Here is a 72,089-nt window from a genome sequence, read left to right on the forward strand (position 1 = left end):
GAACACATGTGTGCTGCATGCGAAATGGGAAAGAAAAGTCGGCAGAGTCATCCCTCTCGAATCAACACAAAAGTTATTGAACCACTTGAACTATTCCACATTGATTTATGTGGTACTTCTTCAATCGAAAGCATTGGCAGTAACAAGTACATACTTGTTATTGTAGATGACTTCTCTTGCTTTAAAAGCTCAAACAGATAGAAGTTCAACTACAAAAGGTAGTTCGCAACATTAGAAGCGACAACGGGTTGGAGTTCAAGAACAAAGACTTTGAAGATTTTCTTACAGAGAAGGGCACAACTCAGAGCTTCGCTTCTCTACCTCTATACTTCTGGGCTGACACCATTGCTGCTGCTTGTTTTAAATAGAACAAATCATATCTCAACAAACATTTCTGAATCACTCCCTATGAGATCTTGAACAACCGAAAGCCCAATGTAAGTTTTTCCAAGTGTTTGGTTCACGATGCTTTATCTTCAATTCAAAGGAGCACCGAAACAAGTTTGATGTAAAAGTAGACGAAGGAATCTTTCTGGGTTATTCCTTGACCTCCAAAGCATATAGAGCTCTCAACAAGCGTTCAAAAAAATAGTGGAGACCTATTACGCTACCTTCAATGACAACTACGTCAAGAAACTGAAGACGGCCGAAGGCTCTATGGAGGAAAGATTTCCCATTTTTGGTCAAGTTACTGTACCCATTTCAAATTTCTTTGAGGAGTACATGCCGTTAGTTGATGAACCAGAAATGGCCATTCACTCCGAATATGAAGCTGCAGATAACAAGGTAGATCACCTGAAGAAGATAATCGATGATGCTGCACAGAAAATGGCAGATGAACAACCACAAGCAACCGAACCTCCCAAAGATAGTTCTTATGTTCAATGGGAGGGTTCGTCTCCTCCAAATAAGCAATATTTATCATTCCAGGGGAGAGTCCGTCATCATCAATCTCACACCCCAAAACCAAGAATGGAAGAAACATTCTAGGGCGAAGGACGTCATGTAAAGTATCACAACAATGCAAAGTAGTAAACAAGCAACAACATCATCCATTGCATTAATAGTATAATTTTAATTACAAGTGTGTTCTTTCATATTATAAAAAAACATAATGAATACTTAAAATAAAAGACGAGTCTTGACTGCTCCGTCTTCACAAAACCTGGTCGTCGTACCTATCTATTTGTGACATGAGAATACAAGTTATTTTTAAAGCGAGTATCAACAATAAAGCTTGTGAATTCATAAGTATTTATGTTTCATTGATTTGTAAAACTGTAAAGTAAAGACTTGTAAATATTTGGAGAAAATTTTGTATAAGTATGAAAATGTTTGTAAGTAATTGTAAAAATTTGTAAACCCTAGAAAATCCCATATTTCCTACTAGTAAAAAAAGTAGTCTTCTACCAAGACCCGACTGTTTTGAAAGTAGCCTTCTACCAAGAACCGACTGTTTTGAAAGTAGCCTTCTACCAAGACGCGACTGTTTTGAAAGTAGTCTTCTACCAAGACCCGACTGTTTTGAAAGTTTGAGCCTCTACTTAAGTGAAGGTTTTTCCTTGTACAACTATTATTATTCAAATTTAATCTACCTCATCGATTATGTGAAGGTGACACAAAAGTAAAGGTAATAATAATATAATAACTGGATTTGTATCCTTTTGTATTTGTCGTATGTAAAGTGTAAGTATTGTAGTACTTGTAATAAGTGACTACTATTGTACTAATTGCCTTAGTTGAGTATTAAGATATAATGTGATGGCTAGATCCCATACTAAACGCTCCCCTGTCAAGAGATTCTGGGAACCAAGCGTGACCCCTGCAATGATTGCAAGTCGTGAACATCCACATTATTATGATCATGTATACCCAATATAATTATCACCTTTTGTTTAAAACAATGCGTTAGTGATTCATTGGTATAGTTATATCATGTAATTGTTCCATGCTATAGCACCTTGTCATGTATTGTATCTTCCTCCTTGTATTCCTTTATTGTGTGTTCTCTTAGGTTATCGTGTATTGTATCTCTATAACGTATGTATTGTATTAGTATGTCTGTAATTGTACTTTTGTAATTGTATCTCTTTATATAGTATGTATTGTATTTAGTATAGACACATGAATGAACTGACTCTTGTGTGATTCCTTGTACTTAGAATAGTAAGTAGTATCTCCTAACTATACCTATTATAGCTACTAGTAATGTACGTGTACAATCGAAGTATGCCTTTGCTACCCAAAGGTACTGAACTGACTAATGGAACTTTTATGTCTATATATGTATACATGATATATAACTAATATTTAGACGACATTCGGACGAATAACCGATACCCTAAGGCCACATCCAAATGAGGAAAAGGAAATAAAGTGAGCTAGCCATCCTAAGTCCTTTAAACATTACTTATATAATTATACATACATGGGCATGCATTTGAAAATATAAAAATATAAAAGAAGTTTCGTAAAACCTTTGAAAAGTTTAATAACTAAGAAATGATGACATGATGTCAGTTTATAAAATGATTTGGAAGCAGTTTGTTTGATAAGAATAGTTTTAAGCATAAGAAAACCTTTGTTTGAAACACAATTGTAACAGAGTTTGAAAGGGAACATACAATATGTAAGACAGTTTGATAAAGAGTTTAACATGTAAAAACGTTTGAGAAAGTCATTTAAAGTAATCTGTTTGGGAAAACAGCTAAAAGTGTAGTAAATCCATTTGAATGCTAGTTATTAATCACATGTGATTGATGTACTAACTAGCATGATTCAACTTGTATCCCCCCATAAAAGCATTTATAAACATTTAGAAACATTTAAAGGTTAGTTAAGGGGTATGAACTCACCTGCAGTGAGTGGATCGTATGGAAGTGTCGGATAAGTGCTTAGTGTCAAGTGAAGACTTAAACACACACAATGATCCTAATAACATAAAAGACATATGTATATATACAATTAGTGATTATAACACTAATTATACAATTTAATACATCCTAAGACATGGTAAACACTTGATTTAAGTGCTATAAGTCCTAAGGATTGCATCTAAGCGTTGTAGGACTTGGGTTTTGAGTTTAGGGTCCAAGGGTAAACTCCTTATGAGTTTACGGATTTTGGACCAACTCCCTTGGATTTTATGGTTTTTAAACTCATGAGTTTACAGCCGTAAACTCATGGTACTTCTACCATTTTGTGTCTTGAAGCCTATAAGTGATAAAGAAGCATTCCTACTTCATGTCTAAGCCTTTGGAAGTGATTGTGGGCATTATTTCACTCCTTTGTGGAGTTTACGGCCCATGGACCATTTCTCCATGTGATTACGGCCGTAAAATCTAATGATTCATGGTCTTTTGATGTTTGAAGGTCCTAGGTACATCAAGGATATGATCTAGACTAGTATCCAAGGCTTAGTAAGGGACTAGGGTGCATTTTGCCCCACTTATAGAGGTTTACAGACCAAGAACATGTCTTGGCCGTAAAATCCTTTGATCACATGATTATTTGTGATTTCTAAGCTCTAAATATGTTAAACCTAGTGTACAACGAGTTAGATCAAGAGTACTTACAATCTAGGAGCTTGAATGGTCGGTTTTGGCCAAGAACACTAGTGTGTGTTCTTGGTGTTCTTGGTGAAACTTGAAGATCTACAAAATGGAATGATTTCACGGCTGAAATCATGTAAGATCACTAGTTCATGTAAGATATCAACTAGTTAGGGAAAGAAACTTACGAGTTTTGAAGATCGAGGACGAAGATCCCGATGATACTTTAGAGAAAACTGAAGTTCTTGGGTTTGAGAAGTGAGAAAATGGCTAGAAATGATCAAAACTCATATATATATATATATATATATATATATATATATATATATATATATATATATATAATATATATATATATGTGGGAGTTCATAGCCCTCTTGAGTTTACGGCCGTAAACTCCATGTTTACGGCCGTAAATTCCATCTTATGGAGTTTAGGGCATGAATTTTAGTGCTGACGCTTTAGCAGTTACTTTCCAACACTTATTCCTTAAGTGTACAAGCCTCGGAATGCTCAAACAGACTCCTAATTGTGCTAAAAGATGGCAGAAATGAGTTTGACTTTCAATGAAGTGTTTGACTGAACATGATAGAAAATTTCGGGTTGTCACAATTAACACCAACCGAAAGCCAAGTCCAGGGAAAGTCTTATGAGCCTGAACCGGAGGAAGTATCATCGTTCGAGGGGGAGAATGAAAATTCAAACGATGATGGTATTTAATCAGAACTCGAGGAAGAAGTGGATGCTAAACTAGATCCCTCTTATGATCCTAATTACCCACCACTCACCAAATGGACCAAAGATCATCCTCAAACACAAATTATTGGTAAAACATCAGAAAAAGTTCTCACACGCTCTCAACTGAAAGCGAAACAAACTGCACTATTCTCTAAAGTGTAATTTTGCATGTTTAATTCGTTCGTTTCCAAGGTTGAACCGAAGACAATCAACACTGCACTCAATCATTCTGATTGGGTACAGGCCATGCAGGACGAACTCAATGAGTTCGAGCGAAACAAAGTGTGGAGGCTGATTCCAACTCCAAAGGATGCTTATGTGGTTGGTCTTAAGTAGGTTTTCAGGAGCAAAATGGACAAGGAAGGAAACGTAATTCGCAACAAGGCAAGATTGGTTGTGAAAGGCTATTTTCAAGAAAATGGCATTGATTACGAAAAAACCTTCGCTCTCGTAGCTAGGCTGGAGTCAGTTTGTATTTTTCTTGCCTATGCTGCACACAAGAACTTTGAAGTATACAAAATGGACGTGAAGTGTGCCTTCTTAAATGGAGAACTAGAAGAGACGGTGTATGTAGAACAACCACTGGGTTTTGTGAACGAGAAGTATCCAGGTCACTGCTACATTCTGGACAAGGCAGTCTATGGTCTCAAGCAAGCACCAAGGGAATGGTATGAAATATGACTAGATTTCTTAAAATGTCAAAGTTTAAGAAAGGTTCGGTTGACCCAACCTTTTTTCGAAAAAAAGAGGGTGACCACCTTATGATTGTTCAAATTTACGTCGATGACATCATCTTTGGCTCCATAAATCCTAGCTTAACAGCAGAATTTAGGAAATTGATGGAGACTAAATTTGAAATGAGCTCAATGGGCCCGATTAACTTTTTCCTTGGCTTTAATATTAGGCAGGATCCTGAAGGTATTTTTATTAATCAAGAGGCTTACACGAAGACACTGTTGACCAAGTTTAGAATGCTGGGAGATTCAAAAGTGAAGGTTCCTATGGCGTTTGGCACAAAGTTAACACCTTCTCTAGACAAACTGGTTGCTGACATGACCCTCTATCGTCAAATGATAGGGTCGCTAATGTATCTAACAGCAAGTCAAACAGACATAATGTTTTCTGTTTGCTATAATGCTAGGTTTCAAGCTAATCCACACGAACCTCACCTGCTAGCTGTGAAGAATATCTTTCGATACCTGAAGTCAACTTCTTCGTTTGGTCTATGGTACCCAGCCAATTCGGGATTCTTTTTCCAAGCATTCTCTGTTGCTGATCTTGGAGGATGTGGACTAGACCGAACGAGTACCATAGGAGGATGCCAATTTTTGGATGGCAAACTGGTTAGCTGGCAATCAAAGAAACAAACTTGTGTCTCACTCTCAATTGCCGAAGCAAAATACATAGCTGCAACATCGTGCACATCTCAAGTCATATGGATACAAAGTCAACTTCTAGATTATGACCTGAACATGAAGAAAAATCCCACTATATTGTGACTTTGAGAGTGCAATTAGGATTTGTCATAACCCAATTCAACATTCAAAGACGAAGCACATTGCACTAAGGTATCACTTCATTAAAGATCATGTAGAAGACGGAAATGTAGAAATTCATTTTGTTAGGACCACTGATCAATTGGCAGACATCTTTACCGAAGCCTTGCCTGAAACTAACTTTAATAAGATCTAGAAGGCTTAGGAATGATGGAAGCTGAATTTGTACCGAAGTCACTTTTGCCTCAATAAAATTTGGAAGTGAAATAGAGCGAACGCTCGGTCCATTTTGGGTTTGGTTCTTTTGGGAACCGAAATGAACCGAACGCTCAGTCTATTTCGGGTTCGGTTGTATAGATTGTCCATACTCTTTTCTTTTAATTTATTCTATGTTTTTCCTTTGTTTTAATAAAATCCAAAAAAAATCTTTATTTTATTTCTGTTTTTTATTTTATTTCTTTTACAGAAACTCTTATAAATTCCAAAATTATTTTTCATTTATGTTTGTATTTCTTTTAAGAAAATTCAAACCATATCTCAAAAATATTTTACTTTATTATTCAGTCTTTGTCTTATCAATGTATAAGGATCATTCTTGATGATGGAGCTGGGACAGGTATAATTCTTTATCTTTATATTAGTTAAGTGTTCCTAGAAGCATGTTGTTGTGTGTTGACTCAAGCCTCTAAAGATTTTGAGTGAAGCCTTAATGACTTGTTAAATACCAATCATGTATTTCGAATTAGGCTGACAAATTCACTCTCATCATGAGCTACCTAACTCTACTCTAATATGAGTCAAGAGTTTTTCTGCTTGGTCCTATTTCATAGAAGAGGTACATTCGTTCTTCAACCCCCTTAATCTTATTCTCCATTAATCATTCATTTCATAATTGTAACCCTTGAGACTCTCAACACTACCACTGAGGTTTATGGTTGCACAACTTCTGTGTTTATGATCTTAGTTTCGTGTCGCTACGTATTAAGTGAAACCCAAAATTCAATACATATAATGCATTGACGGTGAACAAATAATTGTTCTAACTTTCACCTTGAATTAACGAAACCACTTTTGTGGATGTCTTCAGAAATCTACTTTTTTTTAGAGATCTTTATGAAAATGTCTTTCACCAAGATCTTTCTACCCAAAGGATCCAATTTTTTTTGATTTCCAATTAATAAATATCAACAAGTCACTGAATATGTTACTAACCTACTTGTTTAACAGGCCACATTGGTCTCACAAGTACTTCATTCTATTTTGATCCTTTGTCAAGTATCATAATCTAGAATTGAAGTGAAAGCCACCCTTAATAGCCTTATATAAAAGATGCCTTTCAATACTTCGCAACAAGTATTTGATCGTAATTCAACGGGAATCTACACAAGCACTTTGATGTCTCTCTTGACTTTGAAGGAAGAGATTCGTGCCCGAGATCTACTGCTTTATGGCTTAAATGACATCACAAAATCCCACAAATAGTTTGATTTATTTCTTTATCTTTGACACTATCTTGCACGAAAATCTTGGATTTTTCAAAAGTCTAGTTCGATTTTTCACAAGCTATTCATCAATATATAGCTTCGATTCTTAACAATATAATGTTGTTATTTTCAATCGAAGGGATGCACAAATATAACACCTTTGGTACTTATGGCGATAAAGATCCCTTTAAAGGTTCAAAGGGTGAGTCAACAGGAAGCTTAAACGATTGAAATTTGAAAGGAGGATAAAGGCGCGTGAATTTGAATAGTTACATAAGCAAGCATCATCACTTACTTTATCGGGGTTGCCAGTTGTCTAATCACGCCTTTTTAGGCGTTGTTTCCCAAATTAAAGGAATCAGTACCCTTGTTGTTTTGTCGATCTCCACAAAATCGTATATAAGGGGTTTTGGTAGCATCATCTTGATCTTTACCACACTTATTCTCTCTCAAGCAACACGGCGATTTCCGGCAATTCAATTCTCATTATTCATCTTCATCTTCTTCAAGCTCCACCAATGACAGAATCTTCCTCTATTCAAGAAACCACTGGACGCTCCACTCTTCTTGCAATCAAGGACACCCAGAACCTGTTGATCGATCTTTCACCAATCCTCTATGATACTTACTTGTATCAAGTGGTGGAATGTCTAAAATATTCCCCACTCATCAAAGCTCTCTCAATGGTGGAAGTCATTCCCATGGCTTGCCTCTCAAATTTATTCCACTACTATGTACGACAAAGGTGCAGAGAAGATCTACTTCGACATTATCGACTAAAGAGCTTCAATCTCCAAGAATCGCTTTTGCTCGTTGCTAGGACTTTCTTATGATGAATCCATGGTGAACACTGATTCCATCTCCACTGGTCAGCTTTTCTCTATGTTCTACAACATGGGGTACATTGAAACCCTAACTACTGTCACCGGGTTCAAGAAATCATGCCTTCCTCCTCAATGGAATGGCCTCTTCACACTTATTTTCAAAGGGCTTTCTAAACGTAGTGTTGGATCTGATGGTGCTAGTAAGTCTTTCAGGACTCTGCTTTATGGATTGTTCACTGACATCAATCTTGATTATGGTATGGTTCTATGGATTCAACTTGTCCAAAGTTTGTCATCTGCTTCTCGCCACACAGAAGTTTCTTGTGCCCGCTTTTGGACCATTATCACTCAATGGATTATGGAGCGTTATCATGTTCTTATCATGGCAGACTCACTTCTCTCCTCCACTGCTACCTTTCACACCACTAACATCATTGTCACACATCCGTCGAAGTTTCACTTCGTTGGCTCAATTCTTGAGGCAATGTATGCTTGTGTTTCCCCTGCGATCAAGATTATTCAAGAGTATGAGAAGCTCCCCTCTTCTGGTCCAAGGGAACTTTCTCCTGAAATGCTTAAATCTCTTGAGGAAGCAGATAAACCTACTAAGCGGGGCAAGAAGCAAGAAGCGAACAAAGGGGGATAAAGGGGTTCCTGTTTCAAAGGTTCAGACTCCAAGGAAGCGAAAGTCTGAGAAGGCAGCACCTTCCTAACCCAAGTAGAAGAAGACAAAGAAACCTGCTCGAAAGCTTATCCTTCAATCATCAAGTGACTCAGACTCCGAATACATTCCTACTGGTCATAAACAACCTATTCCTAGCGACTCTAAGAGTGAAAGCTCTGATGATGATGGTTCGGCTCGTGGTGATACCCCACCTTGTTCGCCTACACCAGAGGTACCTGTGCGCTCCAAAGCACTTTCTCCTCCACTCGTTTCCAGTCCTATTTCCTTACCTCCCACTTTCCCTATCATCATATCACAACCTTCTTCTACCATTAGTGATGCTAGATCTTGAAGGTGAACACCACTGCCCCCAACTCCATATCGTGGGTGGGATACCTCATCTCATGAGGCTTCAGCTGCCTCGAAGCGTATGCTATCACGTGCCCTCTTTGCATCAGCACCACACCCAACCCCGATATCGATGCGTCACAATACACCACAAAATCCTCCATCCCCTCCGGAAGGGCTAACATCGGGGCTTCGCATAATCTCTGGAGAAGTGTCTCGAATGAGGCCTGCTGCTCAGGACCCTAACTAAAAGCCACGCCCTTCCGGGTCAACCTAGTGAGAGGAACGACAATCTTGGAGAAATCCTTGATAAATCTCTGATGATATCCGGCCAAAATTAGAAAACTCCTGATCTCGGTGGGGGATCTCGGCACCTCCTAACTCATCACAGCCTCAATCTAGCCAAATCGACCAATATCCCATTCTGGTTGACGAGATGCCCCAAGAACTGGACCTCTCGTAACCAGAAATCGCACTTGGAGAATTTGGCGTAAAGCCTCTCCGATCTCAGAACTCCAAGGATCTCCCTCAAATGCTCCTCATGTTGCTATCTGGATCTCAAATACACCAATATGTCATCGATGAACACAATCACCGAATGATCAAACATCGGCCTGAGTAGCCTATTCAGGAGATCCATGAACGTCGCCGGTGCATTGGTGAGCTCAAAAGGCATCACCACGAACTCGTAATGCCCGTAACGAGTCCTGAATGTCGTCTTCTAGATATCCTCATCCCGTACTCTCATCTAATGATATCTAGACCTCAAATAAATCTTGAAGAACCAAGATGATCCCTGTAACTGATCGAATAGATCATCGATCCTTGGTAAGGGGTAACGGTTCTTGACCGTCAACTAGTTCAACACCCGGTAATCAATGCACATCCGGTGTGACCCATCCTTTTTCTTGACAAAAAGGATCGACGCTCCCCACGGTGAGCTACTCGGTTGAGTAAACCCTTTCCCTAGCAGCTCCTGAGGTTTTGAGGATAACTCCTACATCTCTGGCAACGCAAGGCAATAAGGCGCATTGGCAATTAGTGTCACTCCCGGGACTAAATCGATACGAAACTCCACATGCCTCTCAGGAGGCACACACGGAAACTCCTCGGGGAAAACATCCGGGAACTCTCGCACTATTGGTACATCACCAACCAGACTCGGCCTCTCCGCGGCCACTCGTGTGTCCAGCACATGGGCCACAAACCCACTACAGCCATGCTGTAGACTCTGCCTCGCCCTAGCAGCCGAACAGAATGCTGACCCAGAACGGTTACCCTCGCTGTACACTGTAAGAACTCCCCCACTAGGGTCTCATATGGTCACCAACTGTCGCTCGCAGTCGATAACCGTTCCAAATCTGCTTAACCAGTCCATGTCCACGATGACACGGACATCCCCCATCGCAATCGGGACCAGATCAATTGGGAACTCAACACCGGAGATCTCGAGTACACATCCTCGAATCACATCAGTAGCATACACCTCTCGCTCGTCAGCTATGGAAACTCGTAGAGGTCGACTCAACGCCTCTCGACGGATATTGATGTACTGAGTAAATGCTAAAGACACGAAAGATCGACTCGCACCTGAGTCAAATAGCACCAAAGCAGGTACATAACTCACAAGAAAAGTAACTACGCATATCATGATATAAGCACAATATCTCAAACTCAAAATAAATAGATGAAAAAAGAATACATACCAGCCACAACATCGGGCGCTGCGCGGACCTCCTTCGCCGTCAAATGGAAGGCTCTCCCGCGAGCCTTTGGTGTGTCGGCCTTCACTGGCCAGGTCTCCGTAGCTCTGGCAGTAGGTGTAGATCCTTGCACTGATCCATGTAGCAGCTGTGGGCACTCGACCTTCCGATGGCCGATCTGCTTGTAATGAAAGCAAACCGTAAATCCATTGGGGCAATCCCTCGCATAAATCCCTCCTTCCCACACTTATAACATACCCCAACTCTGCACACCCCCTCATGGCTCTTGTCGCACTTCCCACAAGTGCGGACCTTCGGACCCCCAGATCTCGAATCAGCAGGCTTTGCCCGCTTGGCTGTCGGCTGAGCCTGTGCTGGTCGCCTGTCCCTCCTCTGAGACTCGGCCTCCTCCCTGGCCTAAGTCTCCAACTCAATCTCCCTCTTCCGGGCATTTTCCTAGAGCTCAGCAAATGTCCGGCATGACAAGTTCGCCACAAACTCACGAATATCCCTCCTCAGTATGCTCAAGTACCGGCTCATACGTGCCTGCTCAGAAGACACGTGCTCAAGCAAAAACAACACCCTCTCATGACACATCCTTGTAATCACTGTCACAGACTCAGTTCCCTGCTTGATGGATAAGAACTCTTGGGCTAAATGTTTCCTCTCCATAGGGGGAACATACTCATCTCGAAACATTGCGGTGAACCTCTCCCAGGTCACCGCGGTAAGCTCTGCAGTAGTGAAGTCCGCCGTCACAAACTTCCACCAGTCCTTCGCCCCCAAGAGAAGCTGGTTCAGTGCAAACCGAACCCTCAGATGCTCCGAACACGAGCAGGTGCAGAAGCATCCCTCGATATCAGAAATCCATCTCATCGTAGCAATAAGATCCTGCGTCCCATCAAACTCCGGTGGCTTCGTTTTGCTGAAATCCCGGTACTGCAATGAGTCACCCCTTGAGGTCTAGCAGCAGCCACAGCCGTAATAGCTGTAACAGCCGCAGCCTCAGTAATCGTTGCGTATCTCTCGTCAAACGTCTCAATCAGGGTGGTCTTGATAGACCCAAACATCTCCGGTATCTCTGCGTGAATAGCCGCAGCCACCTCATCGTGCATCATCTGACGAAGCTCATTGTCACTCACGCCGCTCATCTCTGGTCTGTGGCGTGTCCCAACCATGATGTCTCTGAAATACAACATAAAAATATCAGAGACTCGCTCGAGTGTACTCGCACTCGATAACTCAACCCTACTTGCTCCCTAGTACCCTAAGGATTCTTACTTGGACTACGCACTGATCCGGTGTCTATAGTAGTACGGGCCCTATACTACCGTCCACACCGCATTAGTATTCACCCCAAGTCCTCCTCCTAGGATCCTAGATCACAAGTACTCTAATCTCGTTATGCATAGGCTACTCTCCAGTAGACATCTCGTAAGCTCTTCGCTGCTACCTACCCACTCTCAAGCATCTCCTACTAGCAGTAATCTCCTAGGCTAAGGCATCACAAATCAGGCCACTCTAGTCCTAATATGAATACCTAGCCTACTCTAGCATGCATAACATATCATACCATATCTCATAACACATAATGTAAGGGTATTTTGGGAAATCACCGTTCGGGCGCTGGCTGATCGTACACATTGCTCTGTTCTGCTCGTTTCAAACCCGTTTACTCTTTTAGAAAGATTGTTTTATTGTGAAAATTTTCTCAAATCCTTAATTTGAGTTCAGATACCCCCGAAGGTGCATCCGAATCCCTCAAACCAAGGCTCTGATACCAACTTGTAACAACGTAAATTTTCAAAACAATTTTTCCATTCCAAAATATCATAAAATTCATATGTAATATCAAAATCCATATATCAACATCATCTTGATAAACAAATACCAAGATCCCAATGTAAATAAAACTCCATCTTTGTGTGTACGGTCATGCCGATGCCTTCCCGCGATCCTCACTAGTACCTGAAACACATAACACATAACACAGTAAGCATAAATGCTTAGTGAGTTCCCCAAAATACCACTGATATGTGTATTTTTATATATATTTTTATGCACTTTATCTTAATATTTTGGCCTTATTTATTCTATTTTAGAACTAAAAAGTACTCATAATGCTTTGAATTATGTTTTGCAGCTATTCGTTGTCAATAAAGCACAAAAGAAAAGACCGAAGCGGAAACGGACTTAGGAGCTAAAAGAAATTAAATATGCTGAAGAAGCGGATTACGCCGCGCGTAAAGTGGCGGTACGCACCACGTAGTGACCAGAAGCGACGTACGCCCTGCGTAATTAAAGAGTACGCGCCGCGTACTTGGTTGCCTAGGATATGTTCAATCGCGTGATTATCCTTAGTACGCACCGCGTAATCCTAAGTACGCCCAGCGTACTTAGGTCGGCCACAAATATTATAAAAGTCGATTTTCAGCTAACCAGGAGGGGGATTCGACTTCTAACCTAATTTAGTCGACAATTAACTTCTGTTAAGCCGTTTTCAGGATCTAGAAGGCGGCCGGAAGGCCGTTAAGCTAACGGGAGCAGAGATCGGAAGGTTTGGAGAGCGGATACATGTCGGTAATCATATGGGTTGTTAACGTGACCATGTTTAGCATTCCATTGTGGTACTTTTCTGTATTTAGTTTCTGATTTGGGTGTAAAAACCTTTTACTTTGTGTTTATGATTGAATGAAGCTTTGATTATTAGACTAATTGCTATATTAAATAGTTTATTTGTGTTTAATTTATCTTGCCAAGCTTGTTAAAAGATCCTCATGTGTTAATGATGATTATTTTCTGTTAATTGTTAAGTGAATTAAGTTGTATGAACATCTGCTTGATTTGCTTGTCTCTTATGATTTTTGATGACCATCGAGATTATAAGACTAGAAATAACGAATGTGAAACTAGAATTAATTTGAGAATAAGTAAGTTAATGTGTGAGCCTTGTTTGATGACCATCAACAAGAGGTTAATTAAATGTTGAATTTGATTAACTATATTTACAAGTCTTGCTTGATACGAACTGAACACTAGGAAGCATGTTAGTTTGATCAACTGGTCACTGTTTAAATTGACTTGTTTGCTAAAGGATTAGTTATAGTGAACGCGAATCTAATCATTTTAGGAATCGGTGAACATAAATAAATGAATTTGTGTATGCAATTGTCTATGTTTTTAAGGTGTAATTTATCTAAACCAAAGTACCTGAAGAGATTTGTTTTCCGATTAGTTTATCGAGAGTTGTTAATTGCTAGTTTGAGATTTATTAAACCATTTTCTTTATTATTTTCGTGTGACCTGTAACCTATAATCAAATATATTAAATTAATCCACCGTTCCCTGTGATCGACACCCGACTTACCTTAGCTATACTGTAATCTGACTAGGTACACTGCCTATAAGTGCATAGATAGTCTAAATTTGTTAGGTTATAAATATTAAAATTAGTGGGTACTTTTGTGCACATCAAGTTTTTGGCGCCGTTGCCGGGGAACGGTTTGTCATTAATTTAGTTTATTTGATTATTCGTTATTTGTTTTTAGTTAGTTTTTATTTTTAGTCTGGTTTTCGATGATATCATTTCACTTGTCGGGAAGGTTCTTGTTTTTATTTTGCAGGAATTTGGGATTGTACACATTGCTTGACGTTACTTTTTGCATGGGTTTCGGGAATGAAAGCGATTAGGGAATTCTTGACCTACTTAGCCTACTACTTTGTTGATTTGTCCAACTCAATCCATGAGGCGTAGTATAGCAAGGCGTATTGTGGTGGTTAAGTGGAAGACCGAGCTCTTGTTGTTCTTGACTAGTTAGGTCACTTCTTGTTCCGCTTTTAGTTAAAGGTGCAAGGAAAACAAAGGAAATATTCTAACGGGTCCCGAAAGTGGGTGTTTTCGCAAACCAATTCTTGCATGCAAAGGTTTTTGATCAACCATTGTTGTTTGATCTTGACAAAGATAAGTGATTATGACATCTCCGTTTTTTTTTTATTATCACTCATCGTCAAGTCATCATTAGCTTAAGAAATTAAAAAGGAAAAAATAAATAAGTTTTAAGTCCCTAGATTAAATAATTAAAAAGATAAGGAAGTTAAATTAAAGGAAAAGGAAATGTTCAATTAAACTTACGCCCCACGTAAGTTATATTACGCCCAGCGTAATTCAACATCTGATCGCGGATGAACATTTCAGGGGGTTGAGGTACGCCCCGCGTAACCTTGAGTTACTCCACGCGTAACACGGCGACCAGGTATATCTCTTGACCCGTTGACTTCTTCTTTATTCTTTTCACAACTCCTCTCTGGCACACGAACTGTGACGGCAACTCCCTTCCAATAATCTCGATTTTGCTTCTTTTCTTGTCAAATTCAACACACAAGTAAGTTTTTCGGTTACTCAATGTTATGTATTTGTGTTTCAATCGATGGAATAAGTTGCATTTAGCCTTTGTTCGAAATCTAGGGTTTATGGGGTTCTTGAATTAGGGCCGATTTCGCAAATGTATGTGTTGATTAGGGCTTGAATGGACCGATTTCGGTTAATAAACTAAACCCTAGGACCTAATTTCGTCTTAATCCCGTCCCACACCATTGATTTGACCTCGGGGGCGTACGCCAAGCGTACCCCTGTTGACTTCAAGTTCTTTGCCTACTTTATGCAATTTCCCTGATTAAGTGGTTGTTAATTTTAAATAGTTACGAGATTATGGGAATGGATTTCTAAAGATGGTCCCGATTCTATCTTACAGTCTTTGGACCACGACATTTTAACATTCTGTTGCCCCTGCTGTGTTTATTTGGATATGGATTATGACCTTACCACAAAAAAAGGGACTGGAACACAGATTCGTGCACTTGGACGTACGCCCAGTGTACGCTAGATGTACGCCCAGCGTACAGACCCTACCCAACTCCAATTTTTTTGGTTTAAAAAGTTGTTAATTCTGTGAAATGGTGTTTGGTTTTGTGTTAATATGTGCAGATTATGGCCTGAAGGACGCAAAGAACCAACCCACCCGAGGATGTGACTGATCATCGTTTTTTACAATTTCCGCAAACGCTGAACGATGCTACCCCGGCGCGTTATGTCACCAACTTAAGCTTGCTTCTCACCAAGGAGATTGATAATGCACCCTCATTCGATTGGGAATTGGCTACCAGGACTGGACTTGCTGCATTGATCCAGGAATTTTTGCAATACACACACTCGGACGCGAGTGGTGTGGATTTGTTTGTGTCTCAGGGATGGGCGCGTTTGTTCAGGATCCAGGAGCCTGTATATCGGGAGTTTTTGTTGGAGTTCTACGCTACAGTTTCCTATGACCCTAGGAAGGCACTCGATGACAGGACAGGCTTTGCTTTCAGACTGGGAGGAGTGAGCCGGGAATGCAGCGTGATAGAGCTAGCTACTCAGGTGGGTATTTACACAGCCGATGAGACGAGGAGTGTCCACTTCCCGACGTTCCTTGCTGACTGTCTCACGGACCGGCCAGAAGACTATAACGAGAACACTTTTTGGGCCGACATTACGGGAGGAGTTTATACACCATCTACCGCTCGAGGGGGGATGATTCGGTCTACTACATACCGAATGTTGCACCGGTTGATTTCTATGTCTCTCACGCATCACAAGAATAGTGAGAGGGTGCCTTCGACGGACCTGTATTTCCTATGGGCACTAGTTACTCCAGGGAGGCACCTGAACCTTCCCGTTGCGTTAGCTGCATATTTGGGACGGAGGTCTAGGGGACTTCGGGGGGATAGCCCGATATGCGGAGGGCATTTTATCACGTGGTTAGCTCGGTCATATCAGTTGCTGACACGTGAGATCACGAGATCGATGGTGTTTCACGACATGAGGCCGATGAGTCTTCAGCTATTGGAGTCGATGCGTGTATTAGAGCGGGGTGGAGATGGTGTTTTGAGGGTTCGAGCAGATGATGTAGCAGATGAGGAGGGTGCCGCCGAGCCACAGCCGAGACGGGTCCAACGGCATCGACCTGCTCCTCGGGGAGCGCAGCAGGGACCTGAGCGGGAGATTGATATGCGCTACCTGGCTCAGGGTATTGACTGTCTTGACATGAGGGTCCAGAACCTTAGCGAGTATGTTGCACATGTGGACAGGCAACAACAGTGGTATGGGAATGCGTTGAACGCATTCTTTGCCCACCAGGGGTTTCAGTATTCGGTTCCCTTTCCACCACCATTCCAGTCACGATTTGATGGGGCCGGTACTTCTAGGACACAGCCACACGATGATGGAGATGACGAGTGATCCTTTTTATTTTGTTTATTTTTTGTTTTGTGTTATTTTTAGTTTAGTTTAGTTTTTTTTAGTATTTGGTATGTAATTAAACTTTGATTTAGTTTGTTTTAATTTTGTTTTCCATGTTGATGCTCTTTGGGTGTTTAGATTTCTGCAGAATTTTCGCCCTTAGGAAGCTGGCAGTAAGTTCAGCAGCTAGGTCCGACTGTTGCTAGAGAGCAGTATGAGAGTTGAAGATTATAGTCGAGACCCACAATTTGTCATAAATGTGGGGTGCATATTTATTTCGTGAGCGATCGTGTTGAAGATTGGCATTTTCACAATGTTTTGACTCTTATGATATGGATGAGCAGTTCCCACACCATAGAGTTTTATTTCGACGCGAGGAAGAAGTATCGTCCCGGCTGCCACGACATGGTTGACACTTTCCTATGTTATGGGGGATTTTTCATCGCGAGAAGAGGATATCATTCATGACGAGACGACGTGGTCGACACTTTCCCACGTCATGGTTACTATACATTGCATTTAATTGCAATATTTTGCACCACATTTTCGAAGATGGCGGTCTTGATTTTATTTTTCGGCAAATTCAGAAGCAGCAGTTCCAGTTTTCAGTCTTTTGGCGATATTTGAAGCAACTTGTAGCAGCCCCATTCGATCTCGCCACAACTACCCAGGGGAGTCTGTTCCTTTTTCTCCATTTTATGTTCTTAATTCGTTTTAGCATACAATGAGGGAATTGTATGAAATAAGTGTGGGGTAGGGGGTCGGTAAAAGTAAATTAAAATTAAAAGAATAAATGAATTTGCTAGATTTGGAAAATTTAATAATTTAAAATTTAAAAAAAAAACTTGAAATAATAGTTTAATTTAGAAAAATCTAGTGATAATTTAAATTTTTGCTAATATTGTATGAAATGATCCGATGAGAACTCAAATATTTAGTTGAGCCAATATACGTTATAGTGCATTTGTGGCCTCCCTTATTTTAGTGAAATCATGGAACAAAAACATAACCCCGCTTGGTTTGAGGGATGCAATATGTTTAGCAGCCTAAACCTGAAATGTATCTAGGAAAATTATTATCATTAACCAATAAAGGTTGAGGTTGAGCGCCTCTGCTTAAGCATGTAGGGATTTGAGTGAAAAAAAAAGTGAGGTACATGTAAAAAAAGAGAGAGAATTACGAGTAAAGTGTGAAGAATTTTGGAGCAATTAAAATGAAGATCAAAAGATCAAAATTCCAAGAAATTCAAAAGTTGAAGATACCCGAAATCAAATCAAATAAGGTGGTGAATTCAAAGAGATCAAAGATCAAATGTCAAAGAAATGAAGAATTCAAATAGAGCTCCATAGTGGTATCGATAATTGTAATTCTAGATTATGTATGCTTAGGTTGCTCAACTAAAAAATACCTTGAGGTTAGGAGGTTTTCTGCGGATGGATTCGGAGGGTTGCATAAAATGAGCATTGTTCGGAAAGAGTGGGCGAGTGTTTATGAAGATTGTGAGTATTTAAAATATGGGGGGTACTTTAGGAAAATTTTAGACACAAATGTATGCGTTGAGGTCTTGGCATAATGGCTGAGTTTTAAATGGATTGTTTAGTGCAATATTGGTAAAATTAAAGTAAATTTGCTTGGGGGCAAGCAAAGGCTAAGTGTGGGGTATTTTGATATGTGTATTTTAATATATATTTTTATGCACTTTATCTTAATATTTTGGCCTTATTTATTCTATTTTAGAACTAAAAAGTACTCATAATGCTTTGAATTATGTTTTGCAGCTATTCGTTGTCAATAAAGCACAAAAGAAAAGACCGAAGCGGAAACGGACTTAGGAGCTAAAAGAAAGTAAATATGCTGAAGAAGCGGATTACGCCCCGCGTAAAGTGGCAGTACGCACCGCGTAGTGACCAGAAGCGACGTACACCCTGCGTAATTAAAGAGTACGCGCCGCGTACTTGGTTGCCTAAGATATGTTCAATCGCGTGATTATCGTTAGTACGCACCGCGTAATCCTAAGTACGCCCAGCGTACTTAGGTCGGCCACAAAGATTATAAAAGTCGATTTTCAGCTAACCAGGAGGGGGATTCGACTTCTAACCTAATTTAGTCGACAATTAACTTTTGTTAAGCCGTTTTGAGGATCTAGAAGGCGGCCGGAAGGCCGTTAAGCTAACAGGAGCAGAGATCGGAAGGTTTGGAGACCGGATACATGTCGGTAATCATATGGGTTGTTAACGTGACCATGTTTAGCATTCCATTGTGGTACTTTTCTGTATTTAGTTTCTGATTTGGGTGTAAAAACTTTTTACTTTGTGTTTATGATTGAATGAAGCTTTGATTATTAGACTAATTGCTATATTAAATAGTTTATTTGTGTTTAATTTATCTTGCCAAGCTTGTTAAAAGATCCTCATGTGTTAATGATGATTATTTTCTGTTAATTGTTAAGTGAATTAAGTTGTATGAACATCTGCTTGATTTACTTGTCTCTTATGATTTTTGATGACCATCGAGATTATAAGACTAGAAATAACGAATGTGAAACTAGAATTAATTTGAGAATAAGTAAGTTAATGTGTGAGCCTTGTTTGATGACCATCAACAAGAGGTTAATTACATGTCGAATTTGATTAACTATATTTACAAGTCTTGCTTGATACGAACTGAACACTAGGAAGCATGTTAGTTTAATCAACTGATCATTGTTTAAATTGACTTGTTTGCTAAAGGATTAGTTATAGTGAACGCGAATCTAATCATTTTAGGAATCGGTGAACATAAATAAATGAATTTGTGTATGCAATTGTCTATGTTTTTAAGGTGTAATTTATCTAAACCAAAGTACCTGAAGAGATTTGTTTTCCTGTTAGTTTATCGAGAGTTGTTAATTGCTAGTTTGAGATTTAATAAACCATTTTCTTTATTATTTTCGTGTGACCTGTAACCTATAATCAAATATATTAAATTAATCCACCGTTCCCTGTGATCGACACCCGACTTACCTTAGCTATACTGTAATCTGACTAGGTACACTGCCTATAAGTGCATAGATAGTCTAAGTTTGTTAGGTTATAAATATTAAAATTAGTGGGTACTTTTGTGCACATCAACCACATACAACACATATGCCACTCGAAGCTACAGTACGACCCTCCGGTTGATGTGTCTCAGCGGGACCCTCCAGTCCCGCAGCTCGTTGGACCCTCTGGTCCGGTCATAGCTCGTTGGACCCTTCGATCCGGTCTGTATCGTTGGACCCTTCGGTCTGGTCTATATCATTAGACCCTCCGGTCCGGTCTATACAACACATAGCATACATATATCAGAATGAACATAATCTCATGCATAAACATATCACACAAGACCCTTCGGTCTACACATAGATACCACTCTAGGTAATGTATAGTGAGAAGACTCACCTTGGGTAACTCGGATAATCTCGCACACGAATATAATGATCTAGACCCCGCCTAATCACATTCACAATATCCTTAAATAAATAATGGCTCTTAAAGGCTATATTAAATCCTTTTCTACAATCCCATAGAAGGGTAAAAAACCATTTTACCCCTCCTTGACCCAAAAGTCCAAATGTTGACTAAAACCCTAAAAGCCAACAGGAGGCAGTACGCGGTGCATACCAGCTCTTGAACGCGGGGCGTACTCCGGCGATCCAGAATCGGGGTCTCAGACCCTTACGCTGCGCGTACTTAGATTTACGCCCAGTGTAAGTCTCAGTTTCATGCATTTATGGATTTTTGGTCTTAAACGGTTAAAACATATACTCAAACTCCTGATTTGACTTTTCTAAGGTCACTTAATCCATAAAGTTGAAACTTTTAAGCCTTTGCATGGCTGTAAAGGTCACCAATCACTCTAAACACCTTTCATCTTTCCTCATTAAGCCAATATCTCATGCATGACTTAATATTCACGTCCAAGATTGGATTTTTATAAACCTACAAATCATATTACTCTAAATATGGCAGATCTAAGCTTACGGAGACTATTTGCTCATAAAGTCTCCACCTTGGGACCAAAAACCCTAAAAATTGCTCCATGAAGCACAAATCTAGAATGACAAGGAAAGCTTTGAGCTCTTTGCCTCTAAAAGAATCTCCAACCTCTATAGAACTCGGATCTACTATTGTCCACCAACTTCTAGCTCCTATAATGTCACACCCCAAAATCGGAACGGCGGAAGCGTTCTGGGGTGGATGACGTCATGTCAAGTATCACAACATATGCAGTATAGTAATCAAAGTACAACAACCATTGCAATAATAGTAATAGTTTTACATAAGTTACATTTTATAGAGACATCAAAGTAATACAGAAACTAGTATAGATGCATCTCGGTTCTAGGCTGGCTTCACAAAAGCTCCAGGGTGTACCTGTCTATCGTTGACCTGAGAATACAAGTTATTTTGAAAGCGAGTATCAACATTTTTATAAATGCTGGTGAGTTCATAAGTATTTAGTGTCATTTGTGTAAGTAAGCATTTTATTCAAAATAACTTTATAAAAAGTAGTAGTTTAGAATCTACGGTGTATTAGTGTCCTTTCCAGAAAATCCTATATTTTCTAATTAAAAGCAGTCTTCTACCAAGACTCGACAGTGTTATGTTTTAAAGAGAAATTTTCCCTAAAATACTATCATTACCCAAAATACGGTATTTGACTTTAAAGAAAGTAGGAGAATATCACTAGTAAAATACTAGGGGAAAATAACATATGCCTCAGCAGAAATCACTGTTGACTAAGGCAAAAGAAAACCATAGACTCTAGGAGAGTATTGAATGAATGATACGCCTAACTCAGTCTAACAAGAGGAAACACGGACCCCAGACGGTATCAAATGTACGATACGGCTAGCAAGGTCTAAAACAAAGAAACACAGACCCCAGACAGTATCAAATGAACGATACAACTAGCAAGGTCTAACACAAAGAGACACAGACCCCAGACAGTATCAAATAAACGATACAGCTAGCAAGGTCTAAAACCAAGAGTAATCCTAAGAGTGTTGTTTCATAAATACAGTGTTAATTCTCGTTACCTTAAGGCCATGAATTATAAGGTAAACATGGAGATACTCATAACCATACTGATTGACACTAGAGTACTTGACGCCCTGCAAGCGTCGGAATAAATGTGACATTTGTCACCCCTTGGCTTGGTAGGCCGAGGACTGTAGCTAGCAGTTAGGGTGCGGGAGTGTCGGTCCCGTATAGATCTATACACACAATGTCTGCTCTCCCTACAGGAGACTCTGGTTACCAACTTGACGACGGGGAGATCCGCATCTTGAAGATGCATCTCGTGTTTTGAATTCTAATGTAAGTACCGGAAGTAACGATATAGACTCACGAATGAACTGACTCCTTTGGAATTCTCATACTAGAAAGATTAAATAGAATCTCCTAAATATTCCTATAATAGTTACTAGTGTCTCTGATCTATGAATGGTGAATGGAAAGATGCCCTTGCTACCCAAGGGAAATGAACTGGTCGATGGATCCCTTTATGTCCGTATATGTACACATGATATATAACTAATGTTTAAACGACCTTCGGGCGGATAACCGATACCCACCAGACCACATCCAAACGAGGAAAAGGAAATAGGGCGAACTAGCCTTCCTAAGTCTTTTAAACATTATTTACATAACTATACAAGTACAGGCATGCATTTAACGAACTAGAAGCATAGAAGCATAGAAGAAAATTTTGGTAAAACCTTTGGAAAACCTTTAAAAATAAGAATTTACGACTTGATATCGTTATGTAAAACAAGCTTTGAAAACCGTTCATAAACACGTTTTGAATATAAGTTGATAAAACAATATAAGTAAAGAAAACCTTTGTTTAAAACCCTGCTGTAACTGGTTTTGAAGAAAAACATACGGCGCGAGAGACAATTTGAGGAAAGATTTAAACAAGTAAAGTCGTTTTGGAAAACCATCTATAGTATTATACTTGGTAAAACAGTTGAAAGTGTAATAAATCCTTGTGCATGCGGGTTATTAATCAAATATGATTGATATGATAACTAGCATGTTTTAACTTGTATTCCCCCCCCCCATAAAAGCATGTAAAAACATTTAAAAGGTTAATTTAGGGGTATGAACTCACCTGATGTTGGCGTTTCGGATGAATGGACGGTATAGGATGCTAACTGTCAAGTGAGGACTTGACCACACACGCGAATCCTATTTAACATGTAATGATTCATTTAAGTATCTAATTAGTCATTTAATAACTAATTAAGCAAGTAAGGATGTCTTACTACTTAAAAACACTTTGCTACAAGTGCTAGAAGTATGAAGGGTTGCATAGAAGGTGTGTATGGACTCACATTGGAGTTTACTCTTCAAATGATGGCCCTTATGGGTGTTTACGGTTTAAAGACCACTTCCCCCATGAGTTTATGGCCGTAAACTCATGGTAGTGGTGTCATGGGATGTTTAAAGGTCTTATCTCACTCATAGAATCACGCTAGAGTCGAATCAAGGGCTAAGGAAGTGATTGGGACTCAGAATGGGCACAATAGGGAGTTTACGGTCCATGGGACACTCCTTGAGGAGTTTATGGCCGTAAACACATGAGTTTATGGTAGTAAACTCATGTTAGTCCATTTCTCTTGTTGTTTGGTGGTTCTAGGCTATGTAGGCAAGGTTTTTGTCACTTATATGAGCATAGGAAGGTGTTAAAGGCACTTAAACACCTTGGAAAGGTGTTTACGGTCTATGAAGGTGTTCTTGGTGAGTTTACTACCTTAAACACATGAGTTTACGGTAGTAAACTCATGTTAGTCCATGAATCATGTGTTTTGGTGCATCAAATGAAAGATTACAAGGCTCTAGGCACTCATGGAAGCTTTTGGGGGTGTTTGAGGGGTAATTTAACACCCAAAAAGGTGTTTATGGTCCTTGAAGATGGTTTTATGGTCCAAGAATGTTCTTAGACCGTAAAATCATGTTTACTCCCCATTTGTTAATATTTTGGTGTTCTCAGTCCTTTCATGTAAGCCCCTAAGTCATAACTAAGCTCCATAAGTGGTTTGGAAGGGTTTTTGGGCATTAAAACCCCATTTATGAGTGTTTATGGTCCAAGAGTGTTCTTGGGCCGTAGGCTCATGATATTGCCACTTTTGGGTGTCTTACACACGAATTTGATATTAAATGAGCTAAACAACAAGTTAGGGTAGATCACTTACTAGTTTGGGGCTTAAAAGAGGCGATTTTGGACCAAACCCGATTTGTAGAGAGAGAAAGTAGAGAGAGACTCCTAAGGTTTGAAAAGGGTTGGAATGAAACCCACTCAACCCTTATATAGGGTGGAGTTTATGGCCTGGTTGGGGGTCCACCCGACACCAACCGCGAACGGGGTTTCTCACGACTACCGTTAAACACGACAATTTTTAAAATTAGACTGCCTTATTTTTGGTTTGCTTGACGAATATTATTTAAAATATTCCAACGGGTTTAATTCCGGTCAAAAATATTTTGGGGATAAATTTGGCTAATTTTTGACGTACTTAACTTCGACGTTAAAACTAACAGAAATTTTTGGGTTGTCACATCATCCCCCCGTTAGAGCGAATTTCGTCTCGAAATTAGAGTTTAGGAAAAGAAGTAGGCATGAATGATCGATTAATGAGATGAGGGCACTTCCTATTCGAATGTTCCTCGCACTCCCAAGTGAACTCCGGTCTTCGCATGGCGTTCCAGTGAACCTTCACTAGTGGGATGCGGATCTGCTACGCTCGCTTGATTCCTCGGTTCGCAGTTTACTACGAGTTTTTCTACGAAGTTAGGGTTCCCAATTATTGCTATTACGACGAGTGGGTTTATACTAGTCACGTCGGACAAATGCTTTGTCCATGCTAGAGATGCGAATAGACTACGGTGGAATTTTTATGGAATTCCAAAAGCAGTCGTGGTCTGACAAGGGTTGGACCAATTCTTATAAAGAATCGCGAATGGTTCTAAGTTCTCGGAAAGATAGAGCTTTTCAGTTCTCAGAACATAATGCACTTCTATGGTGGGATCATCACTAGCGTGATCGCCATTTTGAAGTTCCAAACGTTCTCTCATATTGGGGGTGTAGTTCTTCGGGTTGGTTCTTAGAAGGCTCGGGTTATCCTCGGATTCGTGTTTCCTACTGATTGGCTTTTAGAGGTTTTCTGGACCATCGGATGTATTGGCTACACGCTGGCATGTAATTGGTTTCGTTGAATCTATCTCAACTTAGTGCAAAATGGACCTGCACTTCTGATTCTTAAGGTGTTTCTAACGGGGACTCTCAAAGTTAATAAGATAGGGCCTTAGCAGACGATGGTTAGAGGGTTTTAGATTTCTTCGTCGTCTAACATATGCTTTCACAGTATGATTCTTAACTTGGAAGGAATTACGCTCTTACTTGCTTCGCTCTTTCATGGATAGTAGCCTCTGTTCAGGCTAACTTAGTCCTTAGAGATTTTCTGAAGTGTTGGACTATCTCGGGAGGTGGTTCTACTATATCTGTGTGAGATAGTATCCATGGAACACCTAGTAGTCCAATAAATCTCTAAAACATGTCCTATTCTCTAAGGCGTCGGTTTATTTCCGTTACAGAAAGCGTGTGTTCTTGTATAACCCATCGACTAACACCTAGACTGGTGTCAAGTCTATAATCTCTTCGGGATCTGGGTTATAAGGCTTAACGCGACCTACTTTCGCACTTAATTCAAGTATTCTTGGCTGCGGAGGTTATCATGTGGTTCTTGGCATTCTAGGATTCACTTTGGAGAATGTAGTCTCTCGTCTACAGGGCGACGGTGACTATTCTCACATGCGGAGGCAGGGTGTCTTAGGCACTACTTGTCAGTAACGGGGTGGACGAAGTGCCTGAGTAGTGCGAGCATCTTCTGCAACTACTCTTCCGGTGGTTATGAGTTTCCTTGATTTAGATTAAGTCTAGAAGTATAGGGTTTTGTCGCTCGGAACTTTAAATCTTCTCATCCACTCTTCTTAGAGTTCATCTTATCGCAACTTCCAGGGTTCCGGGATATTCGCTGAGATGCTTAATTCGTGGGATTAAGCGTGAATGGATGGTCATATTCAATGTCCTTGACTCTTACGACTCAGATTTCCTTAACAACTGAGGGTGTTAGCCACTATGTTGGCTTAACCGGGATGACAACAAATTTCGGATTTGTGATCATTATAGTAGCTCAACCCGCCGTGGTCCTCTTGACTCTAGTTCCTATTCTATGGGATATGATGAAGGGTTTTACTATGAGGTTCGTGGTAGAGCTCATACTTGGCTTAACCATTAATACTTGGTGTATGCAAGCCGTATATAATTGAGGTCGGCAGGATGTTCAGTTGTGTGGCTCCACCCCAAACCCACAACCCAACGAGGAACAGGGAGTAAGGAGGAAGCACACATCTTAAATCTTTTTGATCTCAACTATATACCACCCTTATGCATATACTCAGTTATAGTGGTCAGTCCCATGAGTTCTATCCTCTTGATTCACGAACCTGATTGCGAGGAGCGAAGGGTCCTTCTGGGGTTCTACGGAGTGGGTTTCGGGTGGTTATCGTCTTCTGGAATGCCTGTAGTGTCTTTCTCTTCGGTTTCTATCTATCTAAGAAGGGGTTGGTTAACAGCGCGCAATACGCTAATCAGGGGTATTTTGGAAAGTTTTAGATAAGAGTGACGACCGACGGATCGCATTGGGTTTTATTATTAGGTTCGGAAGAACCTTTATTTGCCAAAATGGCCACGTTGAAAGTTCTTTTTACACAGCACTAGGGATTTACACATGGTTGCACTAAGTGGGACCATGATTGATAGAGGCGTCGAAGTTGGAATACATCGACATGACATAGAATAAGGGTCGATAGGGCCATGTGCCAAACGGGCACACAAGTTTTTGGGGTCTTGGGTTTCATCCCGTGTATCACTATCACGGATACTTGGACCGATACAATCGACGCGAAACTATAGATGGTCCTGAGTGCTTCGGAATAGTGTACTTCTCATGAATAGATTTTCATGAGGCCTCTCTATAATCGCCTAGTATACACTAGTCATGTATAATTAGGGTGGGAAGGACTGTTGACTGAGCGACTCCGCCCTAAATCCACAACCAAACGAGGAACGGGAAATGAGGCAGCATCACTCACTCGAGGTCTATCCATCTTAATTATACATGGACTTAACGTATATACCGAGCCATTATAGCTTTACCTAATGAAATTTTGAATTCTTACAACAATGTTGCGACTTTCGTCTTAACGGGAGAGTAATTACATTTAGAATTAGCCTTTTAATGTTTTTGGTTAGTTATCTAGGATTGAGAGACGTATCAAAATTCTACCAGGTTTCTTGATGCTTCTTCCTAGGCATTAGAGTTAGACTCCTCCTGTGCCCTTGTCGTTTCTTTTAGTTGGGCAATCTCGCTTTAGGTGCCCAATCTCACCACATAGATGGCAGACTGGATTGGTCGTCACATTGGTGGTTGGTGTAATAAACTCAACCAGGGTTCTGCAGATGCGAGTGGTATGCCCCTTCATGTTGCACCTAGCACAAAAGAGTTCTTGACAGATACCATGATGATGGTAGCTACGCTTGTTGCAGTAGGGAAGGTTTCCTAGGTATGGTCTTCTTGAAGTCAGGATTGAAGGGCTAGCAGGTGTAATGACTGTCTCAGCTTGTTGCCCTTCGGAAGGTCCTTGAGCCGAGGTACTTCCCTCCTCGTTCTTGAACTTTCTCTTCAGTGGATTTGGTTGAGGTTCTTGGGTGGCTGGGTACACAGAGGTTGGTTGTTGCTGTCCATTACTTGGATCGGGAATCCCGATAGGGCTCTTGCTAACATTGGCGTTGTTAGCATTTAGATGATCCATGACAGCTGTTACGGCTTCCGAGACTGCAGCTTGGAACGTAGCTTCATCGAATAGGAGAGTCGGTTTCTTGCCAGCGGATTGGTTACGCTTATTCGGAGGCATGGTTTTCCTACACAGAAAGGAACACAAGCTGATGAGAGACGATGGTTAAACCTGGACGTATCTATCCTTACTATATTAGGCATAAATTTTTCCCGCGCCTCGGATATTGATTGTCTGAGTGTCGACCTACATCCCTATGATGTAGTCCGGGTATTCAAGGTAGGAGTAAAAGTATCGGAAAGCCATGAGATGGAAGTTGTTCCTACTAGGTTATCTTTATGCTGGAAAGGTTCGCTCTCTGGCTTTGGAAAGACTTTAGGGAAGTTTGGAACGAAATCACAGAAGAAAAGGCTCAATCAAGGTTTTGAGATCCGATCTAATCGTATTACTTGCGACGGGAAAAGGCGATTTACCTAACACATAGTGTGAGTAGTGTAATCACTAACTCACTAAATTGTATTATTTTATGGGTGTATTAGCGCTACAATAACGAGGAAAAGACACTTCTCGGGTTCTGTGTACTGGCTCCCTCTGTCTACCTCTTATCCTTGACTGGGACCGGCGTTGGTTTTCTTCGGATAGATACCTAGGGTTCTCTCCTCGTGTAGACATACCGAATCTCTACTCCGCCTTTCTTCTGATCCTGACTCTGAGTGTCATCGCTTCATGATGGATGACTGGAAATCTCGGAAGTTCAGGCAAATTTCCCACCGATGTCCCTAAAAGCTATAGGCAATTGGTGGTTTCATTAGTCTCTTTTTGATTCATTTATTTTCGAACTGGAAATCTTCTCAATGAACCTCTTCTGGGTCTGAATCAACTCTTATGTCGAACACTGAAGTGGATAAGGTTTTCTACAGGGTTCGTGCGAGAATGGAAATGTCTAAAGAATCCTAATAGATTATTAACATTTCACTGAGTGATCCATATCGAGTCCTACTAAAATTACATAGGATACACAAATTATATATAACCTAGATCCAATAGGCCTTCGTATATGTGATACTACTCTATATCCACATCCAAACAAGGAAAAGGAAGTAGAGCGGAACTACACATTCTCAGTCTATGGGATCCTTATTATATATAACCTTGGAAGTATACCCTCTGAAATCATAGGTATATCAATAAGGATCTTTTTAGTTTTTCACACAAGGTTATCTATGGATCCTAAAATACCCCTATGGTATTTTATTTACTTGTTTGATTCTTAACTTCTAAATATAATTATGGGATTAATGTGAGTCCTTTAGTATTCCAAAATAATCCTATAGTATTTTAATCTTTATGTTTGGCTCTAGCATTCCTATTTGGTAAGTTTCAGACCTGTTGCAACACCACTATCACTCCCAAGCACACGTTCATCGCATCTCGAATAAATGTAGTTGATCAGGTTTCATTTATTCCAGCCTACGATTACATAACTGCCCAGGTTTGATGGTAATGCTCAACATCCGAAGACTTTTATTCTTGTTCTTCTTGTGATAGTTGTGTTCGAGTGTTTAGATTCTGGATGTTCTTATAATTCGGTAAAATATGGTTATATTTTAAAGTATAATTTTTGGTCAGAGTGTTTATCCCTCTGTATTTATAGGCTGTATATCTTTTATGAATTGATATATTGAGCTCACTATAAACAATGCTCTGATACCAATCTGTTACACCCTAAAACCGGAACGGCAGAAACGTTCTGGGGTGGATGACGTCATGTCAAGTATCACAACATATGTAGTATAGTAATCAAAGTACAACAACCATTGCAATAATAGTAATAGTCTTACATAAGTTACATTTTATAGAGACATAAAAGTAATACAGAAACTAGTATAGATGCAGCTCGGTTCTAGGCTGGCTTCACAAAAGCTCCCGGGTGTACCTGTCTATCCTTGACCTGAGAATACAAGTTATTTCGAAAGCGAGTATCAACATTTTTATAAATGCTGGTGAGTTCATAAGTATTTAGTGTCATTTGTGTCATTTTTGAAAGGGCAACTCGGCGAGTCCATGGGTGGACTCGGCGAGTAGGGTCGCGACTCTGGTCGCGTGTTAAGTGGCCAACTCGGCGAGTCATTGGATGGACTCGGCGAGTAGGCTCTGAGTGGAGAAAACCCTAATTTCGGAGGATGAGCCCTATATAAAGGACATTATACCCTCTCCCCAGCCTCTTTACCCTCTCTTGAAGTCCAGAAAACCCTAAGACGCGATTGTGAGGGATTTGAGTGCATTTGAACCTTGGAGAAGAGATTTTGGAGGAGATCTTGGAGAGTTAGGAGGCTTGGAGCAAGGGGCGTTGCTAAGATTCGGATTTCTCTTCTGTTGGGGCTTCATTTTGAGGTATTACTTCGTTTCTTGGGCTGTTATTCATCTAGAATCATCATTTTGGAGTGTGTAGAAAATTTGGCTTGTGGTATTTCGAGTTTGAAGGTTAGATCTGAGGTTGCTACCTCAGATCTGGAATGGAGAAGGTCTAGAATGCATTAAAGTCCCTGTTCTTGAGTGTTTGGTGAAGCCATCTTGTCCCAAACCCTAGCCCTAGAGTGTAAAATGCCTAGATCTCTTTGGATTCACGTAAAGTTTGCCACTTTACGTGATGGATGGGTTGTAGAAGGGTAGATCTACATTTTGGATCAACTGCATGGCCTGGAAGGCTTCTGTATGGGTTAAGATCTAGAGGCACTCGGCGAGTCACAAAGGTGTACTCGGCGAGTTGCTTGAAGATGGACTGGAGCTCGACGAGTTGGAAGAACAACTCGGCGAGTAGGTTGAAGGTAGCCTTGGACTCGGCGAGTCTGTTCTTGGACTCGGCGAGTCTGGTCGGAAGGTCCAAACTTCTTCTGGTTGAGCCATGAATCAGTGAGTCAAGGGAGGACTCGGTGAGTTGAGTGCGAGGGGACTCAGAGTCATGGGACTAGGCAAGTCTTGGGGTGACTCGGCGAGTCGAGTTGCGGATTGGGAAAGTTCTGAGCATGAGGACTCGGCGAGTCATCGAGTTGACTCGGTGAGTAGAGTTAGTCAGGAGGTTGACTTTGACCAAAGGTTGACCAGTTGAATTCCAGGGGCATTTTGGTAATTGTTGGCTTTTGTTTGAGTTCAGTGTTGGTGTTGGCTAGTGGTGGAGATCGTATCAGTGGTCAGAGCATCTTGGTCTTGTCTTTCAGTCGGCAGTTGCGAGGTGAGTTATCCTCACTATATCAACAGGGTCTAAGGCACCAAGGCCGGCCCTTTATCGGATTGAGATCCGGGTATTTGTTGTTATGTTATTGCTTTGATATGTATGCATCCCGGTAGCTAGGATGGTATATGTTAGAAACCTGGTTAAGGTCGGTATCCTGGTATTTAGGATGATGATATGCTAGTGACTGGTCAGGTCAGTATCCTGGTTAGGATGATGATATGTTATGTGATCTGCTAGATCGGCTTGTTGACTATGAATTGTTATATGATTGTATGTTTATGTGCACATGGTTGTTGGACTGGGGTTGGGTTGAGGCGGGTCCTGCTTTGTGCTGTAGGCCAACATACCCAGGGAGGACCGGTTATCCCAAAGGCCCAGCGAGCGGTCTGGATAGGCTGTAGGCCCCAAGAGGGCGGACCAGACGTGCCGAGGCTCGGAGAATGGACCAGGCCGACTGAAGGCCCGGTGCGGGAGGACCAGTCATATTGTAGACTTAGAGAGTGGACCAGGTGGATTGAAGGCCCGGTGCGGGCGGACCAATCACACTACAGACTCTATGTATATGGCTAGACTCGGAGGGTGGACCAGGTGGACTGTTGGCCGGTGTGGCAGACCACTCACACAGTAGACCCGAAGTGCATGGCTGTTTTGTGTTCTGATATGATATGGCATGTTATACGTGTATGGTATATGTGGTTGGTATTTTGGGGGTATCTCACTAAGCTTTCGGGCTTACAGTTGTGGTTTAATGTTTTTCAGGTTCTTCAGGAGACCGTGGCAAGGCAAAGGCGTGATCGTACCGCTCCTCATGGTTATGTTTTATGATGTGGTTCTGGGAAGACTCTGATAATAATTGTATTGAAAACCTTTTTTTAATAACATTAAGAAAATGGGTTGTTTTTGAAAAGTTAAAATTGGTTGAAATTTTATGGTCGTTACATTTTGAGTGCTCGTCTCAATGTGGTAGGCAATGTTTCTAGTCTTAGCGACTAAGGAACGGATATATTAGGGGATTGACCATTAGTATTGGGTATGATTTCTAAGGTTTCAGTCTAATGGATTCTAGTCTTGAGAAATCCATCGTTAGATTTGGTTTGTGTTGGAAGTATTGGGAGTATCCCACTATGAGTGTTTTCATCGATGCCAGTTAGATCGTCAAGTAAGGAATGTGGTTCTGCAGTTGTGGAATTCTAGGTGATTGGGTTGTTTTGTTGGCATATGCTAGGTTTCGAGTGGTCTCACAACTGGTTATGAATGCATCGACCTTATGAAATGGTTAGAGAAAGCATATGGATTGTGTATGGAGTCGTTTGATGAGATTCTAACAAAGATGGATTTTGAGACGAAATCCAGTTTAAGTGGAGGAGAATTGTAACATCCATTTTCAGGATATTTCTTATTTCATGATAGCAGACCGTAATTTTAACAAGTAAAGGTCTTTGGCTTCAAGTGATAAAATTTGTACTTTATTAGATGTTAATAATGTAGGATTAAATGACTTAATCCCTTGAATTGTGTGTGTACTAGAGCCATATGGGCAAAAAGGGAAAAAAGTGATATTGTTGACTTTTGCATGTATTAATGAATTATGTTGGGTATGCTGTAAGTCAAAAGTAATCAGATAGAATTGTAGGGCTTGTTAATACATTCGTGCGCATATCAAGATCACTAAAAATGGTTTTAGAATGAAGAAGTTATGATTGTTGGAAGTTAAACACAACCTTTCTCCTAAACTCCATTTTGATCTTTATGGGGTGATATTTTGTGCCCTAAAGTGAAGTAAACAAAAAAAATATATTAATCAAGGAAGCTTTGCATCTAATGTATTTAACATTCATTCACTTTTTGGACCTTCATAAGTCATAAAGTTTCAAGTTTTATTGTGTTTCATCATTATATCTATAAGTATTTTATGTTTTGATCCATTTTAATGAGTTTTGGTCCCTTTGTGACTTTTTCAACGGTGTTTGAAGAAATCCATGAGCTTTTTTTCATGCTTAAAGTTCATATATAGTGATTTGGTGGAGTGAAGAATGTATGCAAGAACTCTCTTTACTCCATGCATAAATAAAATTGGTTTTTGAACATTTCTTAGCTTAGGGTTTTAGATCTTAAAAGTTTGTGGCATTATTATGGATAAAGTTGGAACCTTTATCCATTTAGACATCATGTTAATTTAGATATGAAAGTTGGAGGCTTGGAATTAATCAATTAAGTAGGGAAAGATGCATTCTTGGACTCTTTGAGACTTAAAGTTTAGATCTTGGTTATTTGGACCATCATAATGGATAAAGTTGTAAACTTTATCCATTATGAAGCTATTAATAACCAAACCTAAGGAGTGGAGCCTTTAATTAATGTATTAAGTCAAAGTAACCCTTAGGATGCAGCCAGCGCACGATGTGTTTTATGAAAAGCTAGAATATGTATTATTTTGGAGCTTTTGCCGACTAATTTTTCATGTAGTGGGCATGGGCTGTCCTGTGGGGGGGTGTCGACCTGAGAGTTGACTTTTTGACCAATTTGACTTTTGGTCAAACTTTGGTTGATCTGAGTATTTGTCTAAGTACTGGTCTTGGTTTGTCATTAAGTGGTATGTATTAGTCGTCTCTATCCTAGGGGTTGATGGTGAGTTTCTACTATTTAGATCAAGTAAGTTTTATCACTATACTTTGTACTACATTATAGATATGATAGGATGTTAATAAACTGTAATGAACTTTTAGGCGGGTAGATTTGTTAATAATTACTTGTGATTGTTGGTTTGTTATTTGCTTGTTTTATATATATGTCGACATACCATGGAGGAGTTGAGGTTAGACCAGTTGTGTTCTGAAGGCCAATATACTCAGTGGGCCAGTTTAATGATGTAGGCCAAATAAAGCAATCCAACTTTATATTATAAGCTCAAAGTGCGGACCATCCTTGTCCTGAAGGCGATTGTGTGCATGCATTGTATGTGTATTGTTATGTGGGGTATTTTGGGGAACTTACTAAGCTTTGGCTTACAGTTGTGGATTTAAATGTTTTTCAGGTACTTTATTAGTTCATGGGAATGTGATGGTATGACCGTACACATTTATGATTCGAGATCCTGCTTTGTTTTCCTTATAAATCTGATTTTGAATTATGGTTAGTGAATAAATGGTTTTGCATTAGATATATCTTTACGAAAATATGTGTTTATTCTATTCTAAAAATGTAAAATTTATTTTGTAAATCGGGAGATTAAAATTTGTGGATCCTATATTATGTCAATTGGCGTGTTATAGCATCTATTTGAATCCCATTGAGTTAAATGATTGATATTTGAATTTCCTTTGCAAGTAGGTTGAGCAATTATGAAATAAACAAAATTTATGCATTCAACATAAGGAGCACGAAGCATCCTTGAAAAGCGCACGGCATGTTAGACATCCTATCCTGTTTTTTCTTTGTGTTTTGATTATGCCTCGAGTCTAATTCGTTCGTTTGGTCTCCTCGACGTCCATCCTTCATATTAGGATACTTAAGGAACATTTTCAGTTTAGAATGATGAGTTAACCTATAGAATGGTATATTGGTCTTTTAACAATATTGTGACAATGATATTAGGTGATTGACTTGGAAGTATACTGGTGTATGAAATCTAGTCAAGTAAGGAAGAGTGTGATATTGCTAGCATTAGACCGATGTGAGTTATCGGGAACACACATCCTTTATCTTACTTTTGTGATGTTGATAAGTTTTGGTGGTTTTCATTATATGATATTATATCTATACATTGATTTCAATGTAAACTATATTTTTGGAAATTGTTTTATGCATCCTACTTGTGCATATCATGGTAGGATGGGTGTGACCATGAAATACAGTGTGCCTAAATTGACATTTATTTTGTATTATTTGTCGTGAGTAGATTTCTAGATAATCCTCATGTACACAAATTGAACCTAGATACCCTTTTATGGCCTAGGTAGACAGTCCATATTGCTTTTCGTGGATATAAGTGCAAAAATTGGCAGGTTCATCTGTCATGAGATCTTAATATCCACCCAACAATCCTTGTTGTTGGATGTTAGTGTCAAAGTTGACAGTTTTGTCTGTCATAAGCTTCATTTATCTGATGTTTTTTAGTAAGTTGGATTTATGAGATTAACAAAGGGTTGAGAGTAGTTGCATGCATTACATCATACTTATTGTTATGAACTCATTATACCCTTTTGTATATTATGGGACTTACATGTCCCTCTTTAGAAACAACAATGTTTAAATTTAATTTTGGGGTATATAAGACAATTGTTTGATTTGGAATTATTGAACCCAAGTGTTCTATTTGCTTTGAACTACTATTGTTTGAAATTAAGATTTTGGGCATATAGACCCATCGATATAATGTGGATTACTAAACTCTAAGTGTTCTTTGTGTTTTAAACTATTTTTAGAGGCTTGGTTTGAGTAAGATTTGATTGATATCCCTTACTCTGAATGAAACAACTTCGGGTAACTCACTAGGTAATTCCATTGCTTAACTTATTTTGATGTGTGTTCAGATTGAAGACCCTAGCTTAGGTTAGAGATTAGCTTAGACTCTTAGAAGGCTACATAATGTGTGGTGAGCTTGAATCTTGTTTTAATATGTTTATTGTTAACAACCTCACAAGTTTTCAAACTTGAATTAAGTTTAGTATTTTGGGGCCAAAATATTTTTCCACAAAGTAAAACTCTAAACATTTTTGGGAACACCTTAACAAATGATTTTCATAAGTATGATTTCAAATATGCCATAGCAAGGGGTATTACATAAATAATATGGACCATTTTTGTCATTTCACAAAACATAAATGGCAAGTTGAGAAATTGGTGTTCGTTTTGTACTATGTATAAAAGGTCACTTAGTTAAATATCATGATCAATTTCGTGATTATCCCTTAAATATTCTATTATAATAAATAAAGATAATTTTGTCATATGTCAATTTTTAATGAGTTTTGATATTTGTTATTTTATGATATTTTTTAAATAAATAATATCCACATATCAATTTATGATTTTTTTTTTCAACTTTTAAAATTAAAAAGACATATAATACTTATACTTATATATGTAAAGTATTAAATGTAATAAATATTATACTAAATTGCAATTAATATGTTTCTCCATTCCCTATTTAAAAATTTATTTTAAAAATTACTTATTGTTACACTTTGATATTTTATTTTTTATAATAAAGTCGTATAATATACGGGTTTATTAATTGTTAATAACAAGTGAAGAAGCTTTAATGATAGATGGAAAAAACATTTATTATAAGGTTGTGTCTGGGTTAGGTACAACTTGGTTAGCTAGTAGCTGCCACATATCAGGGCCGACCGGGAGATTTTAGAGGCCCTGTGCAATTTAACAAAAAATAGGTCCTACAACTTGAAAGATCTAAAAATTTAAGCAAAAAAACTGTAAATTTCATTTCTATTGCAAAATACATAAAAGTAAAATTTCATTCAAAATAATACACAATTTTTTTGCTTATACTTGAAAACAATTACCATCCTAATATTCATTGAAATAAACGTTTTAATAACATCTTGATCAGTTACTTTATCCAAATTGGTGCTCTCAATCATCATCTAAGCCAATCCATTAAGTTGTTCTTTGGTTAATGTAGATCGTAAGTATGACTTCAAAATCTTCAATTTGGAAAAACTCCATTTTGCAATGCTAATAAAATCATATTTCATTTCAAATGAGTAAGATATATATTTCATTATCACAAAAAAAAGGAACGATGATATAATTCTAATAAAAAATCCAGAAATCAAATAATTACTTTCTGATTTTGGACAATTCAAATCAACAAGAAAGGGTATCAAAATTGTAAAAAAAAATCAATATCAATCAGCAAAATATATTTCATAATCACAAAAAAAAAGAACATTGATATGCTTCTAATAAAAGAATTCCATAAATCAGAACATTAGTACATTACCTTCAGATTTTCTGATTTTAACACTTTAAAAAAATCTGAAATCAAAAGAAAAAAAACTGATTTACATCTTACAAATTAGAAATCATATCATTAATCAGAAACGAAAAAAATAGAACTAGATTTATTTGTACCTTAAAAATTCAAAAATTAATTTCCTCAATTCCTTTTTCTTTTGATTTTCGAAAATAGTTTCCTTATTCCTCCAATTTTGAAAACTGATTAGAGAATAATTGAAGAAAGAAGAAGTGAAGAAAGATTGTACTTAACTGATTAGAGAAGAAAGACGAAGTGAAGAACAATTTTGGAATCTAATTTTCGAAATTGGTTGCAACCTTCAAAATTTTGAGAAAAAGAATATAGAATTAACTAGTAAGATTGTTGATAAGCTGATTGGAGAGAGATTTGACTGTGCCCCATGCGTTATCAATGAAGATGAAGGAATCGAGGCGTTTTTGCTTTTAACGAAAATTCTGATTCTCCTGCTCCCTCACATGTTGCGTCGTCTGATAGAGAAACCTAATTTGTTTTTGGATTTGTAACTGTACATAGTACAGTATAGTATAATTGTCGAAAATAAATTGGGCCCTACGATTTTTTTGGGCCCTGTTCATGGACACCTTCTGAACTCCTCATGGCCCGGCCCTGCCATATATCATATGTTTTTGTCCTAAATATGGTAAGTGATGATGATGAAGCAACACAATAACATGTTATTTTGTAAAAACCAATATCCTTATAAACCTAACAAAGTTTTAGTAACTACCGGATTTTATGACAAGTAGTTTGAGGACTTCGCTGAAATCAAATGATAGAACGAAGACATGATAGATTATTCATAGGATTTATGAAAACTCTTTGTAAGTCAATGTTGATACATACTTATAACTATATATTGAAGATTTTAAGTCACAAGCAACGTCAATAAGACATCATATAAAGTACAATGTTGGAATAGTTTCTTGTATGTCAAGAGACTGTTCAGTTAAAGGCAAAATTGATGTACAGATGAGCATTTATGGTATCACATCTTGCATAAGATCTTTTGCAAAGAATTAGCATGGGATATACAATATCAAATACAAAAATAGTTAACTGTTTGCACAGTAGCAAGCGTGTTTTTCTGAAAAGTGATTGTACTTTTCACCAGATGACAAAAGGTGCTTGATATTGTTTCCCACATTCAAGATCTCATTACAAGTATACGTAACCATGTGTATATGCATGCTAGGGTATCTGACTATTTATCATTTTTCTTATAGCGTTTTGCAAAATGTGTGTTTATTTTCTTGTCATATTTTGGAGAGAGAGTTATCTCTACTATTCACTCCAACAATTGGACCATAGTCCATAGGCTTAGGAACTTAAATTGATCTTTGAGTTACTTATATTTAATTTGATGTGAACTCCATAAATGCTTACACAATTCCAAGTTTGATTTTGGTTTCGAATTGTACTTTTGAGGATTGATTTCTTGCAACAGGACTTGATATTTCAAAAAATTAATTTGTGCGACTTTAAAAAAAAAATCAAATCCTTAACTACCAAGAAAACTTATAATAAAAATCTTGAATACTTTCCCAACACGTATCTTTCGATTATAACATGTTTCAAGCATTTTTATAATATTAAAACAAGCATTTGTTGTTTAAGACTCATTACACTCAACATGATGTACATGTGTTTTGACACAATTGCATGAAGTATTAGTTGTTTATTTCAAATTGAGATATTTGGTAATCGAATTATTTTTATATTGTATAATGTCGCCATATACCCATATCCATTATGACACACATTGTTTATGTAATCTTTGATGCCCAAGAAATTAACCACTCATGAAAGGTACAATAGACAAGTGATGTACCCTACAAATGGTATCAACATATTTTTATTAGAAAAGTAGAAAACTTAGAACATATTGATTTATATATGGTGGATGGTTGTGTAGTGTCACATATTTGTTTATTGGATGTATAATATTAAGTAGATTATTTGTTCTATGCATGTGTTACATTGTATTTGTTTCACTCTTTATTCAATTTAACACATCTGATTTGATTTGGGCATTCAGTTTAACATATCTATCTTGCTTTAGGTTGTATTTCATATGCATAAGTTAGTTGTAAAGCTAACTTGTTTGTTGATATTATTAATAAATAGGTTATTTGACTGCATTTAACACGATAAGTGATAATCTAATTTATAATATTGTATTTTAGATAGTTTAATGATAAGTTACTTTATAAACTAAACTAAAAAAATACTTGAACATTTACACGTTATATTTGATTATAAAATTCTTCTGCTTTGTTTTGAAATGTTAGGGTTAATATTTTTGAAGATTTTATAGAGAAAAAAATTATTTTTATTTATAAAAAATAAGTAGTTACATATTTATTTATTTATTTGAAATTGGTAAGGAATAAGTTCCAATAAGTATCGAAAGCCGGCATTACCCAATTAGAATAAGTCCCTCTCTCCCCCTTCTATAAAAAGTCAACGGTCAAATCTATGGCTTCCTCAATGCTCACTGGTCTTCCACCCCCCATCTCCGGTCATCCGTCTCTCTCTTTCCGGCCAGTATCACTTTCCTTAATGGAATCGCAGCCGGAAAATGCCACCGACGGCCTCGATTGCCTCCCGGACCCAATCATCCTCATAATCTTCAACAATATTTCCGATATTAAAACCCTAATTCGATGCCGTGCTGTGTCACGCCGGTTCAACACACTTGTACCTCAAACGGACTCGCTCCTCCTCCGAGTCGACCGAGTTATCTCCTCAGTTGACTCCGAAGACGACGGCGACGCCTCATCCGTCATAGGCTTCATCAAATCCATTGTCAAGTCAATCCAGGACCTAATTTCTCCTCCTCAAGATCATACACTGCAAAGCAGTAGCAATCAGCATCAATCGCAAAACTCTCCGGCGATGATCCTTCGTGGATTTGAGAGGATTAAAGAGCTTGAGATCGAGCTGCCGACGGGAGATCTGAGGTTAGAGAAACGAGCGGGGATCAAGTGGAAGGCAGAGTTTGGGAAGACGTTGAGGAGCTGCGTGATCTTAGGACATCGTTGTGGCGGCGTAGGGGAATCGGATCTCGGCGGCGGCGGCGGTTTGAAGACGAGAGTCGTTTGGACGATAAGCGCGTTAATTGCGGCTTCTGCGAGGCATTACATGGTGAAAGAAATTGTCAAGGAAAACCTACACTTGTCAAGATTGATAATCAAAGATAGAGACGGTGAAGGAACTGTGATTATCGATGAATCAGGAATCAAAGAGTTTAGAGAAGATAAAGGCGAAAATCAAGATGAAGACGAAGCACAAAACGGTAACCTAAATGCCGGTGGTGTATGGTGGAGGAGTAACCGAACAAGAGTGCCCGCCGTGTGGATGAGAATGAGACACGAGGCAAAATTGGAGCTATCCAACGGTGTAACAATGGAAGGCGCGACACTGGTAGTCGTGAGACCTACAATGAACACAATTGGTGTGGTCAACGGCACCACGGAGGAAGCAGAAGAGGAGCAGAGGTGGGATGAAGGATTGGTGGCTGCCGGTAGTAGGTTTGACGGCGTCTATGGAGAGGCAGTGGAGAAGCTGATTAAACGCCGGAGTTATCTCCTTGAAATGAATTCCTTCTAACTCTTACTCCACCGGTCAGTTTCCTTAGTAAATTTCTAGTTACTGTAACTTCCATAAATGGTATGCATATAGTGTTAATCTTTTCGAGTTCCCTTATCTTGCTAATGTACATCAATAATTCTAGCTGTTAAAACCTAAAACCAATAACTTCTACTCTACAACTCATCATCCCAATTCCCATCTCATCGTTTCTTACAAATTCAAATGTTTCATTCCACATTCTCATTATCATTTCGTTAAAAGCTAGCAATAGCATCAAGAAAGAGACTTTAGCCAAATAGATATAATATGATAATCAATGAATATTAAAATGAATGAATCGAATTTTGGGCACATTGTATGTAGATATGCAACAATCAGCATCAATGTGTATGCAATTGTGGAATTGAGCTTATTGTGGATGGACTTACCCAAAAAGTGATAGATTCTTGATAATGAGATTAGGTTTAGAGTGAGTGGGCTCAGATTTGTGTGAGAAGAATCCAAAGGAAATGCCAGATTTGCTACTAGTGAAAAGTGAGTGGATATAATTTTGGGGTTTTAGGGTATCTTTTTCTTCATTGTTTGTAGCTGTAGCTGGCCAATTCTTCTATAGCCCACCACCACTTTCTATATCCTTAGCTTTTGGATTTATATGCTTCTTTTATTTTGCCATCTCACTTTCATTACTTTTAATAATTCATTATGCTCTCACATATTCTGAACATATATTATCGACCTTTTTTTTTTTTCTTTCAAAACTACAATATTAGTTTTACATTTATACCAGAGTGGGGGGTGGTTAACATGTAAGCAAATGGAACTTCGTGTTAATTTATGAACATAAAGAATGATTTTTGTTAGAAAAAACAAATAGTGTGTTATAATATTATTTAGATGAAACTATTGTTTTGTGTTTATTATTGGTGAGAGAATGGTAATGCATGCATAACATTCCTCCTGAACTCCTAAAAGTTTTGTCCTTTGGTTGTTTGCACTACTTAAGGGCCAACATAGCTGGCTACCCTTCATTATCAAATCAATAATTTCCATAGAGGAATATTCAATTATTTACTAAAAAAAGATTCTATTGAAAATCAGGTCAAATTCTTCACTCGCCTTCATATTTGAGGTCTTAGATTCCGTTTCGTTATTTACTCGACAGGATAATACTAGACTGGACTGACAAATTTGGTAGGCTATTTTCACTGATGATGATGGAGGGAGGGAGGACATTCATGTCTTTTGCATAGATAAGAAATCAAAATTTTGGTAGAGAAAAAAGTTAAAATCTTTGTCAAATTGATATCAGTCTCGTCTTCAGTTCAATTCAGACAGTACAACCTCATTTGTCTGTAGACCTAATCGAGATGATGGTGTTATACATACCACATCAAATTGATATGAGTCTCGTCTTCAATTCAATTCAGACAGTACAGCCTGATTTAGTCTTGTTGTCAATTCAGACAGTACAACCTGATTTGTCTGTAGACCTAATCGAGATGATGGTGCTATACATACCATGTTTTCATATAGAAAATAGGGCGACAAATAAATGAAAAGTGAGAATGTGGTTGGTTGGAGGAAAGGGATAGGGCATATTTTAGTGAATGATAACGAACTATGGTTTTAATGTTGATGTGGATAATCATGTGCCATTTAAAAAAAATAAAATAAAGTAATTAAATAGTTTGTTGTTATTGAAATATATAATATGAAAATATAAACCGTTAACATTTTTAAAATATTAAGAAAAAAATATCAATGATTTTGGGTCAAAACCATTGGCCCAAAGTGTTATTGGGGATGACAAACAATTGTGTTATGATTTTTGGATATTTTGTTGAAATTTGAGAACAATGCCATGAGAATTAGCTTGTTTCGACTTAAAAAGAGAATAATTATCGATTAATTTTAAATATCCATACAAAAGTAATGTAGTAACAATTGGTAATCAGACAAAAATATATTTCAAATATTATAATTCAAAATAAAATATTGATCGTATAAATTGTTATTCAGTTTCTATTTAATATTGGTCATAACTAAAAATATTCGGTCACACCTTTTTTCCTTTCCCACATTTCGAGCTACAATGCGGAGGATTCAAACAAGATGCGAAGATGCATTTTTCACATGGATGAAGAAGACAATGACGATAATCTTGACCAATATTTGGAAAACTTAAACCTTGAGAATATCATTTACATTTTAATTTTGATTACATGCAAGTTCAAAAGAAGTCTCACTTACAAACCAATAATCTTTTATCAAAAAAAAAAAAAAAAAAAAAAAAAACCAACAACAATCGGACTACTCAATAATATGAGCGTTTTCTATTTCTTTTTTTATTGCGGCTCACATCCTCCAAAGCTAATATATATCGGAAAAAAATTAATGCAAGCATATAACCAACGTTTTGTTAATAGATAATAATATGAAAATGTTACATTTAATAACGTCATCATTTTTAAAAATGTCTTCGTTATTGTCTGCATCTACAAACCGTTTCTTTGATATATTCTTACCCAAATTTTGGTGCAAATCAATGCCGCTTGTATTAAAAGCGGATTGGGATACCACAATAGAGATTTGAGTGCCCAAAACATCTAACGTCAAAACATATAAAATGTTAAATTATAAAAATACTATAATAAAATATTTTAATAATTAAAATTATACATTTTGCGATCCACGAGACAATTGGATAACGGGATGCATTAATTTTCCACAAAAGAAGAATATCAAAGTTCTTAACGGTTTGGTGCCTCGTTCAAATATATTGTTAACTTCATTTCTGTTGAAGCTAATGGGTTCTCCGATTGATCAAAATACTCACCCAAAAAGTCATTATTGTCATCAACGTACAACATCTTGACTGCAACAAGTTTGAGATTGTACGTTAGACTCAATATTGTACCAACTCAAAAAAGACAGTCTTCAAAGTAATATCTAAGTCAAAAAGCTACCAAACTCCTAGATTTTGCTTACTCCTTTTATTCAGCTTCATTTGTTTCCTTTATTTCCAATATACATCAACTATTAGAACCCAAATTCTATAGAGAAGTTGTTTTTGATCCCCTTTGGCACGATGCTTTGATTGAGGAGCTTACAACTCTTACCAAACTAATGTGTAGGATTTGGATCCGTCCACTACAAAGAAAGCATACAACCAGTTATTATTAGGCATATAATAATAAATCCAAATCTGATGGGCTAGTTGAACAGTACAAGGCCAGACTTGTTGCAAAAAGATACTCACAAAATTTATGGTATTCATTATGAATAGATTTTTGCTATGTTTGCAAAAATAACGACCGTTTGTATTTTGATAGTAGTTGCATTCATTCGTCAGTGGAAGATATTCTAAATGGATGTTAAGAATGTATTCTTGAACAGTGATATTCATGAGGTAGTCTACATAACTCCTTCTATAAGTATTTACTGACCAGCGGTTGAAGTTAATCGGCTTCTGATAACATTATATGGTCTCAAACAGGCACCATATGCTTAGTTTGAGAAATTATATATGGTGATTATTTGTCTTGGTTTCATTCATAGTAATCATGATTTGATCCCGTTTGTTAGATGCATAAGTGAATGTCATATTTCCTATCCATATATATAGATGGCATTATTATTACTAGTGATGATTGTGATGACATCGAGTATTTGGAGCGTGACTTGACTCATCGTTTTGCTATGAAAGACTATGGTTTGTTGTGTTATTTTTTGGGTATTGAGGTTGCTCAATCTAAAAAGATTTTTCTTCGATCTAAGACAAAATACATATATAATATGTTTAAACGTGCACGACTCTCTAACAATAGGATTGTTGACATGCTCCTTAGAACCAAAACCTGATATTCTCCGACTGATGATGTTCCTTTACCAAATTCAAGCATATGTCATACTATTTTGGGCGTTTTATTACACTAACTAATTAAGATATAACTCATGCAGTTAGCTAGTTTGACAACTTATGGTACTATTCAGTAGGACTTGTTAGTCGTATTTTGTAATATCATCATGACACTCACTTTCAGAGTCTCTTAGTTCCTTCGATGTCCTCTCTAGATTTGCGTGTGTATAGTAGTGTTAATTGTGATGACGATCCTAGTGGTCACAAATCCACCACTAGTTTCTGTATATTCCTTGGAGATCCACTTATCTCATGGATAAGTAAGAAATGCGATGTTGTCTAGGTCTTATATAAAGTTAGAGTATCGTGTTATGGTCGTGACTTCTTGTGAGACTGTTCAGTTATGTTGTTTTCTTGTAAATATGGGTGTTAATGTTTCTCGGTCAACCCATTTACATTGTGCCAACAAAAATGTGATGCAGATTGCAAAGACTTCTGTATTCCATGAGCAGACAAAACATATTAAGATTTATTGTCATTTTACTTGCCATCATCTACACATTGGGTCCATCTCGCTACCATTTGTTCCATCAACCTTGCAGATCGTTGATATTTTTACGAAGGCTCGGTCAGTCTCTTGGTTTTAATTATTGTCCGATGAATTTTCAATATTTATTGTTGTCGAGTTTGAAAAAATTCAACTAAATTGACCCTAAGTAATTTTCATATTTATAATCTTTTGGTTGTAATTTTAGTTTTTCTTTAGATAATAAAACTCCGGCTATTTTCTTTATGTTTTTATCATTCTTAATATCTTTTGATCCTTTTCTCATCATTTCAAGTATTGATCTATATCAACTTTTGATTTGGTATTTTAAAAATCCATTTTTTTAATTATGTATAAAATTTTCTTCTGTTCGGTGATTTTTACAAGTTTTCTAGCACTACAGGGACAAAGATGGCTCCTTTTGTATTCCGAGGTTCTATAATGCTCTTCGTCAAAAAGATTTTGAGTAAATTACACAAATGGTTCCTATGGTTTGGGGTAATTTGCAAGTTTGGTCCCTAATTAATATTTTTAACGTGTTTGGTCCTTACTATTTGTTTTTGTTACACACTTGGTTCCTACTGTTTGTTTTTGTTACGCACTTGGTCCCTATCTTACCTAAAAAAATTATTATTTAAATAGGAAAAAATGGTGGGATAGGTAAGATAAGGTGAGGATGTGAGGTTGAGGGTATGTTTATTTAAATATATTAAAAAATCAATGGCAAAATAGTCTTTTTAGGTAAGACAGGGGCCAAGCGCATAACAAAAATAAACAGTAGAGACCTTTCGAATTAAAAAAATAAGTTATGGACTGAACACGCAAATTATCCTAAACCATAGGGACCATTCGTGTAATTTACTCAAAGATTTTCGTTTGGTTTAACGCTCGCCCATCCACCTTTAACATGAAGTTGATCAAGTTCATCATTAATTCGTAACTTACATGTAATTATAGTAATAAAAAGTTTAAATGACAATTAATTAGCCATATCTAAATGCGAAAGGGGACCAAATAGCTTATGGGCATCTCCATGTGACAACCCTAAGAAAAAACAATTAAAAAGGTTGGGTGAAGTCTAATTCTTAAAGCATAGGTGTAGTGGGCACAAGGACCCTTCATCTATGATCTATGCTGCCTAACCTTCATTATTACTTGCCCACTTTAACTAATCGCATTTATTTGTTTATTAATAACCACTTTTTGAAAAAGGAATACAAGATTTGATCAATAGTCGGTCAATAAAAATTATGAAGTTATTTTTAGGGGTGAGCATTTGTATCGGATCGGACCAACTCTTGGACCGGACCGATTTCGGAGAATATTGTGGATCGTGGACCGGACCGGATGAGTCTTACTGGGTCCAGGTCCATGTCCGAGTCCAGGCCCGGGTTTTCCGGTTCTTGGACCCATTTTAATTGGTACAACTTTATATGCATACTGTACAACTTGTTAAAATACGTTTTTGAGATTGATATAATTCGTTAAAACGAATATATTGTTGAGTTTCATACGTTAAAACTCATAAAAATGAATGCTTTTTTTTGCTTTGATATGGTATAACTCATATAAATGAATACATTTTCGTTTATTGTGTCATTTGGACCGGTAAAACTTTGATTATTTATATTTTATAACATTTGTTTGAATGATTGTAACTTATTGAATATAACACCAAAAATAACAAAACTATAGTCTAAAATTATCTACAAACTTTAAATCACACGTTGGAAAAAAGCACATGTCAATCCGATATAAAACGAATGAGATATGTTTGTTTAAAGAATTCCATTAAATACAAAAATTTAAATTTATTGCTGAAAAGCTGAAATATTTCAGCTTTGATATCTTATCTGTGAAGGATTGTAACTCATTTAATATATCAACAAAAATAACAAGATTATAGTCTAAAATCATCTATAAACTCTAAATTACACGTTGGAAAAAAACTCGCATGTCAATCCGACTTAAAACGAATAAGATATGTTGGTTTAAAGAATTTCACAGAATACAAAAGTTAATTTTTTTTTAGTGAAAAGCTGAAATATTTCGGCTTTGATATCTCATCTTTGAAGCAGTGTAACTCATCGAATATAATACCAAAAACAACAAAATTATAGTCTAAAATCATCTATAAACTCTAAATTACACGTTAGAAAAAAAAACCGCATATTAATCCGAATTAAAACGAATGAGATATGTTTATTTAAAGAATTTCACAGAATACAAAAATTTAAATTTCTTGCTGAAAAGTTGAAATATTTCAGCTTTGATATCTTATCTTTGAAGGACTGTAAATTATCAAATATAACACAAAAAAAAAAAAACAAAATTATAGTTTAAAATCATCTACAAACTCTAAATTATATGTAACATCTCGACTCCTAGGTACGAATTTCAAGAATTTTTATACATCACTTAAGACCTACTAGATGAGTTGGAGCCCCCAACTCGTCGTGTAGAAACTATTGACGCCGCATGGTTTATGGAACCTACTCAACGATTTGGAGGACCCCAATTCGACGAGTTGAGGTTGTGCATGAAAACCTTAATTTTTAGGGTTAGCTCCCTATTTAAAGGACCTTAAGTCCAGTCACCAGCCTCCCTTACCACCTTATTGTTCAGAGAAACCCTAGTTCGAGCCTTATACCTTCTTGAGTGTGTGTGTGAGAGCTTTGGAGAGTGATTTTGGTGTGGTTGTAAAAGAACATGGAGATTGTAAAGGTTGGAGCAAAGGGAAGCAGTAGATCCGACACCTACACGGTTTTTGCAACCATCTTGAGGTATAAAGTTCATACCTTGACCTTTTATTGTTTAGATCTCCTCTTATGAAACTATATGGTCATTTTTGGTGCAAAATGGAGTCATTCTCGGATTTGAGCTTGTCATGAGGAGGTAGTTTCAGATCTGAACACCTCTAGGCCTCCATGGACATAAAGTTGCCAACTTTAGCTAGTCTTGGCCCTCCTCCATGCCTTAAACCTCTTATTAAGCTTAATTTTGGTTTTTTAATCCCTTTGATGCCTTGCATGCACCAAAAGTTAGCAACTTTATGTGGTATCTTAGTCCTAAGAGGCTATCTGTAGTTTAGAGCCTTGGAGTCGACTAGAAAGGGCTGGACACGTTAAGACAGGAAAACGCGACGAGTTGGGTAGGGTTTCCCGCTTTTTGGATACCGAGTGAACTCGGCGAGTTGATAAGATAACTCGACGAGTTGGTTGAGTTTTTCCTGGTTTTTCTGGAAACTGAGGAACTCAACAAGTTACTTGGGTAACTCGGCGAGTTATCTCGAGCTTTTTACGATCTTCTGAGATACGAAGGAACTCGATGAGTCAGGAGATGCACTCGACATGGACTGTTGACCTTGACTTTTGACTTTGAATTTAATCGGGGTTGACCAAGTTTGACTTCTGAAGGTATTTTTGTAATTTGGGGCTTGATGGAATTAGTTCAACGGTGGTTGTAGGTGTTAGAGTTTGGAGCCGTGTTTTGGGAGTTTGATCTTTCCAGTTCAGTTCGACATCGTGAGGTGAGTTTCCTCACTATACTTAGGGGTCGAATGCACCAAGGCCGGTCCATTGGATTGATATCCTGGTATTGATATGTTGAGTATGAGTTAGATATACATGCTAGTTTGATATGCTAGTCTGGTAGATCTGTGCGACTACCTGTGATATCGTCTGATTATCTGTATGATTATTTATCTCTTACATGTCGACATGTTGTGTGGGTAGGGTTATGGTTGTACTGCTCCGTGTGGTAACCAACAAACCCTGGAGTATGCCAGATGTGAGCTGAGGGCTAGGGAGAGCATGCCAGACTCATACCGAGGACTCCTAAGCATTCTAGATGCGAGCTGAGGGCCAGGGGAGCATGCCAAACTCGCACTGAGGGCCGATCAGTTATATTCCAGTCTTAGGACTGAAGGGGGCAAGCCAGTCATAAGCTGTGGGCTCGAGTGTAATCCAGACTTATGTTGTGGGCTCGGGAGCAAGCCAAATGTGAGTTGTGGGCCTATAAGGCAATTAAGACTCATACTGTGGACTCTGGGGTAATCCAATATGTGATGTTGTAGGCCCATTACATGCTGTTATTATGTGTGCTATTTTTTATGTATCGGTATTTTGGAAGAACTCACTAAGCTTCGGGCTTACAGTTTTGGATTTTGTTTCAGGTACTTTGGATGATCGCGGGAAGGCGAATGCTTGAACGTGCACCTCCTCTCATTTTATGATTTTGATTTCTAGGAAACTCTGATATGAAACTATTTTGAGAACATTTTGTAATAAGTAATGGTTTTTGGATGCTTGAAAAAGTTTTAAATTTTTATGAATTTTATGGATGTTACAAGTTGGTATCAGAGCCTTGGTTTGAACAAATTGGAGGAACACTCGTGTGAATCCAGTCTCAAACTAAGGAAAAGATTTTCAATATGATTTTCAAAGGGTTCTCAAAATACTAGATGAGGATGCATGTAACATCCATCAATTTTACGCCAAATTTAAACTTTTTCAATTATAAATAAAACCCAATGGTATTGTTTACAGAAAATGTTTTCAAATCATTATCCAATTAGAGTGCCCAAAAGCCAGATCATAAGGATGAGGAGCGGTACGGTCACGCCTTTGCCTTGCCATGATCTCCTGAAGTACCTGAAACAATAACTGAAAGTTGTAAGCCCAAGGGCTTAGTGAACTACCCCCAAAATACCAATACCACACTGATAATACCATATCAGTAATAAACAATCAATCAACATGCATACTGGGCCATCGGCCTGACTGGACCGCCCTACAGGGCCTACAGTCTAACTGAATCCATACCGAGCCTTCGGCATGACTGGACCGCCACGTGGGCCTACAGTCTCCCCGGACCGCTCGTAGGGTATGTTCGCCTTCAGCACAAAGTAGGACCGCCTCAACCCAACCAACGAGCAAATAATCATGTGCGCATAACTAGCATATATTGGCATATAAAGACATCAAATATATCTATCTTTTTGATCATCAATCATAGCAATCTCTCATAACTGGAGCCCTGACCTAGCAGGACACTAACATCACAATCCCTAAGGATCATAAAAGCATAGCATACTATCTATCCTGATTCCGATCTATCAGATCATAACCACATATATCATATCATAACCATAACAACTAAAGGGTCGACCTTCGTGCCTTAGACCCTTTTGATATAGTGAGGATAACTTACCTTGCAGATGTCGACTTGGTAGATAAACTCCAACTCTCGGATCACTTGCCAAAGATTCCACCACCTATTACTATAATATGAATATACCTGTAACTCCTCAACTTTACAAGGTACTCCATAAACCAACTAGTCAACCCTTGGTCACAGTCAAAGTCCTTAGTCAAGGTTAACAGTCCATGTTGACCCTAACTAGCATATATTGGCATATAAAGACATCAAATATATCTATCTTTTTGATCATCAATCATAGCAATCTCTCATAACTGGAGCCCTGACCTAGCAGGACACTAACATCACAATCCCTAAGGATCATAAAAGCATAGCATACTATCTATCCTGATTCCGATCTATCATATCATAACCACATATATCATATCATAACCATAACAACTAAAGGGTCGACCTTCGTGCCTTAGACCCTTTTGATATAGTGAGGATAACTTACCTTGCAGATGTCGACTTGGTAGATAAACTCCAACTCTCGGATCACTTGCCAAAGATTCCACCACCTATTACTATAATACGAATATACCCGTAACTCCTCAACTTTAAAAGGTACTCCATAAACCAACTAGTCAACCCTTGGTCACAGTCAAAGTCCTTAGTCAAGGTTAACAGTCCATGTTGAACCTAACTAGCATATATTGGCATATAAAGACATCAAATATATCTATCTTTTTGATCATCAATCATAGCAATCTCTCATAACTGGAGCCCTGACCTAGCAGGACACTAACATCACAATCCCTAAGGATCATAAAAGCATAGCATACTATCTATCCTGATTCCGATCTATCAGATCATAACCACATATATCATATCATAACCATAACAACTAAAGGGTCGACCTTCGTGCCTTAGACCCTTTTGATATAGTGAGGATAACTTACCTTGCAGATGTCGACTTGGTAGATAAACTCCAACTCTCGGATCACTTGCCAAAGATTCCACCACCTATTACTATAATACGAATATACCCGTAACTCCTCAACTTTACAAGGTACTCCATAAACCAACTAGTCAACCCTTGGTCACAGTCAAAGTCCTTAGTCAAGGTTAACAGTCCATGTTGACCCTAACTCGTCGGGTACCCTCGGCTACTCACCGAGTTCCTTGAAGTACTTGCCTACTCGCCGAGTCACCGGGGTGACTCGTCGAGTTCCTTTGGTTTACGATCGAAACTATACGGCCACTCGTTGATTTTCCTTCATGCAACTCGACGGATACGCACGCATACATAACTTGGGGAAATATCATCCGACTTGCCGAGTTATTCATACCACTCGTCGAGTCTATGAGAATCTCCAACAGACTCACCGAGTTGTTCTTCCAACTCGTCGAGTTCATGCCTATCTTCATATGACTCGCCGAGTCCCTTCAGTCCCTTTTTCCATACATAATCATTTGATCCATACAACAGCTCCAAACTACAGATCCAAGCTTCTAAGACATGCTTTTCACGTAAAGTTGCAAACTTTACGTCCATGCATAGCTATAAAAGCCCCAAATGTCTAATCCAAGCACGTAATGGGGTTTCCTACCCAATGGAGGTTTCATTCACGCCTAAATCAGAAACTTTATGACTCTAGGACTTAAGAAGGGTCCAGATCTGCAGTTACAACTTCAGATCTAGCCCATAGTCCACCTTATCAACTTAACGATCCATAAAAGCCCCAAACTCAACCAAAAGAGATCTAGAAGGGAAAAGAAGTAAAGGTGGCGACTTGATACCTCTGGAAGATGCTAACTGAGGTAGATTCTGATTCCCACACTTTCCTTGCTCCAATTCCCTTGCCTTCCAAGTTCCTTCTCTCCAAAGATCTTCCTCCCAAGCTTAATACACACACAATAGAGCACCACACAAATTAGGGTTTCTTAAGAGCTCTCAAGAACTATAAAGAGGCCAAGGGAGGCTTAAGCCTCTTTAAATAGGGTGCAAAACCCCGAGATTTAGGGTTTCATCTGTCAGCTCCTACTCGTCGAGTAGGTCACTAAACACACGATCCCACCCCGCTGCTACTCGACGAGTAGGGCAACCAACTCTTCGAGTAGGCCTTAAAACCAAAGAAATTCTTATTTAAATTAATACCTGAGAATCGGGGCGTTACAATGCAGAGTGTATGATCAGCCGGAGTGTTGAGAGAAAAACTCGAGACACACTTGAACAAACGTTAGAACAAGTATAGTTGCGGAATAGTTAATCTCAAAGGATCATAAAAGCTCAACAATAATAATAAGTTAGAGTTAGATAATTAGAAAGTTAGGTGCGGAAATTTAAAGGAAATATAAAAGACAACATATATTATATCAAGTATACACATAAGTTGATTCATAACATGGAATGCATTCAAACCAAGTTAGTAAGCGAGATCAAACTTAGTGATTAAGTCAAGAATGACTTGCTCCGAAGAGAAATAATATTCAGTTATGTTCTAGTGAACATTGAGAGTAAGGAGAGATTTAAGATGCGTAATTGAGAGATGTAATTAATAGTCTCGAAGTTGTATTAAATGAGAAAGATTGAGCTCTATTTATAGAGACAATCAGATTACATTAGTCCTAACTATTAAGAGTAGCCATACAAGGCATACTGGACAAAAGAGTGTATACTAAGACAAACAGATAAAAGACTAGTCTAATAATGTAAGATAGTAACTGGGGATGATGATGACTACGGATCTTGAGAGTTGCGGTAAACGAAGTTTAAGAGGGTCACTTCCATGATTCAACAATTTCCCCCTAAGTGACCTCTTCAACTTTCCTTCATATATCAAGTTTAAGGAACTTGATGAGAATCCACCAAAATTTTCTGACACTTTCCAACCATGTGATCCTCCTTAGAATTTCAAACTTGACTTTAGCAGTGGTGTGTTTGGATCTTTCCATTGCGGTTTTAGAAACTTCGAGTTGCTTACTTGTGAGTCAATGCATTACGGTCATAGGGATGAAATACTTGATTTCATTGTCCGTACGTTTGAAAATAATTCCAAGGTTAGGATATTTGGTTGCGCCAAGAGATCTTTCTTGGAAACCTTCGGTAAGAATTGGGGCAGGATCAAGTGGTGGTAGATCAAACTTCTTTGCAGGAGCCGGGTGAACATCTGCATCAATTTTGGCGAAATCGCAGAGAGTTTCCTTGAGAAAAGTATTTGACCTCTCCAGTGCTATCTTCACATTTGGATATTTTCAACTTTGTTCTGGAAAACCTTAGCTATCAGGAAGACTTCTTTTGGATTCATGCATGGGAAGTCAGCTTGGGTGCGGACATAGTTCTAATTCCTTCTTGTAAGAGTATATTGGATGAAGTCAGCTTTCATGATTTTTCGGGGCTTAAAAGTTGTTAATTGCGGATGGTTTATCATTAGACCAGATTTTCTCTATGGAAGAAGCATGTTTGGCATAGAATTGATTGAGTCTTTCGAATTCCATGGGCAGTCTCTTGTGATCAGGTAGGCTGCGGTCAAAGGGCTCAAATACATTGAAGTATTTAGCATTTGGGGAGATTGGAACATCCCAATAACCGTTAGAAGGGGGTTCATCATAAGTAAGGTAAGGTTTGTAATCATCATCTAGCAATCTTCGATGGGGATTGATCCAGGAATTGACTAAGGATTCATCCATGGTGATGTCTAATCCGTTTTCTCTCCAGATGAGTTCAGCAAATTTGGCTGCATTCTAATCTGCTTTCTTCTGTTTCGTCACAGGAGAGTCATTGGAGTGTTCGGATGACATGTTGGATGCTAGATTCTTAAAGTGAGGAGGAGTCTCAGGTCGTTCAGGAGAAGGAACGATTTTTTGTTGCGGTGGTGTCTGATGAGTAGATGGTTGCGATGAGGGAATTTTTTCAGTTATGATGGGGGGGGGGGGGCTCCTATGATGAGAGACGTTGTTTGAGTGATGGTCTTCATCACTTCCCCCTCTTGAGGAATTCATTCCAGGAGCTTCCTCAAGCCATGACTTAAGACCATCGAATTTGGCACACACCTCCTGAAATTGAGCTTTAAGAACATCAGCCAGTTGTTGATTGTCTGGGATGGCGGAGTTGAAGAGTAGTCGATGAATCTCCTTTGTAAGTTGAAGAATCTCGGGGCCATGAAAATTAGACGATAAAGATCGTTGAAGTCTGTTAATGGTACATTGAAGGACTGAGATAGTGGACTCATAGGCAGTGTTAGTCTCAGCTATCAGCTTCTGTGAGCGAGTTGACTGGTCCGCAATGGCTGTTTGCAAATCTGCCTTGATTGCGGATACCTCAGAGATGAGGCGCTCCACAGTAGCCATGAATTGCTTATGATCAGCCTGTCGAGTGTTGTCTAGGGACCGAATCCCCATTTCCACCTTGAGAGAAATCCTCTCAGCAGCTAATCGTTCATGAGTTTCCAATCTTTCAATCCTTTCAATCAACGAATGCGGTCCTGGGAGATCTTCCGGTTGCGGTTGGGTAGGCTTCACCGCAACTAGTATTTGATCTACCTTGGCTTGTAGATTCAGAAATTCTTTCCTTGAAACAACTATTTTCTTTTTCTTTTTCTTCTTTTTAGGCTTGGAAGTAAAGTGTTGGGAGCCACTAGAAGCTTCTTCTTCATCAAAGATCATAAGATCATCAGAAGGAGTAGGTTGATTTACCTCATTGATGTCATAGTCATCATATCCAAAGGTTGGTCCGGACCTGACTTCGATGGTTGTTCCTTCTTCTTGTGATTCTTGAATTTTGGAGGTTGGAGTGGGCTTTGATGGACCTTTATCAACAGTCGCAACTTGATCCTTGCGGATTGTGTCATCCATTTCGTCCATCCAGTCTTGAACTTTGCAAATCATATTGACTGTGTTTGCATTGTTGATGGCGTCTGCCTAATACTTTGCCACGAAGAGGATTTCCTGCTGTTTCTGTTGAAGCTGTTTTGTTTGACGAGCCTTTCTTGCTTGAAATGCCCTATGAAAAGCAACACATTTCTTTACTTCAGCTTCATTGGTTGGTTGATACGTACTCCATGAGTCGTTGAGATCTATTCCGTCAATTCCTTCAAGACGCACCAAGGTGTCCCTCGGGTTCATGGATCCTTGCACATTTGTGCTCACCGTGCCCAAACCACCTGGAAAAGGTGTAAGCGGAGTAGGATTTCCTGAGCTTCCTTGGTCTCCTTGACCCGTGGTCAAGTCTGGCCTTGGCTCAGTTCTAGCATGAGCGAAAGAAGTGCTCTGCATTTGGGATGGTGTTTGAAGTGTTTGAGTAACAAACAAAAGAATGGAGTTCAACTCCTCAGGAGAAAAGAAATGTAGACGGGAAGCCCTAGAGACCTTAGGGCGGGAACCAGTTCCATCCCCTTGGGAGTGAGCTGGGGGTGAGTCTCCACGATTAGCTGAAACAGACACACCTTCTGTGTCTGAGTGGTATTGGATGGTTGATTCGAATGGGTTTGCGGCTACCCCAAGGACTACCGGAGCCTTTTGAGAGGCTGCAGTATGAGTCCGGTCACGCATTTAGTCTTTGAATTGGGTTTTTCCTTTCATGAAGATAGAAATGGGTTGTTCATCATCATCAGAATCACTGGAGGAAGATTGAGCCTTGTTGTGATCTGATTCGTCATCTGAATGAGCTATTTGTACACGTTTCCTTTTCCTTGATGCTTTTACTTTCTTTGAAGAAGCTTTCTTCTTTGTGGGGGTGGTATGTTTCTTAGAGATGTTGCGGGGTCCCGTGTTGGCGTTAACCAATTGCTTAAGCGTTTTGGCCAACGACAGATGTGAGGTAGTAGTAGATGGAGTTGCGGTGCTTTCAGGTTGAGTGGGTTTGGTAGAAGTTACAATTTGTTGAGTGGGAAGAGGTGGGGTAGGAAGGTATGGGTCAATACCTTCCGTAGCCTCTATATGATCAGTGACGTCCGTAGTTTCAAGTCCGACAATAGTCAAGATGTGGACAGGTAAACGTCGAATAGGGCCAAAAATTGATTGATCTTTAGAAGGAGTGTACCTTTTGAGATCTTTGGTGACGAAGAAGTCAATATCATTGCCCATGCTGAGTTTTGCATCCGCATGAAGATCTGAGATGCAGAGGGACCAGAACCTTGCAAAAGTGAGCTTGGTTGGATTTACCTTGGGACTTTCCTTAGGAATGTACTGCAAGAAATCATCCCATAAGATCTGCCCATAGTTGACATCATGGTCAGTGAAAATACTCCATACAAGCTCTAGAAGCTTGAGACACATATTATCAGTGCCTCTGGTCCTTCCAATCAGACTCCGGATCACGAAATGGCAAACAAATTGCCATACCGCAGGCAACTGATTTTTATTGAACTTGTCGATCCCTTTCAATTTCTTTTGGTTTCCCATCTGATAGAGAGCAGAGAAGATATCTGTGACACTTAGAGTGAAGAATTTTGTTGAAGGATGCACAAGCAGGTTGATGGCAGTAAGAAATTTCTCCTTGGTCAAAATAACAAGAGAATCATTCACAAGATTCAGATGCACCTCTTGGAGATTGTTAAGAGGGCGATAGGCAGAGAAAGCGCATTTGTAAAGTGTCGACAATGGAACAACATCAGTGAATGTATCGAAAGGACCAAATAGAGGATGATTCTGCAAGAACTTGATCATTAGCTTGATTGGATCATTGTAGAAAGACTGCACATCAAAAACTACCCTAAAATTACTTGAGGCAATCGATGGCATTGTGTTCCTTAAAGCGGAGTCTGAACTCGTCGGTTGAACAGAGGCAGATGCCTTGGATTGTTTCTTTGAGATGTTTGACTTCATCATTTTCAAAAGTTTGAAGAACTTGTGGAAAACCAGAGTGCAAGAAGATGAAGAAGAAGAAGAAGATCGTCTTAGAGGGTTCAGAAAGCATAAAGCTTTCTTGGGAGGAAAAGAAAGATTTTAAAGTGGCGGGTTTGAAATTTTATTAGATTTACCCTAATTAAAGAATAAGGGTAAAAACATTTGGTTTTTATTTTGATTAAGGAAATCAAACCCAGCCAGTCATGTTTTAACGAAAGTTTTTTTTTTTTTTTTTTTTTTTTTTTTTTTTTTTTTTTTATATATTAAGAAAAACGGAGCATTAAATGATGTGTCAGACCCTGTTGCCCCACGTCTAAAGGACGTGTAGTGAGGGGGTCGATCCATTGTATAAAGTAGAAGTTGAAATGGATTAGACGTTTTGGGGGGTAGGAGAAAGGACAGTTTAAGGAAAAAAGATTTCTTAAAAGATTTCTTTTATGGAAAACTATTCTTTTTGTCATCATACCCAAAATAGGTTTGATACAGGTTTATTTAAAAGAATGAAACAGTAATGTGCTGCAAAAAGAATGTTAAATTTTTTTGAGAATGTTTATCTTATTTAATGAATGATCATTAAATAGCACACCAGGTTCCAATTATTTAGGACGTGATTGAAAAATGCAGTTAATGTCATTGCGGATGGAGTTTTCACTGCGGGTTGAGCATCCACTGCGGGTTGTTTTCTTTATTTGACTGCGATAGATGAAAAGGACTGCAGTAGTACAACTGAGGAGCACACTTGAACAAAGTCAGAAATAAGAAACATTAAAAACCTCGAGGATATAGATATGACATATGGTTGCGGTACACTATGTGTACTGTAGTACATAAATATACTGCTGTAACATCCATAAAATTCATACCAAATTTAAACTTTTTCAATCATAATTAAAAGCCACATAGCATTGTTTACAAAATGTTTTCAAATCATTTTCCATCAGAGTGTCCCAAAAATCATAACATAAGGATGAGGAGTGATACGGTCACGCCTTCACCATTCCACGGTCTCCTGAAGTACCTGAAACAATACACTGAAACTGTATGGCCGAAAGCTTAGTGAGTTACCCCCAAAATACCAACCACAATACCCTACACATATCATATCATAACATAAACATAACAATCATGCATATCAAGTCTACACTGTGACTGGTCCGCCCGCACCGGGCCTTCAGTCTTTCTGGTCCACTGTCCAAGCCTCGGCACGTCTGGTTCGCCCTCTTAGGGCCTTTAGCCTATCCGGACCACTCGTCGAGCCTTCGGTCTAACCGGTCTGCCCTGGGTATGTTGGCCTACAGCACGAAGAAGGACTCGCCTCAACCCAACCCCAGTCCAACAACCATGTGCATATAAACATATAATCATATAGCAATTCACAACTAATCAACCGATCTAGCAGATCACATAACATAGCAACATCCTAACCAGGATACCGACCTAACCAGTCACTAGCATAGCATCATCCTATATACCAGGATACCGACCTTAACCAAGTCTCTAACGTATATCGTCCTAACTACCCGAATGCATACATAGCAAAGCAATAACATAACAAATAACTACCCGGATTCCCATCCGATAAAGGGCCGGCTTGGTGCCTTAGACCCTGTTGATATAGTGAGGATAACTCACCTGCAACTGTCGACTTGAAGAAATAAGGCCACGCTGCTCCGACCACCAGCACGAATCAACTCGCCGAGTCGCCCCAAGACTCGTCGAGTCCAACAAGCTCCGAGTCGCTTCCTACTCAACTCACCGAGTCGTCCCTCGACTCACCGATTCACAGCTCAACCAAAAAGGTTAGGACTTCTCGACCAGACTCGCTGAGTCCGAGAACAGACTCAACGAGTCCAAGGCAATCTTCAACAGACTCGCCAAGTTGTTCTTCCAACTCGTCGAGTCCATGTACATATTCATACAAGTCGCCGAGTCCACCCATGTGACTCGCCGAGTCGCTTCAGTTCTTAATCCATACAGTGGCTTTCTACGCCATGCAACAACTCCATATTGTAGATCCAAGCTTCTAGGGCATGATTATCACGTAAAGTTGCAAACTTTACGTGTATGCAAGGCTCTAGGAGCTCTAAATGACCAAACTAAGCTTCCAATGGAGCTTTACACCTTAGGAGAGTCTCATCCTTGCTAGAACTGGAAAGTTTATGGGCTTAGGACTCAAAAGAGGTTCAGATCTAAAGTTTCAGCTTTAGATCTAGCTTCCATAATAAAATTCCTTAACAAAGGAAAGCCCTAGCCTCCACATATGAATGATTCTAGAAGAAAAGGTTAAGATAACAGCTTATTACCTCCCAAAACGTGCCCAAACTAGAGTGGGTAAGATAACAACTTATTACCTCCCAAAACGTACCCAAAACGACAACTGATTCAAGCCGGCCAACGACTTCTTTCTCTATTAAGAACCCCTTATTAACCAATGATCCCCTGATGATACCTTCATCACTCCAGATCGCAACAATTACTTGACTCTTACAAAGCTAGATATCACCCTGAACCATCGGGTTCTGACCCGGTACCAAGCTGCTACCTTTTTCCTCGACTGACATATCCTTTATCGAATTCATTTCTGGGACTTATCCCGCTTTCCTTCCCGAATCCAACTCGTTTCTTTCCGAGCTGACAGGATGGCACATCCTTCAGCTCCTGAGCAACTCCCATGAGCTCTCCCCTGCAATCACACACGCATGCTGAACCTGCTCTAACATCCTCGGGCAGGAAAACCCGACAAACTGATGATACCTCTAGACATCCCCAGGATGATTTACCACTACATACATAACCTCCTGATCACAACCATACCGAAAATCCAAGGCTTCATCCTTGCATCCCTTCCGAACTCCTCGGTTCTACTCAACGGAGTGTAACCCACTCATACCTCCCTATCACGACCTCTAGGTGCTTTACCTCGGACAGTAATATCCCCGTACAGTCCTCAACACCGGTCCAGACTGCTCCCGAGTCTGTTAACCTGCTGTCTCACCTTCCTTCGTCCAAACCTCGAATCTAGAACCACTATCCTCCTCCTCTCCCAAGGAGACTGAAAACATGCTTGCGTATTATCCAACATTGCTACAACCTCAACGGGCATCCTACCTGTAAGTGCTCCCATATATTTGGTACAACCCCAATGCTTACTATCAATTGCTGAAGTACTTTCGATCACCCATTCCCACTACTGTTTTCCTTTCAGAGGACCCACACTCCTTCTGGAGCTATATACCTTCCCCTTCCAGGGAATCTACTCAACAATCCTTACCACACTTGCAAGTGCCACTGTGCTAAACTCCACTCTACACTATCCATGTAGAGCAACTGCTATTCTTGAACTCCTATATACTCAGAATCCGATCATATACTAACTAGGCCCACACACGGCCTCCAGCCGACTCCATCATCATGATCAATACTTGGGGCCAGAACATATCGATTACCATATCATGGCGACCTATTCCCTTATACTCTTCATACCGATCCAATATCAAATACAGAGTCTTCAGCATGACTGGACTGCCCTTCCAAGCCTTCAGCCTATCTTGACCACTCTCGGAACCTTCAACATGTCTGGACCGCCCTCCTGGGCCTTTAGCCTGTCTGGACCGTTCCTCGAGGCTTCGACCTGCCTGGTACGCCTTCCGGCCTTCAGTATATCCGGACCGCTCAAAAATGTCGTACGCCACCCTGAATCATTCTTCCCGGGAATCTCTCCCATGCAGTCTGTTCTAGCCCTCTAGGGGTTCCGAACTCCGAATCCGTCCCTTGAATTTTTCCCCGGCCTAAACCCAGGCCTCACATCGATCAACTACCTCATCTGAACCCATGGTCTGCTCCCTGCCCTATGTGTCTATCGCATACACTAAATAACCCACATACCCGTGCTGCAATGCTGCCGAGCCTTGGCAGCTAACAAAACCTTCAATCTATCAATCCAAAACCCTCGGAGTTGAGCACACCCTCGAGCGAATACTCAAACTTAACTCAATCATAACCAGACTTCCAACCCGAATCCCGAAATTTTGTTGTCAATTACCAAGATGACGTGATACACATAATGGGGAACCTTACCGAACCCCCGACTCACACAACCCTGAACCAAGCAGCCACTAGGGTCTCCATTCTCCTTATCGGGTTACGAAACTTATGCCCGTTTCAAAACCCTTCCCACATCAGCATCGTGGGGTGACAGTCCCCCACGAAGATTTGACTAAGCCTTCATAATACATGGAAACTGGAGGATTCTCAATCCTTCTCACTTCCCGACGACCGATCTGAGGCCGACCAACTCTTTCCCACTAGTGTTCCATTACTAGCCCATCCCGAATGGTCAAACACCTCCAAGAACTAGATGAGAACTTGTTGAACTCTAGAGAACCCGTCACCTGCTAATGCTTGAGCGACCCCACACTCATGCCCTGAAGGCCAAGAGATAAATACTCCAACTAATACCTTGCCAACGAACCCCTTTCCGCTAGCGCTTCCATGCGTCGATCATGAACGGTTGCTAATACCGCTGAGTCCCGACAATGCTGAATGACCATTCTGAGAAACCCTACCCGCGGACTTCCCCCATAATACCCCTTTTTCCAAAGGTGTTCCAATAAACTTCCCGCTCCCAGGCACTAGAATCAGTCTCTTCAGGGTTCACATCCTGACCCAATTATCAGCTCAAACATCCATAGCTGAACTGCAGCAGCTGAAACAACCTCTGCCCTAAACTGGGATACAACTACTCCCAAGACATAATCTACACTCCCAATGTGCAATCGATTGTACAATCAATCCTTACCGTCCGATGCAAGAGATCCAAGGCAAACCGGACTCCACATTTACTTATGCCAAGTCGACCCACCTGCGCTTACCGACGCTCGAATAATGTTGCAAACCTCTGTAACCAACTGAACCCAATGCTGGAGAACAACTTGCCCCCGGGTCACAAGTCTGCTCACTCCTTCGAGCTTGAGAAACTGAGAGGGAACAGTCCTTTCCCTACCAAATATCAATCCAATTCATCAATTAGCCATTTCACTTCCAGCTGTAACACCCCAGCTGAACATAGTCATCACTCCTTTCCAGTGTCCCTGAGCCCTTGGAGGTTCCGCTCCACCCTGACCTCCTCCCGTAGTCCTCAAAGTGGCCGGTGCTGGAGCCTGCACCGGTCTTGCAACGAGCTGTGGACAGTTGACCCTTAAGTGTCCAGTCTGATGAAAGCGATAACAGATCCTCAAATCCTGAATCGGGGCTGACTGACGGCATTCCCTCGCATAATGCCCCTATTTCCCACACTTGCGGCACGCACCACCGGACCTACAAACTCCGATATGACCCTTCCCGCACTTCTCACAAGTGCGGCTGCTCTGACTTCCCAACCTGGAATCAACGGTCTTAGACCGTTTTGGCGCCGGCTGTGACTTCACCGGGGCCTGCCTCTGCTCTCGCAACTGTAACTCAATCTCCAACTCACGCCGCCAAACGGCCTCCTGCAACTCCAGCAAGGTCTCGCACCTTTGCGTAGACAGAAACTGCCTGATATCCCTCTTGAGCATACTCAGATATCGGGACATCTGAGCCTGCTCCGAAGTAAACTCAGGGCAAAACATCGCCCTCTCAGTGAACATCCTGATGATCTCCGTCACCGACTCTGAATCCTGCTTCAGTTCCAAGAACTCTTGAGTCAACCTTTCTCTCTCAATCCTCGGAACACATCGAGTGCTGAACATTTCCCGAAACAGATCCCAAGTAACCGCGGCCCGCTGCGCATCCGAATAAGATCCCGTAGTCAACCTCCACCAATCCTTCACCTCGAGCCTCAAAAGGTTCAGAGCACACCTCACCCTTTGATCAGCGGGGCATGAACACATGAAGAAACAACCCTCCAGGTCTGACAACCTCCTCATAGCAATGATCGGATCTTGAACTCTATCGAAAATAGGGGGCTTCGTATTATCGAAGTCCCGATACTGGAAACCTCGACCGGTTCCTCCCCCTTGCCGCTGTTACAGCCGCTGTAGCTGCCGCGGCAGCTGCCTCTGAAAGAGCTGCATAGTGCTCATCAAGGTACTCAACCATGGCGGTCTTGATCGACCCAACATCTCCGGCAACCCAGCCCGGAACATAGCAGCAATCTCATCATGCAGGATCTCACGAATCCTGGCATCCAACTCGTTTGTACTCATCTGACCAATCGCCGCAGGTGGTACCGATCCACCCTGATCTCCCTCTCCTTTTCTCGATCCCGAACCGGATCCTGCCCCGAGACGTCTCGTAATCGCCATACAGAAAATACACCACAAGACATTAGGCATTCCTCATGATAACCCCGAGAACTAGCTCCCATCAAAACCCTAGGGGTTGTGACTTCCTTGATACGCGTATGGGTCCTGTGCTTTCAGTAGTACGGGCCCATACTATCTTCCACACCTACCCATATTTGTCTCAAGTATCACCACAACGCCCTAACAATATCACCAACATAGGAAATGCATTCAACCCTCATTCTAGGGGAATACCAAATACCTCGCATCTAGACTCACCATTTATCATGACTCTCACATCTATGAAACTTCCATCATCCCCTGCAGCGCTAATGCATGCTAGCCGCACATAACGTTGGACCTAATAGACTTTCGAATATCCGATCCTACCCGAAGGCCGAATCAACATTCTCAGGCTATAAGGTCTTTATTATGCATAAATGTGATGCATACACTAAACATCTACAGTTATGATGTCAATTCCACATACAAGAAACCCTAGGCTAATAGGCATCATGCAATCAGGAAAATCTATCATGTGATTCTTGAAGATCCCAAGCCTAGCACTAGCATGTTGTTCTAACATATCATAATATCAAATAATTGCATGGTATTTTGGGGTTTACTTACAGGCTTCAGTTGATCGTACTCTCTGCATCCTCCATCCTTTATTTTGAAAACCATTTTAAAACTTATTTCCGAAAATCTCATTGATTTGAGACTGGATTCACACGAGTGTTCCTCCAATTCACTCAAACCAAGGCTCTGATACCAACTTGGAACATCCATAAAATTCATACCAAATTTAAACTTTTTCAATCATAATTAAAAGCCACATAGCATTGTTTACAAAATGTTTTCAAATCATTTTCCATCAGAGTGTCCCAAAAATCATAACATAAGGATGAGGAGCGATACGGTCACGCCTTCGCCTTTCCACGGTCTCCTAAAGTACCTAAAACAATACACTGAAACTGTAAGATCGAAAGTGTAGTGAGTTACCCCCAAAATACAAACCACAATACCATACACATATCATATCATAACATAAACAGAACAACCATGCAAATTAAGTCTACAGTGTGACTGGTTCGCCCGCACCAGGCCTTCAGTCTATCTGGTCCACTATCCGAGCCTCGGCATGTCTGGTTCGCCCTCTTGGGGCCTGCCTATCCAGACCACTCGTCGGGCCTTCGGTCTAACCGGTCCACCCTGGCTATGTTGGCCTACAGCACGAAGCAGGACCCGCCTCAACCCAACCCCAGTCCAACAACCATGTGCATATAAACATATAATCATATAGCAATTCACAACTAATCAACCGATCTAGCAGATCACATAACATAGCAACATGCTAACCAGGATACCGACCTAACCAGTCACTAGCATAACATCATCCTATATACCAGGATACCGACCTTAACCAGGTCTCTAACATATATCGTCCTAACTACCCGGATGCATACATAGCAAAGCAATAACATAACAAATAACTACCTGGATTCCCATCCGATAAAGGGCCGGCTTGGTGCCTTAGACCCTGTCGATATAGTGAGGATAACTCACCTGCAACTGTCGACTTGAAGAAATAAGGCCACGCTGCTCCGACCACCAGCACGAACTCCACCACTGATCATTATCAAATAACTAAAACCAATTAACACCAATAATTACCAAAATACCCTTGAAAGTCAACTGGTCAACCCTTGGTCAAGGTCAAAGTCCTCAGTCAAAGTCAACCTTCCTGGTTGACCCTACTCGTCGAGTCAACCCGTTGACTCGTCGAGTTCCTATGCTCAGAAACTCCCATGCCATGACTCAACTCGCCGAGTCGCCCCAAGACTCGTCGAGTCCAACAAGCTCCGAGTCCCTTCCTGCTCAACTCACCGAGTCGTCCCTCCACTCACCGATTTACAGCTCAACCAAAAAGGTTAGGACTTCTCGACCAGACTCGCCGAGTTCGAGAACAGACTCGCCGAGTCTAAGGCAATCTTCAACAGACTCGCCAAGTTGTTCTTCCAACTCGTCGAGTCCATGCACATATTCATACAACTCGCTGAGTCCACCCATGTGACTCGCCGAGTCACTTCAGTTCTTAATCCATACAGTGGCTTTCTACGCCATGCAACAACTCCATATTGTAGATCCAAGCTTCTAGGGCATGATTATCACGTAAAATTGCAAACTTTACGTGTATGCAAGGCTCTAGGAGCTCTAAATGACCAAACTAACCTTCCAGTGGAGCTTTACACCTTAGGAGAGTCTCATCCTTGCAAGAACTGGAAACTTTATGGGCTTAGGACTCAAAAGAGGTTCAGATCTAAAGTTTCAGCTTCAGATCTAGCTTCCATAATAAAATTCCTTAACCAAGGAAAGCCCTAGCCTCCACATATGAATGATTCTAGAAGAAAAGGTTAATATAACAGCTTATTACCTCCCAAAACGTGCCCAAACTGGAGTGGGTTCTTGATTCACACAAAATCCTTGGTGCTAGCCTCTTGATCTACAAGTCCTCTTCACAAAGTTCACTCCTCAAAGCTCCAAACACTTCTCCAAGCTCACACTCTCGGATATTAGGGCTTCTGGAACTCTCTGGGGGATTAGGGGTCTGGGTGAAGGGTATAAGGTCCTTTAAATAGGGGGCAAGCCCGAAGAATAGGGTTTTTCTCATTACAGCACCAACTCGCCGAGTCCAGCCGCCGAATCGCCGAGTTGGTCACTTAAACATACGACCAGAACCGCGTCTCGACTCGCCGAATCTACCCATCAACTCACCGAGTCGATCTTCCTTATTTACACTTAGAGCCCTGAACTTGCACTTCTGAACTCAGGGTGTTACAACTGTGGTACCCAAAATATCCAGAAACTATGAATGATACTTATATCCAAATAGGACCGCAAGCAGAGACCAAGAGAGGTCTACAATACCTATCAATTCAAAAAGAATTGTGGGTCCGGATTCATCATTCCTAACGTTTGTAAGAAGCTGTTGAATTTGGCAGAGTCAAGTGCTTTTGTGAATACATCAGCAATCTCTTCATTAGAGTTGACAAAAATAAGTTCAATGTTACCTTTCAAGCTGTGATCTTTGATAAAGTGATATTGTAGTTCAATATGCTTTGTCTTGGAGTGCTAAATTGGATTGTGAGAAATAGATATAGCACTTTCAGAGTAACAATAAATTGGTATCCGCTTCATTCTATATCCGTAGTCCAATAGTTGTGTTTTCATCCATAAGACTTGTGAACAACAGCTGGCTGTGGCCACATACTCAGCTTCTGCGGTAGACAGTGAGACACAACTTTGTTTTCTTGAAGACCAGCTGACGAGTCTTCCACCCAAAAATTGACATCTACCGGCAGTGCTTTTGCGATCCAAACGACATCCGACATGATCCGCATCAGTAAATGCTTGTAGGCTGAAGTCATTCCCTGCGGGGTACCAAATACCAAGAGCTTTGCTCCCCTTCAAGTATCTTAGAATCTTCTTGGCTACGGTCATGTGTGACACTTTTGGGTCAGCCTGATACCTTGCGTATATGCCTGTTACAAAGATAATGTCTGGTCTAGTTGCAGTGAGGTACATCAATGAGCCAATTATCCCTCGATAAGTTTTGAGATCCAATGATTCTCCGGATGGATCAGCAGAAATCTTGTGTCCGAAGGCCATGGGGACCTTAGCCGAGGAACAATTGTCTGTTGAGTATTTCTTCAGTAGTTCAGAGGTGTATTTCTCTTGATGGATGAATATCCCTTGAGGGATCTGTTTTATTTGAAGTCCTAGAAAGAAGTTAATCTCTCTATTCATGCTCATCTGAAATTTGTTGGTCATGAGCCTGGAAAAATCATCCACCATCCCCTGATCTGTAGAACCTAAGATGATATCATCCACATATATTTGTACAAGCATAAGGTTATTACCATTTGCTTTTCTAAACAGAGTGGGATCAATCACTCCTCTCTTATAGCCAGACGTGACAAGAAACTCTGAGAGAGTCTCATACCACGCCCTCAGAGCTTGCTTTAGACCGTAAACTGCTTTCTTGAGCTTGTAGCAATGATTTGGGAATTCAAGACATTCGAAGCCCAGAGGTTGCTGAAGATACACCTCCTCTTTCAACTCGCCATTAAGGAAAGCACTTTTGACATCCATCTGATGTACTTTAACGTTCTTGTCAGCTGCATACACTAGAAAGATTCCTATAGCTTCCATTCTGGCTACGGGGGCATATGTTTCATCATAATCAACTCCTTCTAGTTGACTATAACCCTTGGCAACTAGCCTTGCCTTGTTTCTGACTACCGCACCAGATCCATCTTGTTCTTGTACACCCATCTAGTACCAACAATGGTGTGACCTTGCGGTTTTGGAACGAGTTGCCACACACTATTTCATTCAAATTCTGCTAATTCTTCTTGCGTCGTAGTAATCCAGTCGCGCTCTAGTGGAGCTTCTTTGATTGTTCAGGGCTCGACAGAGGACATAAATGCTGCATAGTGACAGTGATCTGGAAAATCTTGTGAAGATCTGGTTTGAATGCCTGATGATGGGTTGCCAATGATTTGACCCGGTGGGTGGTCCTTTATCCATACATGAAGACGGGGTTGTAGACGATCAGCAGCCGCGGTAGAGGGAATGTCTTCAATGTCAGAAGACTCTGCGGTTGGAGATGGTAGTTCCCCCTGGACTTGAGAACATCCTACTGAATTGTCTTGAATTAGGAAGGTGGGATCAGAGTTTTCTTGGGCAGATGGTGAAGGTTCCCCCTAGAGTGCAGACGGGATTTCCCGTTGAACCTATGAAGGTTCCCCCTTGATTGCGGATGTGAGTGTGATAATCCTCGAATCTATTCTTGTGTCAATGTTCTCTATGTTTTCATCATCCAAGTCCGAAGAAACGTTTGATGGTTGAAGATCTATGCGAATAATGATTGGAGCTGCATCTTCTAGTGCTGGAGCCTTGATGGTTGTTGTATGATCCAAAGTTGAGTTTCCCCCCTCAACCGGCGAGGTGGAAGTATTTAGTGATACCTCATCGGTCAGTGTAGGACCAGATACGTCATCATGTTACTGCTAAGCTTCCAGGGACACAAGAACTTCGGATAACTTGACTGTTTCTACATGGTCGAAGAGATGATCATAGTTTACTTCAATTAGATTTAATGGACCCGAAGAGGTAGGAATATCACTTTCTAGGATTGTTGTGGTTTCGGTTGATGGAGCGGTGTTGTGGATGTGATAGTCATCAAATTTCATATCGAAGCTTTCAATTATCAGCCTTGTGCATCTAATGAGAACTCTATAAGCAACCTTGTTAGTGGAGTAGCCAAGGAAGATGCCTTCATCAGACATTGGTGTGAATTTGTTGAGATGGTCTCTGTTGTTGATTACAAAACATCTACACCCAAATATATGGAAGAATCGGACATTTGGCTTGCGGTTGTTAAGGCCCTCTTACAGTGATTTGCTGAGACGTGTACACACTATGATGCGGTTCTGCACGAAGCAGGATGTGGCCACTGCTTCGGCCCAGAAGTATAGAGGAAGATTAACAAAGTTGAGCATTGATTTGGCTGCTTCCACCAGAGTTCTATTTCTTCTCTCTACAACTCCATTCTGCTGCGGGGTATAGGGAGCTGAGAAATTGTGACTTATACCCTTGGACACCAAGAAACTATTCAGAAGATGATTGGTGAACTTAGTTCCATTGTCGTTGCGGATACAACGCACTGGTAGTTTGATTTGAAGATCGATCTCCTTGATGAAGTTGATGAACACCTGCGGTGTTTCTGACTTGAGTCGAAGAAAGAAGACCCATGTGAAATGTGTGAAGTCATCCACTATAACCAGTATGTATTTCTTATGGTGGAGACTGGCTACGGTAGATGAACCACAGAGATCAAAATGGAGAAGTTCCAGTGGTTCTGAGATGGAGGAGTCGATTACCAAAGGATGACTTACTTTGGACTGCTTGCCACTCTCACAAGCAGGGCAGAGAGTGTCATTGTGAAACTTTAGAATGGGGAGGCCATAGACAAGTTCCCATGTGACCAAGTTGTTGATGTACCGGAAGTTGAGATGAGCAAGCTTGCGGTGCCAGAGCCAGCTTACTTCGGATATTGCTTTTGATAGGAAGCATAGCTGCAGTTTGCCGATGATCAGAGAAACATCCAAGGGATACATATTACCTTCGGATATGGATTTGATTAGGCAAGTGCTCCTATCGCTTGTCATTATGTAGCAGAAATGGTCATCAAATTCAACCCGATGGCCTTCCTTACATAGTTGGCTAACACTAATGAGATTGTGTTTTAGATCTTCAACATAAGCGACCTTTTGAATAGAAAAATTTCCCGTAGTAAGAACACCATAACCTCGGATTATCCCATTCGTATTGTTGCCGAATGTGACGTTTCTACCGTTGCAAATTGGCCTGAAATCCCGAAGTTATTCTAACCTTCTTGTCATGTGCAAGGAGCAGGCACTATTGATTAACCATTCTTCTTCTTATTCCTCCTTGCACAAGGCCTGAGAATTACATGGTTAGTTTAGGCATCCAACTAGTTTGGAGCCTGGGACAAAGGATGAGTTTCTGATTGATGCATGAGTCGAGGTTGCAGGGACTGGTTTCGTGTCAAGTTTTAATCCTAGCCATGGGTGTTTGTGAGTTTTTGGAGTGTTGCGTTTTTTCTGAAAAATTATGAGGTTTCTGAAAAGGATCAGATTTGACATGAGATAAACCTTTTTAACAACTGTATTGACATTGACATGCTGAAATTTTGTCTTTTGTTTTGAAACTTTGTTTGGTCAGCATTTTGAAAGATGAGGTAAGCTTGTGACCGGTCCGAGGTTGGTAATATCTGACATTGGTGCTGTTGAAATTTGAAAAAGTTTTTTTCGAAAAGGATTTAGCACGTGTAGATTCTTTGGACCTTTTTATAGGATTTGGTAAAGTGCCCTTCCACTTGTTGAAATTTTGACATGATTTTATAAGTGGTGGAGTGGGTAAGATACATTTCCATTCTGGATCATCTGAGGAATAGATTTGAAAACCATTGCTTCAAAAAGACCTTTCTTTCTTTTGGGTTGTGTTAGATGAGTTAGGAATAAATGTCGAAACTGTGCATTCCTTTTTGCATGTTTTCTTGATGGGAGAGTGTTTTGAAAAATAGTGAGAGAAAACAAACTTTTCTACACTGTTAGATTTTGGAAATCTGCTATGTCTTTTATTTTTAGAAAAGATTTGTCAATTTGTGCCTCAGGATCGAATTTCCTCTTTGAAAGCCTTTTTTGCTAATGTTTTTGGAGAACCGCAGTCATTAGTGTCCATCTGCGGTTTCCTGGAAACCTTTGAAATTTTTTGAAAACGAGGGCTTGACTCATCTAAACATGAAGATTCAGGGTTTTGAGAGCATTGACCTACTTCAAAGTTCTCTATGGGTAGTTCATGGTGAATTGGCTGAAGAGTCACATAACCTTTTATGCTAGACTGTGGTAAGGATGATATAGCTACCGCAACATAAGTCTGAGTTGTGACTTCAGTGGGACTTTTCTGAGACTCATGACTACAGTGAGAGATATTGTGGTTTGAGGGAAAAGATGGAAAGTCCTGTGAGACTTCGGGACTTTCTATGATGATTTCTTCATCAACAACTGATGAGGTCTGAGAATTTGAATTGATTGTGCCACAGATAGGAGTTTAATCACTTGTGTGACCCGAAACCTTAGGCATAATTTCCTCAATGATACAATTATTACTTAGATTATAAAGTCTACTGAAGTGGGTTCTGATGTCTTCGGGAAAAGTCTTGTCATTGACTGGGAAATGAAATTCTCGGTCCAGAGGGACATACAGTCGATCTTTGTTAAACCGGGCTGAGGAATCCTTTGCGGTAGGATATCCATTGGACCAACCCCAATTGTATGTATTGTCCACAGTTCCATTATTTACCAAAATTTCAATAGATTCACTTTCATTGAACAATTTTTCTAATAATAGATTTAGGCATACAATCTCACTCTGAGCTAAATCTCTTTGGTTCAAAGCAATCTCTAGTTGTGTTTCACTCAACATTATTGCATCTTTTTCTAACTCTAAGTCTTTTTCTAACATGGCCATTTTGAGTCTTTTGTTATCCAATCATCCTCTTACATGAAACATCTCTTGGGACGCTATGTTCTTCTCATCTAAGGCTTTGTTGTAGTATGTAAGGACGACAACACATGTGTCATTAAGATTGTCTATGAAGGGTTGATAGTCATGTATGTTGTAGTTTAGAGTTTGAATCATGAGTTTTATCTGTTCGACGATGCTTAGAGTTCCATATTTTGCCATGTAGCAGTAGTTCTTTTCAAGCTTTGTAGACCCATCATCATCAGCAGTTGCTAGCATGCAGGTTTTGCCTTTTCCTTTGATATTGCTGATGGCTTCTTCTTTATCTTCGGATGACCAAACTTGATGGTCTCTTTTGACATGAGCTACGTATGCCCTAACTTTTTCTTTTTCCTCCAATTCTTGAGCCATTCTAAGGTAGAATGCTCTGTCTTTCACCACATTTGCTTTGCAATCTTTTGCAAAATGATTCTCTTTGTTGCACTTGTGACATATCACAACATCACTTTTGTCTTCCGAGGGAGTACC

The 72,089-nt window shown here is 39.7% G+C and overlaps 1 protein-coding gene across 6 annotated transcripts; it reads left to right on the forward strand.

The window, feature by feature from the left end:
• Nucleotides 1-39,610: 39,610 nt before the first annotated feature.
• LOC145057413 (F-box protein AUF1-like) lies at nucleotides 39,611-49,391 on the forward strand. 6 transcript variants are annotated; one of them, XM_079005248.1, is made up of 2 exons: nucleotides 39,611-40,824; nucleotides 49,373-49,391. In XM_079005248.1, the coding sequence occupies exon 1, from the start codon at nucleotides 39,677-39,679 to the stop codon at nucleotides 40,808-40,810; it is 1,134 nt and encodes a 377-aa protein (XP_078861374.1). In that variant the 5' UTR covers nucleotides 39,611-39,676; the 3' UTR covers nucleotides 40,811-40,824; nucleotides 49,373-49,391. The 6 variants fall into 6 exon arrangements, with proteins under 6 accessions (XP_078861374.1, XP_078861373.1, XP_078861376.1 ...); XM_079005247.1 differs by lacking the exon at nucleotides 49,373-49,391 and adding an exon at nucleotides 45,134-45,296; XM_079005250.1 differs by lacking the exon at nucleotides 49,373-49,391 and adding an exon at nucleotides 43,927-43,945.
• The last annotated feature ends 22,698 nt before the right edge of the window (nucleotides 49,392-72,089 follow it).

The sequence above is a fragment of the Lactuca serriola genome, chromosome 6 (assembly GCF_051521515.1).
Source record: "Lactuca serriola cultivar US96UC23 chromosome 6, Lser_US96UC23_V15, whole genome shotgun sequence".
In the NCBI taxonomy this organism is placed as follows: Eukaryota; Viridiplantae; Streptophyta; class Magnoliopsida; order Asterales; family Asteraceae; genus Lactuca; species Lactuca serriola.

Coding starts and splice junctions, on each gene's coding strand:
- LOC145057413 (XM_079005248.1), top strand. CDS start 39,677: ATGGCTTCCTCAATGCTCACTGGTCTTCCACCCCCCATCTCCGGTCAT.